We start from the raw sequence: 59,578 nt of genomic DNA, 5'->3' as shown, positions 1-59,578 counted from the left end.
AAAACTCAACACCAGGCAGACAAATAATCCAATAAAAAATGGGCACAAGAAATGAATAGACAGTTCTCCAAAGAGGACATACAGATGGCCAATAGACAAATGAAAGAATGTTCAACATCACTAATCATTAGAGAAATGCAAATTAAAACCACAATGAGATACCACCTCACACCAGTCAGAATGGTGCTCATTAACAAAACAACACACGATAGGTGCTGGCAAGAATGTGGAGAAAGGGGAACCCTCCTGCACTGCTGGTGGGAATGCAGACTGGTGCAGCCACTGTGGAAAACAGTATGGAGATTCCTCAAAAAATTAGAAATGGAACTGCCCTTTGACCCAGCCATCCCACTTATAGAATATATCCCAAGGGCACCATATCACCGACTGAAAAAAAAGAAATGCACCCCCATGTTTATGGCAGCATTGTTCACAATAGCAAAGATCTGGAAACAGCCCAAGTGTCCATCAGTGGACAAGTAGATTAAAAAGCAGTGGTACATATATACAATGGAATACTATGGGGCTATGAAAAAGAAGGAAATATTACCTTTTGCAACAATATGGAGGGACCTGGAAACTATTATGTTGAGTGAAATAAGCCAGGCAGAGAAAGAAAATATCATGACTCACTCATTTGAGGAATCCAAGGAATAATGAGAACTGAGGAATGGAATAGAGACAGAGGAGAGATCAAAGGGACCAGAGGAAAAGAGGACAGAGGGAAAGGGGATGATAGGATGGGATAAACCTGAAGGGAAGGGGGGAGGGAGCTGTAGAGAGGGGGCAGGGGAGATGTTGAGGGCAATAGGGGGGAGGGGGATGCATTCGGGGTGACCCTAGAATCTATGTAAACACAATTAATTAAATTAAAAAATTTAAAAAAAAAAGAAGTGTTGGAGAGGCTGTAGAGAAAAAGGAATCCTAATTAACTGCTGGTGGGAATGTATATAAATTGGTACAGCCGCTATGGAAAACATTATGGCAGTTCCTTAGAAAATTAATAATAAAATTACCATATGATACAGCAATCCCTCTATTGTGTATATACCTGAAAAACGTGAAAACATTTGTTCTCAAAGACATATGTCCTCCCATGTTCATCGCAGCATTATTCACAGTGGCCAAGACATAGAAACAAAGTGTCACTTGATAGAGGTTTAGGTAAAAAAGATGTGGTACATATATACAATGGAATACTACTCAGCCATAAGAAGAGATGAAATACTGCCATTTGTGACAACATGGATGGACCTTAAGAATATTATGCTAAGCAAAATAAGCCAGTCAGATAAAAGCTAAGAACTATATGATTTCACCCATACATGGGATAGGAAACTAAAACTCATAGGCATAGACAAAAGTGAGGTAGGGGGTGGGGGGCCAGTGGGGGCTAAAGGGGGCCAAATATACAGTGACAGCATATCATTTGACTTAGGATGATGGGCACACATCATGTGCCATGGAGGTGCACACCTGAAACCTGTGTGTTTCTGTGGACAGTGTCACCCCATTAAATTTAATTTCTTAGTAATAATATAAATAATAATATAGGTGGACCTCATCCAATTGGTTGAAAGGCCTTAAGAGCAAAACAGGTTTCCTAGAAAAGGAAATATTCTGTCTTAAGATTACAGCATCAGCTTTCATTTGAGAGTTCTGTCCTTGCCGTCTGCCCTACAGAATACAGATTTTGGACTTGCCAGACCCCATAATCATGTAAATCAATTTCTGAAATAAAGTAAAAAATAGATTGATAGATATTAGATAGATAGATAGATAGATAGATAGATAGATAGATAAACAGATAGATAGATGATAGATGGTAGATAGATAGATAGATAGATAGATAGATAGATAGATAGATAGATAGATAGATAGATAGATAGATAGATAGACTGTACCCTACTGGTTCTACTTTTGAAGCACACTGGCTGATTCCTGATTCCTCTGGGCACCACAAACTCAGCCTGGGAGATTGCCTGAAGCTCTGCTCCCCATTTTCCAGAGCTGGCTTTTCTCATATTTTAAGTTCAACTGAACATTGCCTTTTCAAAGTAGCCCTCCCTGACCACCCTACCTAACTAGATTTTGTATCTGTTCTTTCCCTTTAAAGCATGTCTAACTACAGTACTTGTTTATTGTTGATCTCCCTAAGATTTTAATCATCAGTGCGTGACATCTATTTAGCTTATCACTTAGAACCTTAGATGGCTTTCAGTAGTTTCTCAATAAATATTTAGTGAACAAATAAATGAACCTACTAAGTGCCCAATGCTTTTATTTCTTAAAGAAAAAAATATATAAATACATTTAATTTTTTTCTAAGTTTAATTTAAAGTAGTCCAAAATATAGGAAACAATTGCAGGTGCTCATGTATTAATATATTTTAGGAAAAAATTAACAACAATGTTAAAAATAAAAATTATTTTTGATTCGCATTGATTTAATTTTTAAAACACAATACTATAATTGCTCCAATTTTCTCACTTTGAAAGTTCAACTAAATCTAAATTCTCCTGTGTAGCTCATCTTCTCCAAGATGACCACAATACCTCATGAGTAGTCTTTCTCCAGGTACTGAGAGTGTTTATTCTGTGCCACATAACTTTGGCATTTAATTATCTGCTGCCTAACATGGTTGGTTACTTGTTTCACATCTACTGTATTGGTCTTCCTTCTCTAAGGACAAAAGAATGGCATCTTATTCATCTTTTTATCACATCAGCATCCAGTACAAGACTTTGTACACTGCTGGTTGAAAAACCAAATTCCGCCTGACCAGGTGGTGACACAGTGGATAGAACGTAGGACTGGGATGTGGAGGACCCGGGTTCAAAACCCCGAAGTCGCCAGCTTGAGCACGGGCTCATCTGGTTTGAGCAAGGCTCACAAGCTTGCACCCAAGGTCACTGGCTTGAGCAAGGGGTCTGCTGTAGCTCCACTGTCAAGGCACATATGAGAAAGCAATCAATGAACAACTAAGGTGCTGCAATGAGGGACTGATACTTCTCATCTCTCTCCCTTCCTATCTGTCTGTCTGTCCCTATCAGTCCCTCTCTCTGTCTCTGTCACACACACAAAAAAAGAAAAATTGAATTCCTTTTTAAGTCTTTATCTCTCCTAATTATGGTCAAATCATAAATGTTTCATGAAAGCTTAGCTCAATTAAGTGGTGATTCTCTGAACGATTCCTCAAAACCTTGGCCAGAATCCTTGGGAAGTTGGGCACCTTGGTCTCCTTCCTATGCGGCGACCCTTACACACCCTGCTTTGCAAGCTCTTTTCACCAGGAGCCACGTGTGATTTCTAAAATGTGGTTTTTAGTTTAAACTAATTGGAGGTTATGGACGTAAACTAGCAATGAAGAATCAGTAAGGAAAAACACACAAATAATCCCCCACCCTTGAAAAAGAGAATGAAGGCAGGCAGCACTGAAGATTTCTATTTTTAAAAAGTTTCATGGTTTGCTATTTTAGATGACTCGAATTTTTTTTCCTCTATCAGGCTAGAACTAGAAATGAGAGGAGTACTTATGAAGTACAAGGTATTTTCAGCAAGGTCATGGACATCTTACATGACTTTGAACTTTTTTTTATTTGCAGTGCTTTGGACATGTTTTGACTTGCTGTGCTGCAATCTCTCAACTGGAGAGAATCCCTCTACATTATAGGTCCATATAGGAATAAATAATAAATATTTGTAAAGTGCTGTGTCAATGAAATAGAATAATATGACATTCTAATATCACAAACAGAATTAATAATATGCAACAGTATCCTTAATAAATGACCCATGGAAAACCAGTAGATAGTTTAAAGTGAAAAGCAGTGGTTCTCAGTCACTATTTCTGAATAATAGACTACGGACTGCTGGGTGACCTCGGGGACACTGAAGGGAATCCATCAATACATAATGGTACTTACTGTACCTGCAAAAAACAGAGGCTTGACTTAAGCTGATTTAACCAAAAATGTAGTACCTCATAAACCAAGAAGTCCAGGCTACAATGTTGTTTGATTTAGTGGTGTCATCAAAAAGCCATTCTTTCACGTGTCCTTTTTCCTCTGGCCATCTTATTTGTGGTTGAAATACAGCTGCCAACAGCAACAAGTTTTGTTATTCATATCCAGTGGGGGGGGGGGGGCAAGCCTCTTCACAGAACCCAGAGGATAAGCGCTCCCCTTCAGCCTGAGCGGGCCAAGGCAGACCATTAAGGCCAAACCTGGACCAGTAAATTTAATCAGAGAAAAATGTGCTTAGATTGGCTTTGACAAGCGATTTTCTTTCTTCCTTTCTTTCTCTCTCTCTCCTTTTCTCTCTCTCTCTCTCTCTCTCTCTCCTTTTCTTTCTTTCTATCTCTCTCTCTCTCTCTCTTTCCTTCTTTCTTTCTTTCATGTTTATTTGATTGATTCTAGAAAGAAGAAAGGAAAGAGAAGAACCCATCTATCCGTTCCTGTATGTGACCTAACTGGGGATCGAACCTCTGTGCTTCCAGGCTATGTTCTAACCAACCGAGAAGAGGAAAAGCAGTGACATCATCTGGGCTTAAGACCACAGTTACTGTGTGGAGCCCTTCCTAGGGTCTGTTAGGAAGGAAGAGGGGGTCCCCTCGGCAGCATTATATGGTTTAAGGGCTGAGTACAGCCAAGGCAACAAGCGATTTTCAACCGGTGTGCAGCAAGGATTTTTAAAACATGCAATACCTGACTATTTAGTCAGGGTTGCTGACCTCTTTTCCCTTAGATTGGTCAAACAAAAAATGACAACAGCCAACACAATAATAGCTGTCTAGTGTAAGTGAATCAAAATTATACCTTTATTTTTTGTCATATCCGCAAAAGATACTTTTTTTTTTTTTTTTTTTTTTGGTGTGCCCGGAATTTTAGTAATTACTTTACGTGTGCCATGAGATGAAAAAGGTTGGAAAGCACTGGCTTAGACTAATCAGGACTGGGGATGGGGTCGGTGCTTGAACAAATCCAGGGTTCTAATTTAGGAGAGAGGCAAACAGGCTGGCTCAGCCAAGGCTGGTGCCCACCACAGGTGGGGAGCATCTGGACACTGAATTCATAACATGCCTTGGCTGCTGTTTCCAAATGCCCCCGTGTCTTCTGTGAGCAATAAAACACAAACCCATTTTTAAAATGTTTTGGAGTACAGCTGAATTCACAGTGGTCTTTAGCCACGTATCTTCTCCACCCAGAGATATTCAAATTATGCTGACAATCATCTGATTAGAAAGGAAAGAAAGAAGGCAGGAGGGCTGGAGTAAGGGAGGGAGGAGGGGAGGGAGGGAGGGAGGGAGGGAGGGAGGGAGGGAGGAGGGAAGGGAGGGAGGGAGAGAGGGAGGGAGGAAGAAAGGGGGGAGGGAGAGAGGGAGGAAGAAAGGAAGGAGGGAGGGAGGGAGGAAGAAAGGAAGGAAGGAAGGAAGGAAGGAAGGAAGGCTTTTTGTGTTGAAAACCTTCAAATTCAATTGCAGCTCTTGTGGGAGTCAGTGCAGCCCTGTCTCCCTCTGCTGGAATCACAGAAAAATTGTCTAAGGCAACTTTTTATTCGTTTCCAAGTCTATTTTGAACTGAAACTCATAGGCTTCCATGTTCAAATATAACTTCACAAGAAGTCCCCGAGTTTCTTGTTGATGAAGTCTGATCTGCTTGTCACAATGCTGGGGAATCACTGTGGTGACTATTGTGGGGAGAAGAGGAAAAGCAGTGACATCATCTGGGCTTAAGACCACAGTTACTGTGTGGAGCCCTTCCTAGGGTCTGTTAGGAAGGAAGAGGGGGTCCCCTCGGCAGCATTATATGGTTTAAGGGCTGAGTACAGAATACAGGGACTTGTTTTGTTGCCCCCTGTAAGGCCAGTAACCACGCCACCATCACAGCTGCCTGGCCTGTGCAGGTTCCCATTTAATTTGGGCAGATCTTATTGAAACGGAGCCAGTAACTGGTGAGCCATTCTTTATTCCTGCTTGCAACCAGTGGGCGAGAAAATACACACAGCGGGAAACACTTCCCTTTCCATTCAGGGCTCCCAAAGCCACTGACTTTCTCCGGTTTCTCCTAGAATCAAAGGCCTCACCAGCCCCACTCAGTCCCCTCTGCATGCCTCCATCTTGCTGGCTGCCTCCCCTGCAACCACGTGGTCTCCTCCCTTCTCTGTAACAATGTGGGTTCCGCCTCCTCCAAATGGCCTCCTCATTCCTCCTTTTAAAACTTTTCCCCGGGGCCCTAGCCACTCGGCTCAGCAGTAGAGCATCCACCTGGCTTGTGGAAGTCTCGGGTTCGATTCCTGGCCAGGGCACAGAGGAGAAGTGCCCATCTGCTTCTCCACCCTTCTCCCTCTCCTTTGTCTCTATCTCTCCCTTCCCCTCCTGCAACCAAGGCTCTAATGGAGCAAAGTTGGCCCGGGTGCTAAGGATGGCTCCATGGCCTCTGCCTCAGGTGCTAGAATGGTTCCGGTTGCAGAGAAGCAATGCCCCAGAGGGGCTGAGCATCACCTCCTTGGTGGGCATGCCAGGTGGATCCTGGTCTGGTGCATGCGGGAGTCTGTCTGTCTGCCTCCCCCCTCCGCCCCACCCCCAGCTTCTCACTTTGGAAAAATACAAAAAAAACACCTTTTCCTTGGGACAATCCCCTCCTCCAGCACACATTAGCATAACGAGGTCCCTTCCCAAGCATGAAGGTAATCAGCCGCCCCACGTGGGCAGTGCCATTTTTAATAAAAGTGAGCAAAACCAAATAACACAGATGTTATGAACTTATTTGCCCAACACCCCCAATCTAACTGCTACTGAATATCCTAGTAGTTTGCAACTGAATGGTCTTTGGCATTCACAAAACATTTTCACATCCCCAATTTCATCTGACATCCAGACCCAGCCCTGGAAGTAGGCATAGCAGAGCATCTTCACTTCGTTGGTGAGGAACTTGAAGCTCCCAGACATCGACTTATTTTCCCCAGGACACGTGGTTAACAAATATAAAAATTCCTGCTTTTGACCCCAGAACCTGAGCTTTTCCATCGATTCTGAACTCCTCCCTCTTCCTGAAATGACTGGTCTGTAAAATGATTTTGTTTGTCAACCTGTCTCCTTACTTAACGTGTTGCCCAAGGCATTCTAATGACAACTCAGATCTCTTAGCTAATTAGTTCCAGATTATACCCCGCTAATTAGAGGGTCTGATTCATCTGAATGAAATAGAGGGTTTTTCAGCAATGGTAAGGATGAATTCTTTAAATGAGAAGCCACATCTGGAACTGTTCAACTCTTGAAGAAAAGAAAGAATGTAATTGAATTTTATAATAAAATATACAACAAGTTTAAATTGAACCCATGGGCAAATGTACAGCAGAAAAGAAAGACCTAACTTTTTTTAGCATGTAACTGTCTTGACTCACAGACTAACTTTATATGCATATAATTCCTTAAAATAAGTTAACATAAATCTTTTTGAATCTGTTGAAAAAATAAAAACAAAATAGCAAGCCTCAGAGTGTATTCTTGTCTCCATTTTTTTTTCCAAATGACTTGGTTCTTTGCTTTAAAGAGAGAAAAAAAAAAACCCTGGAGATCTTTAAGAGGCAGTGAAATGAATTCTATTTCTAGATTTGAGTTTACCTTCTGCCCTCTGAGGGTGAGGGTGAGGCTTTCCCTACTAGGGGCCTCTTGAAATCACCCTGACTCGTGTTCCACACCTTCACACCTTGCCATGCCACTAGGAGAACTAATCTAGGACAACTCAGATGTGAACACAAACCACAGGTTTGGGGAGATTTCACTCCTTGATCACTGGAGGCCCAAGTTTACCTTAGGGGTCTTGTAGAATTGGGACTATTCCAGCTGGGAGAGCTACTGGGGCTCCTTAGGTTAATCTACCTCATTGGCCAACAGTCAACAGGTCCAGATAGGTTCTTTAGATTTGGTTGCTTTCTCCAAGTGGCCATAAAATTGTATGAGGTTCTTGTTTTCATCTGGGAATATCTGGTAATGTTCTGTCTGGTAATTTTCAATACTGAAGATAGAGCCATTCAATCCATGGTGACGTGGTTTTTAGGTCCACGACTCCTGTTTCTAATTGTAGAAAATGCTAGCGAGCAGTGCAGGTGGTTTTCTCAGGTGGTTCTTGAATTGAATGGTCAGTAGTTTCAGTAATGACTCAAGTGTCATCTAACTTTAGAAATCCCACAGCTCATGCTCTGAAAACTCTGTGTTAGGGACTTGTAATTTTTAGAGACCCTGTGATTATTTTGCTTAAAAACCATGCCTTGCTTTCAGGTCAAGTTACAGGTGTTTATTAGTGGTGGTTCTGTGTCATTTTAAAATAGAAAAGAAAAAGAAACTCTGCTCTGTCTATCCCCATTTGCCCCCATCAAGTCATGCAAGGTGCCTGTCTAACTCAGGCATCCACAGCCTCTAGAGCAGTGGTAGTCAACCTGGTCCCTACCGCCCACTAGTGGGCGTTCCAGCTTTCATGGTGGGTGGTAGCAGAGCAACCAAAGTATAAATAAAAGATAGATTTTAACTATAGTAAGTTGTTTTACAAATATCTATTCTGCCAAACTTAGCAAAAATCTGACATAAAGTACTTGGTAAGTAATTATTATTATATGCTTTAACTTGCTGTAACTCTGCTTTGTAAATTTTATAAAGTAAAGTTACTTCCCTACTTTATAAATCGTCTGGGAATATCTTCTAACCGTACTGTGAAACCGGTGTACGGTTAGAAAATTTTACTACTAACAGAGATACAAAAGTGGGCGGTAGGTATAAAAAGGTTGACTACCCCTGCTCTAGACAGAAGGGGGTGGAGCCTGAGGCACTGGAAAATCTGTAAGAAAGATGGCCAAACTGCTCAGGATATAGGACAGAGACATTCGAGTAAATGACCAAATGGCCTTGGGTATGGGGTGGCCCCCTTGCTTAGCATTCAATGCCACAGGGCATATCCCACTGTGGGAGACTGCAAGCTGGAAAAGCCCTTGCCATTTAAGGCTTAGCCAAAGGTTAAGCTCTTTTCCCCACACCTCCATATTGACTATGAAGCTGAGTATTTGTACTGGTCTCAGCCCCCACCTCACTTGCTTAAGTTGTGAGAGGCAATTTACATGCCCTTCCTCTCACCCTTTGTTTGTTCTGATGTTGGTTGATTTCAGTTATACATGATGGGGGGATTCCTGCTTACATCCTTAAATGGATTTCTGTTTATGCCTCAGAAGTGTGACTTTGTATAGGAGACTTCCTTATTTGCATATGGCTCTGCACTATATAATAAAGCAGACTGAGGGCTTTGCTCTGCTTTTGCAAGCTAAAGGCATTTCAGAGACCTCCTGATCCCATCCCTTTTCTCTCTGAGTTTATTTCTTTATTCCGCACTGTTCTCTCTCAGGACCTGGACAATTACTAAACTGCGCTAGTCCCCGGCATCGCACCTCAGTTGGACACCATGTTGTGTGTCCTGGGAAAGAGCCCCGTGTAGGAGCTCACTTGGATCAGTTCCATCAGTCTACTAGTTCTGATTCTCTCCTCAGTACAAAGTTTGCCCTAAGACTATGGCTAACTCAGCAAACTCACTGCAAACCTCCAGAAAGACCAACATAGAAAATAGTTAAGATTTTAGGCAAACTTTCAGCCTCCTTCTGTTACATCTAGAAGATAAAATACCAAAGAATTCAAATATAGCAACCCTCCCACAAGGAAATAGAGGCTATGTCCAAAGATAGTTACTATAAAGCAGGAGGAGATACAATCCTGTTAGGAAGGCAGACAGCACAATAGTAACAGCTCAGATTCAAGCCACTTCTACCAAGGTTCAAAGCCCAGTTATTTTATTTACATTTATGTGGCCTCTGGGAGGTAAACCTGTCTGGGCCTCAAGTTGTCCATCTACAAAATGGGGATGATAGCAACAGAACTTTTTTCTTAGGGAGGTAAGTACATTTATAAACAAAAAGTGCAGGACACTTGTAAAACGTTCCATTGTCACCTCTCAAGGGGAAACTGAATTTGTCATAGACCACACTACCACCTTGCCCTTACCCAGAGTTTTATGCTGATGGATGCTTTTCATGCATTCTTTCATGCACTTCTCACAACAACCCTGTGTGGTGGGCTAGGTGGGAATTAATGCCTTTGTTTTATACATAAGAAAACTTAAAGAGTCCAAGAATTTTCTCCACTGGAAAATGAAGCAATTAATAGCTCATCAGAAGCAACTCATCTCTAAATTATAAACATACATTTTCATGCCAAGCTTATTTTCTTCATTTGGTTGAAATTGGTAACAACTTTCTAAAACTGCATAAACTGGTAAATTTTTGTGTTATCCTACAAATTCCTCCCTCACCCATGTATCCACCCAGAACGAGTTCAAGTTGTATGTTCGCTGCCTCTGAGCTTCCGCCGAGCGTGTTTCTGTGCTAAGTAGGCACACACATGTATATACCTGCCAGTTTCTTTATTTGCGAGTTATAGAGTTATTATTTATTATAACTATTATAGGAAGCTTTATTTCTCCAAACTAGAAGCAATCCAAATGTCTATCAACAGAAGAATGGGTAAAGAAATGAGAGTTTACTCCTACAATGGACACTACTTGGCAGCAAACAGGAATGAACTGCGAACACGTGCAACAACATGAATTCATCTTTAAAATGTTACAAGGAGTGAGAAAAGCCAAATGCAAAAGGGCACATACCTTATGATTCCATTTATATAAAGTTTCAGAAATTACAAAACAAATCTAATGGTGATGAAATTCCAGCCAGGGATTGTGAGGTCAGGAGGAGGTGAATATACGGAGTGACCAGAAATGGCGTGAGAGAACTTTATACAGTGTCAGAAATGTCCCGTCTCTTGATATGAAGGTGCGGTGATGGGTATGCACATTTGTTAAAACTTCTTGAATTGTATACTTAAGGTCTGTATATAAATCATGCCTCAATAAAAGCTGTCAGCTGTAGGTAGTTTATTAAACGATAACAACTTCTCCAGAAATATAGCTATGACTAGACAAGCCGATTATTTAGATGCCCATATTCATGTGGACTAGTGATTAACATGCAATAAATAAGAACAAGATGATACTGTAGAAAACAAACCATGCCATTGTGCCTGACACTTTGACTGCAGGTGAGCACTCACTTGAATACCAAGCCCTCAAGTGGTCCAGACTAGGAACCCATTTAGTAACACAGATATTTTTAAATGTAGTCTTGTTTCTTTTATTAAGAAAGAGCCTCCAGAACAATAAACTCCAGCTATTTCTCTCACTTTGGTATTCTTCTTATTTTAACACACATATATTGCTTACTGACTCAATTTCTTAAAGATAGTCAAACCTCTCCTCTGTGGTCACATTTACAACCATTAAGCCAGCAGGACATCTCAGAACAATGCAGAATTGTTGACTAAGGACAGGGTGACTCAGGGCAAACCCTTCATCACTCCTGGGAAAAAGAGGAAGGCTCACCAGAGATTCTGTCTTGCGCTCTTGAATCTAGTAATCAAGGCCCCTTAGAATGCGAGGAGGACAGGCCAGCTCGGCCCCTGGAGAGAGCAGCTCAGGCGTGGTCACACCATTAGAGGGGCAGTCAGTGGCAGCAGGGGCTTTGGGCCTTCACAGTCTGTCCTGCAGAGAATTTCCTTGGATGAGCTGACCCCAACTATTTTCCCCCAAATTCAGCCGAGTTGGGGGTGGGGAGAAGAAATCCTGCCCTTTTTCAAAACAAACAATGGCAGGGACTCAGGTCCTATTTCTGTGCCCAGGTCCTATTTCTGGGCACAGAAACCTTCTAAGTCTCTCTGAGCTCAGTGGTAACAGAAGCTCCTGGCATCAACACCATGTCTTAGAAAGACCCATTTATTTCCAACCTGTCTGCTTCACACTGGAGAGGGGAGCAAGAAGGTATCGGGTGAGAGGGGGGGAGGAAGGGAAAGCAGAGGCAACCGGCAAACATTTGCCCTTGAACGTGAGCTTCTTCACAGTTCTCAGCTGGTGCTTCAAGGATACAGGTGGGAGTTCTTGGATGGTAAGGCGGGAAGTGCTCTTCTCTCCACTGTATGTTTTTTCCTTTCTTCTAGAATTCCCTGTTTTTAGGTAGGTATATGCCTATTCAGAGTAAATACACTGCTCACAAAAATTAGGGGATATTTTATTGCTTCATATTCATTTTTAAATATGCCCTAATTTTTGTGAGCAGTATACATTTCCCAGCATTCTTTGCAGCTAGATGTGGCCATGGCACCAAATTCCAGCCAATGCAAAGTGCATGGCAGCCTCCTGGAACTTCTCTTGGAAGAGAGCTGGTATGCTCTCATTCCCCTTCTTCATTCCTTTAAGCATCCTGCTTCTTTGATTACAGAAATGATGGCGAGGCCACTGTTTTGCAGCCATGAGGTCAAAGGCCACACTCTAAGGCAAGGGTCAGGAACCTATGGCTCGAGAGCCAGATGTGGCTGTTCTGATGGCTGCATTTGGCTCGCAGACAAATCTTTAATAAAAAAATAATAATAATGTTAAAAATATAAAACATTCTCATGTACTACAATCCATTCATTTCCTACTGCTCATGTTCATGGTTGCGGGTGGCTGGAGCCAATCACAGCTGTCCTCCGGGACAACACCAAATTTTTATTGGATAATGCGTAACGTACAATGGTCGTTGTATGGCTCTCATGGAAATACATTTAAAAATATGTGGCGTTCATGGCTCTCTCAGCCAAAAAGATTCCCGACCCCTGCTCTAAGGCAACAAGCAATGAGCTGCAAAGATCCTGAGTTTTCAGTCCCTGAGACTACATGGAGCAGGGCTGCTATTCTGTAGTGAATTGTCACTTTCAGAGTCTTTCCTTTGAAGCTCACGGTTTTTTTTACTTGTGGCTAAACCTAAATAAACTGATGTGGGTGACATTTAGCAAGTCACTGAGAGGAAATGTATAAATCCGAGGGTATTCAATGATATTGTGTATAGGGGGGTAAAATTCCCTCTACTCTCAAGGTTTTTCTGGCTAGTCTTAATAATCAAATACATGTGAGAAGATTAGCAAGAGCAAAATACCCAAATTTAACAGATATGTGTGGGAACTCCACGTACATGAGGGAGTCAGGGAACTGCATGCACAGAGGTTCAGAGACAGAAAAGGGACGTGGGTATAGCACATCCTGAACTAGGGATAAGGTTGTAGGCTTGAAAGGGACATTGCAGGATGACAAAAAGAGCAGATGTTTAGCAAATAGAAGTTTTTCCTGCCATATTAAAAAAAAGAAAATAAATGAGGTCAGAAATCCCAGTTTCAGTCCTGGCCCTAGAATTTGCCATTTTTACCTGCTATCTCCTCTATAAACTTAGTTTGCTGGGTTCTTGGAAGGATAGAAAGGCTGGATTCCTATAAAAGCACCTGCTCATAGTAGACTAAGAATTCCTCGTTTGGCTGGTTGATTTGCCCAGGATCAGGATGAACAAATTATTGAGGACATTGGAGGAGCCGGCTTGTCTTCTCTCTTCACTGTACTCACTCTGGTGAGGTCCGTGGCCTTGTCCCCACACACTCTGCTTGTTCCTGTTTCCCACCTCCCACCCCCAGAGAAGACCCTGAAGCACCCCCAGAGAGCACTTTGGGTCCCAGGGAACACAGTTTGCAAACCATATAAACCAAGTTGAGACAATACCTTCTCAGAGAAATTCATTTCAGACTTTAGTACCAGTCTTTAAAAAAGAACTCGTCTTCCCTGGCTGGATACCTCAGTTGGTTGGATGGAGCATCGTCCCAATGCACCGAGGCTGTGGTTTCGTTCCCTGGTCAGGGCGCGTACAGGAGTTGTCTAGTGAGCGCATGAGTGAGTGGAACAACAAATTGATGTTTCTCTCTCCCTCCCCCACCTCCTTCCTTCCTCTCTCTCTTAAAATAAATCAATAAATAGCCCTGGCAAGATAGCTCTGTTGGTTAGAGCATCATCCCAAAGTGCAGAAGATGCAGGTTGCATCCCTGGTGAGGGCACATACAGGACAGATTGATGTTCCTGTCTCTCTCTTTCTTGCTCTCTCACTAAAATCAATATTGTAATGCCGGTAGTTGAGGCCACACAGGTTTGCATTGAATTTGGGCAGACCTAGTGGAACTGCGGAGCCGGAAATCATCGGGCCATACTCGTTTATTGGAGGCTCGCAGAGACAGGCTAGTGAATAAACAAAGGAAAACCTGCTTTTTGCAGTGGAGGGCAAGGGGTCAGGAAAACCACCCCTCACAGTGGCATGGTGGCTGAGGGAATCAGGGAACCACACCTCAAAGTGGTGGGAGAGCAATTTGGGAGAATCACCCCCAAGGGAAAGCACCCAGAGCTTTTCACAGAGACACACAGGTGTCTTTCTGCCACGTGCTCACACAGTTATTGTGCAAAGTGCTTGTGGCCAGGAAACCAGCGAGCAAGCCTAACACAGCTGTTTTCTTCACAAATACATAAACATTTTTAAAAAATAAATTAATAAATAAACATTTTTAAACCTTATTTAAAGAAAAAAAAAGAAATGGTACTGTAATAAAATCAGAAACTGGGAGTGGGGCTCAGGCACTGAGATTTTTTTTTAAAGTTCCCTATGTGACTAACACACAGCCAGGACTGTGGAGCTCAGATTAAGGACAATAATCACGACATAAAGTGCTTCAGTGAACAAAGGCAGAAAATGCTTTGGAAACACAGGTGAGGTAATGATACATTCTGCTTTGGGAAGGAAAGGATGTCAGGAAAAGTCACAGAGGGGAGGTGACATTTGATCTCAACTTTAAGTGACGAGCAGGGTCTACACACCAGCTGCCTGACATCTTCCAGCTGCATTTTAACAAGATCCCCAGGTTGTTCTCATGCACATGGAAAGTTCAGACGCTCTGGGCTAAACCAGCAAGGTGAAAAAGCACATTCACCAGCTCAGACCTGGCCAGCTTAAACAATGGTTTGCTACAGCCAAGGTTTAGTTTTCAATTTATCTTTTTTTTTTTTTTGTAATTTTCTATTTATCTTTTAAAATAAATCCCAAACCTAATGTTTTCAAAGGCTGACCCAAATGTCATTTCATAATGACATCTGAAGGTCTGAGGGTGAGGATTGAGTGTTTTATCCAATCAGCTAATGGAGAATGTTTTTATATTGCTGGTGCGGACGCGCACCGGTGGCTCTGGAGGTTGGACAGGCTGGGGCGTAGGACCCTCCCAGCACGGGATTTAGCTCTCGTACAAACAGGCCAGTGCACTCTCCTTCAGACACATGTTGGGCATACTTGTGGGCAACATTTTAACTCGTGTCACATTTCTCAGTAATTGGTGGGGCGGCGGGGTGGGGGTGCCAGCTGCTTCCAACCCAGTGTTAATCTCCCCCAGCCACAGCCTTCCGTACTTTTGCAATGAAATGAAAAATGGAAGAAGTCTCCGGTGGGGGTGGTAGGTCTATGAATTCTGCTTTGCATTCATTAAATAAACATGTCATTTAAACCGTGATGGGATTCGGGGCACACAACTCCAAAATATAGCATGTTGGCCTGTTGATTATTTTCAAGCTGAAGGAATTTGAGAAATGGACTGTTCAGGAAGGATTTCTGACCTTCCCCTGAAGCTGGTCCTGACCCTCATGTGAGAGGTACCTTCCCTATATCTGAGAAAAGAAGCATTTTTATGTCCAGAAACGAGGGACACAGAGGGGACTCTGAATAGGCCTTGCTAAGTTTCCCCCAGTTTACCACGTTCACCTCACACCCTTTATCACATCACATCTTTCCAGAACTTTCCATCTTCTTCAATTAGCATAAAAACACTCACATTCAAGTGATTCTTTGGGTCTTCATTTCGGCAAGAAGGCTCCCATGTCAGGTAAAACTCACATTAGAAAATTTGTATGTGTTTTTCCTGTAAGTCTGTCCTTTTCAGTTGAATTTTCAGACCCAGCCAAGGACCCTAAGAGGATGGAGGGAAACATTTTCCTCCCCTGCAACAGCACAGGTGATGGGAAGCCATGATGCTTTGTCCCGGCCGCCCTGAACAGCTGCATGTCCCTCAGGCCAACCTCCAGTCTCCAGGGTCACGTCCTAGGTCAACCCCAGGGTTCCGCCTGACTGTAGGGATGGCTCTGTGCTGACATGTCTCAGCACAGCTCAGACCAGTTCGGGTCTTCTTTCTGTGCTTTTTCAATCGCTTCTCTGTTCATCTAAGTAAGGGAATGAATCGCCCTTTCCCTAAAAATACCATGAGATATGAATTGTTTCATGTGAAGTCCCCTTACCTAAATATGTTCAACACAGTTATGGAAGGCAGCACACTTTAGTGGGAGTGTAGCAGGGAAAATCCTTCCCACCTCAGCAAGGTTTACATGAGAACCACGTTAGGGACCATCCACCCCGCTCTCACCATGGTGCAAGCACAAAGAACGCACTCAGGGCTTGACCCTTCACACAGCGTGGTCGCTTTAACATCTGCTCTCCTGTCTTCTGTGGTGGCCGAGGCAGTGACCGCACTGTCTCCTGACCCCGTGTGTGTGGGAACAAAAGGTGGCACAAGCCCTCAAGACTACTGTTCCCCAACCTCTTGTCCCCAGGTCTGGTGACTGGGTTATAAACTATGTCCTTGGACCACTCCCCCAAATTCCAATATAACAGTTTGGGGAACCAACGACAGAGACCACAACCCTCACTCAGGTCAAGTATGCCGCAGCGTTACTTTTAAATCCGCCAAGAAAACAAGGATCTTTCCATAATAAATAGCAATAATTCTCTGAACAGTTTTCCTTCTACCTCCTTAAATCACTTGTCGTTGAGGGAAGGGTCCTCTTCTTTTCCAAGGAGCCCCGCCTACCCGCACAATTGACTCTACCTCTGGCCTCCATCTTGCCACATCTGTTCACAGTCTTTACCCTCCTCAATCTTTATGGTCATTGGTTGCCCCCGGCCCTATCCTCCTCCACTTGGGAGTCCCCTTTCTCCCAGTTTCTATGACACAATAATCTTCCGGTTCTCTTTCTATTTCTCTGATCAGTCCTTCTCCTCCCACATAGATACATGCTCCCAAGCTCTTATCCGCAGACCTCCTCTCTTATGCTTCATGAGTGCCATCCCCTTTGATAGTTTCACTGAGCACCTCTAAGACGGAAGTCCCAAATTGTTACCTCCCTCTCGCCCCAGACCGGCATTTATAACTTTATATTTGACATCTCCTCTTTCTTGCCAGACCCAACCTCCTCACCCTCTAAATGGAACAGCCATTGCCAGCAGCTTCTCAGGCTCGGTCAACGTCAGCACATAGGCTGCGGCTCTCACACATAACTCAGCTTAGCACGAACTTTCTCCACTATTGTTATCATTACTCTCTTGCCTCACTGTTTCCCTCAAACTAAGCTGCTTTCCATTCATAGTCTCCCCTTGACAGATGTTTACTAAAAGATCAAACCAATTCAAAGTGTTTTTGAAGAGTTTTCACTTCGATCATCTTTGACACACATGGCCCAGACCAGACCAAATTTCTTCTCCAGGTTTATTCTAAGTGACATGAACCTAGAAGAACCGTTGACCCCAGGTTTGTTTGTTTTTTCATTTGATAGGGAGTCTGTTCACTGTCCCCTGAACAAACCTGAGCTTTCTTTCTGCCACATTATCATCCCCTCCCCTCCTTTTCTACTAGTTGAAATTAGATCTATCCATTGCTCAAAATTTAACACAATCAGCATTTACTCTTCAAATTCTGAGATCTTTCCTTCCTTTGAACCACGCCCACTACAGTGTAAGCTTCTTAATGACTGAAAGGTGTTTTCCATTCATTTCTTTACCTGCTACCACCCCCTTTCCCCAAATTGGGCACAGAGCCTTGAAGACAAGTGTGTAATAAACATTGACTCCTTGGTAAACAAAAAAGTATGTCTGATCACCAGTTTTTGTATCATATGTATTTTTTTATTCTAACATGCATATTTTTCACAATTTAATATTGGTGAAATCAAAGTTCATCTTATGATTATTGGCATGCTATAATTCAATTAGAAATTTTTCTAATTAAAAAATGGGTGGTACATAAGGTGGGTATATCTTACTTACATTTGACAGTGTCTTAGAGTCAATGAAATAAAGTATCATTCAAACATCCCTGAAAACAATTTTGTTTACTCCTCTGTCTCCCTGCCTCTAGGATGAATCATATTATGTTCTCAGCACTTCCTTAGTCCCTATTTTCTGCTCCTACTGCTGTCTCCACTTTACTTCCTTTAATTTTCCACTGTTCTCAAACAGTCAGACAATTACACTGCAGTAAGGCAATGCTAAACACAATGGTGTCATTGTATCGTGGTCCCACGTGATAAAATGCTGCTTATGATCCTGTGTGTCTACTATAGAATTAACAAGGTAAATATATAAGCTAGTTAAGATTTAAATAAAGCAGCTTTAGTTTTTAAAAGCGTGAACAGGCTACCATGCTATATGACCTTCAATTTCTGAAGACAGCATATTCAGAAGCAGAGTAATACTGAAATTAAATAAGACGACCAAAGTAATGTGATATATTTAATGACAATATAATTATCATTCTTTGAGCAGCATTATGACCTAGGAGATTTCCCGAGAAGGTAAAGGTTTCCTAACATGTCCAGATGCCCTGTCCCACCCGATTATCCTAGTTTACATGCTTTCATCCTTCATTTCTCTTTGAAGGTGGGAGACCCAGTGGTCTTGGGCCAGGCAGTTCTATGGAGGGGAAGCTGTCCTCACTAGCACTGTCATGGGGGACATGCCCCCTAGTGTGGTAAAGAGGCGTCTCTCACTTCCTCTTTCCATAGCCGAGGAACCAGCCAAAACAGATGACTTGTTCCATAAACCCTGTACTGTACTCCGCAATCCTGAGCTGTTCTGCCTCTCCCACACCTTTGCTCAGGCTGATTCCTTCATCTACAGAGGCACTACTAGTGCTTTCTATGATTGTGGGAATGTTCTATAGATCTGCATGGTACAATACAGGAGCCACCAGCCACATGGAGCTATTGAGCAGAGCACTTGAAATGTGACTAATGCAACCGAGAGACTGGATTTTTTTTTATTTTCTTTAAGTTTAAATAGATACATGGCTAGTGGCTACTCTATTTGACAGCAGAGATCTAGTGTGTCCTTTCCTATATATGCATCTAGCATGTACATTTTCTCTGAATCCTTAAACTTCTAGAGAATTATTAAACCTGGGGTCTTAGGGACCTCCTGAACTTGTAGTTGCCCAAGGTAATCTATATATATAGTTCATATTGTTGCCCAGAGCTGGACACACTACAGCCTCTGGACCAGTAGGCCGAAGGTCAGATGAGGGCTTGTGGCCGGAGGGGATGAGTTTGGTCCTCAACATAAGCAGTGGAGTAGGGAAGCAGGCGTCTGGGACCAGGTCACACCGGGAGGGTACATGGGAACAGAGGGATGGAAGGGGCCTGCCCGGGGAGGAGGGCGAGAGAAGCTGGGATACAGAGAGCAACTGTGCAGTCAGTCAGTCACACTGAGGGCGTGAGCGGGTCAGGTAGCTGCCGGCCCCTGACTTGGAAGTTCTGGAGGCTCTGGCATCCATGTGTGTGCCGATCCTCAGGAACTCAGAATCCTGCCTGGGAGTCATGAGCTGTGGAGCGGATTCCACAGGCCAGTGCTCCCTGGACCTACGTAAGGCAGGGTTACTTATGCTCTCTCTTTGGCTGTACCACTTGTCTACTCTTGACCAACACACCAGACGCCCAGACCCTGAGCAGGACGGTGGTAGAGGCAGTGGGGAAAAGAACAGAACAACTTCCTTCAGTAAGCAAAAACTCTTACTGACTGAGAAGGCTATTTCCCCCAGAACAGCCTTCTAATTCCAGGTGTTGTGATTTAAAGAAAAGGCCCACTTCTCAAAATCATGTCCTCTACTAATTAGAGATCCTACTACATTAATTAGCAAACACCTAAAACAGGGTTGAAGGAAATGGTTGTTTACAATTTACTGCAGATTCAGTAAAGCAGATTGCTTTCTTAATCTAAATTTAGCCGTATTAGAGGAAAGAGTCACTAGCTTGCAGAAGTAAGGGAGAAATTTTTCTAGGGTTGGCATGGGTGGGGGGGTCCCCTGGAGTGGGGGCAGGGCTTAGACATGGGGCTTACTGAGGACACCTGTAAGCTTGGAAAGGGAGGAAAGAAGCATTTGAAATACCATATTTCCCCATGTATAAGACGATCCCATGTATAAGACGCACCTTAATTTGGGGGCCTGAAATTTGAAAAAAAAATGTATTACATAAAGTTATTGAACTCAAGTTTTATTCATCATAAAATTTATACAACTCCTCATCTGCATGAAAAAGCATGAAATGCAAGTTAAAAATTTACAACCACACTATAAGACGTACCCACTTTTTAGACCCCAAATTTTTCGAAAAAAGTTGCATCTTGTACATGGGGAAATACGGTACATTTCCTCAGCAGACCCATGCCTCCTTCTGTCCCCAGACCAAGTTCTGCTGTCACTAATTCTCCAGTCCCTGCCCCTCTCCCTAGTGCTAGGCTTCCCCTGCATGGGGATTCCAGGACAGAGCATTGAGTTGGATTCTTGAGGGCCTCACAGGGGACAGGAAATGCTTTTCTGGACAGACTTAGCAGGAAAAGCACCAGCTAACAGATTGGGTCTGTGGGAGAGAGGGCAGGAGAAGGTTGGAAGAATGAGCACAGGCTTAGAGGAATTCTCTGTGCAAAGAGAACTTCTAGCTGTTCATTTCCACAGCACCTGGTGCTCAACATTCAGTAAATAGTTGAATGGATGAATAATGTCTCCTAATATTGCAAAATCATGCCAGTTGCCAGACTCACACAGGTCAAATTCTTTCCTGTCCAGGGTCTGAGCTATTTCCTTCTTAAACAGGCACTTAATCCAAAATTGTACGGATTTACTGATATTTTATTCCTATTTTGAATCCAAATTTCCCATGTGCTATCCAGAATGCCCCTAGGAAACTTGCCCTTCTTTTCCCTTCACAACTGAATCCTAGCTTCATTGGAATCTCAGAACATCTGGAAGATATTTGAGCCTTTTTTTTTTTTTGTAGGAGGAGTCTATCATTACCTGTTCACACACAAGAACAGAAGAAGATAATCCCAGACAGACAGAGGGGGGAACAGCATAGCATGAATAAGGGGCAAACCCAGGAGGTGGGGGAAGGGCAGCTGGCGGGCTCCTGGGCTACTCCAGGAGGGGGCGCTGCTCCTAGGAGCCCAGCTGTTACTGCTGTCTGCTGAGGGGGCGTGGTCAGCAAGTCCACGTGCAGGTGGCCATCCAGGCCCCGTAGATGTCTAGGCTCTTAACCGGCACAGCCTTGGAGTTCCTAGGAAAACACTGACCAATAAATTAGGTTGAAAAATATGTAGGAGGCAGGGAATATCAACCTGGAGTATTTGTCAATGGCATGGGTGTTCTGGAAGATGCGAAGACCCATCTGGCCCTTCAGAAGCCCCTTCTTCCTGGAGGAACCAGATTCACTGCCCAGGGCCAGGTGGACGACTATTCTGTCTTGCCTTTCTTCTTCTGTAAGAATATGGCTTCTTGGGTACCCAGCCAGGCTGTTGGCCTCAGACTCACTGTAGCTGCCATCCAGCATCATGGTTCTTGAGTGAAGCATTCCACACATACATGGGAACTGTAGGAAGCAAACACAAGGGAAGGTGTCAGGCAAGGTTAGGCTTTGTGAGAGGAGCGGAGGACACGCCCTGCGCCTAGAGCCCCATGGACACAACTAGAAGGATCCCCAGAGATCACTTAGGCTAAGGAGTCTCTATCCTGGCTGCATATTAGAGTCACCTAATGGGGACTAAAAATGTCTACACCCATAAGCCACTTGAGACTAATTTAAAGCCCCCAGTTTATTTTACAATGTAGCCAGTGTCTAGAACCACTAAATTAGTCCAACTGCCCTCAATTGCAGAGGAAGAAACTAAGACCCAGAGAGGCTATACAAGTCCCTTGAGATCACACAGCTCGTGTCAGAGTCAAGACTTTAAACTTATACATTCTTATTCCAGTTGTGGGACTCCACCTCTTTGTGCATGGATCAAAAACTGATTAGCTAGAAGAATGTCCTTACTCTAAAGAGTTACATGTAGCCTGACCAGGTGTTAGCACAGTGGATACAACATCAGATGGGACACAGAGGATCCAGATTTGAAACCCTGAGGTCACCGACTTGAGCGTGGGCTCATCCAGCTTGAGCACAGGCTCACCAGCTTGAGTGTGGGGTTGCAGGCTTGAGCCCAAGGTCGCTGGCTTGAACAAAGGGTCACTCACTCTTCTGTAGCCCTCCCAGTCAAGGCACATATGAGAAAGCAATCAGTGAACAACTAAGATGCTGCAATGAAGAATTGATGGTTCTCATTTCTCTCCCTTCCTGTCTGTCTGTCCTTATCTGTCCCTCTCTCTGACTTTCTCTCTCTGTCTCTGTCAAAGAAAAAAAAAAAAAAAAGAGTTACATGTAAGGGTAAAGGGTCATGATGCCTGCAATATATTTTTAAATGGTTCAACTACTCCAACAAAACCACATTCCCATATATAGAAAGATCACACAAAGATGGCAAAATGTTAACAATGTTGGATGTAAGTGTGGGTACATGGATGTATATTATACTATTTTGTATAATATTTCTGCAAGTGTGAAAATGTTTATAAATTATAAGTTGGAGGGAAGGAAAAGGTTTCGCTTAACTTCTTTTACAATCTGAGCCAACAAGGAGAGGGCTTCTGGCTGGTGCAGCACCGGCTGGTGTTGGCCAAAGGCATGAGGCCTGCCTGATATAGCCAACTGGTCAGGGGTGCATTCTTCTCAACCTGTTGATTTAATGTTTCTAACCTGGCTCCCAGCCCTGCAGTGCCTCTGTTTTTCCACCGGGAAAAGTGAAATAATGACGTTTCACAACCTGCCTCCTGTTGTTAGGAATCTTGAAATACTCAAATGGATACCATGAAAGAATACAAAAATAGATGGAAAATCAGAATTACTTGAAGTATTCTTACGCTTGAAATCTTTTGTGGCTTGGGAAGTTATTTTTTTAATCAGGCATGATTGTTTCATTATTTTTTTCAAAGTCTCATCCCATCAGCCAAAATAATCATATAGTACATTAATACATTCCTAGAATAGACTAGCTCATAGCCTTTAGGGATAAAAGGTCAGTAAGAGATCATCTATTCAATTCTCTGCGTTTAAATATAATCACACCCAAACGTTGACAAAATTGTGAGATACTGTCACTGGAGCCTTTGTTGTTGTTGTTAAAGGCACAGGTCTTTGCTTCTTTTCTTTGCTCTGATCTGAAATTCATTCTGCTAAATGAAAATAGACTTTTCTCCCAAGATTTTGAGTTAGAATCAGGAAATGTTAAAGATTATAAAAATTGTTCACATGACTGTGTTTCTAAGAAAAATTAAGCAACTCCTGGCATGTTGAACAGTCTGGATTATCAGGCCTAGCATTCAAACACGTGCAAGTGAGGCAGAGACCCTCCCTTCAATCCAAAGTGTGGGTCCCCTTGAAGCAGGGTGAGCCTAGCAGGCTCCAGTCAGCTCTGCCCTTTGCAGAGTGGAGGTTGAACTTTGGGGAACTTCAGAATCACAATGAGGATTCCAGGCTGCCATCCCCAGAGGTTCTAACTCAGTAGTAGGTCTAGGGTGCAGCCCACAATCTTCATTTTTAAGAGACTCAGAAGGTGACTGCAAGCCAGGTGCTCCCGGGCTCCCACTCTGGGAACCTCAACTCCACTGGGGGCCATTTTCAAGGTTGTGAATAGTGGTTTCTCTGTGGGGCAGCAGAAGAAAGATTTTGTGTCTCCACCACTGACTGCCCTCAAGCAACTGCCCCTGTCAGCTTTTAAATGGTGCATGTTACAACAGTGGAGTATAAGCTGTCACCTCCAGGCATCTGTTCTCACACAACAGGGCGCTGGACTTGGGTCCCAATTGTCTTCCCACATATGATTTTTGTTTCTCTCTAGACAGTGCCATATCATCACCGGCAAAAACCAGGCCCCATCATATGGTAACAGGTCAATGTACAAGTACAAGCTATTTGCAGGGAACTAGTCATGAGCCCATATTCATCGGGTGGAAACTTTGTTATTTTTTGAACAGCTCTATACAGAAATGTCTAACAGATTATAAATTAAAAAGCATATATATATATATATATATATATATATCCCAAAGTCATTTGAGAATGATCAATGTACAGATTATTATTAATTTGAACAAATGTTTAAATGCTGAAGTAAAAAGGTTTGAATAGAATTTTAAATATAAATTTTTAAACAATCTAGCATACTTGGAGAAATTGTAGAAATTTTTAACAGAGGTAATGCTGGCATTGAAAGGCGTTTTGAAAAGGCAATACATCCTCTTTTCCTAAAATTTAAAGTTCCCCTGATCTGAACACCTTTTCGGTGAATACCCATTTTGATTAGTGCAATGACTAGCAATGATTTCGTAACAAGTTTGCTCTTTATTTCTTATTATCATTAATAAGAATCTGAATCTGAATGAAATAGACTTTCCTTCCCTGTGTCAAAGTCCCATACACATTGCCTTCTATCTTGTCCTTTGAAACAATGCCTCATTTCCACTCTATCTCACAGTACAGTGTAATTTAGTATAGTATAGTATAGTATAGTATAGTATAGTATAGTATAGTATAGTATAGTGTAGTATAATGCAGTACAGTATAGATAGTATAGTACTTTAGTGACTCTAAAGACTAAGGTCATTTGTGGCTAAACTTTCACTGAGCTAAAGCACTGGTAAATAAAGAAGCTGTTTTCCCCCTAGAACTCTTGCCTTATCTGGCCATAGGGTATGGAGCTGTTCTCTCTAGACATGTTCAATAATAATAGTAATACTTATGTATGTCTAGAACCCTACCGTTTCAAAACAACTTTCACATACATTACTTTACGTGACCCTTACAACAAGCCTGGAAGAAAGGTAGGGTGACGATTCTGTTATACTTTTTACAATGAGAAAACTGAGGCCCAGCATAAGTGGCAGAGTTAGGCCAAAGAATCCATGTCTTCCTGTTCTTAGTCTGTCCAAAGACTTTCTGCTTTGTGACGTCCTTTATGGTAGACGCTAGAACCTATTCTAAAATGGATCACCCTCCTTTTACATCAATATCTCTTTTTTCTTTTTCTTTTCTTTTTAACCTTTTTTAAATTTTTTTTTTTTTTAGATTTTGTTTATTCATTTTTAGAGAGAGAGTAGAGAGAAAGAGAGAGAGGAGAAGGGGAGGAGCAGGAAGCATCAACCCCCGTATATGCCTTGACCCGGCAAACCCAGGGTTTTGAACCGGCGACCTCAGCATTCCAGGTCGATGTTTTATCCACTGTGCCACCACAGGTCAGGCCTCAACATCGCTTTTTTCTACATGCAACCCCCCCCCCCCATTCTCATCCTGCTAGTAGCATGGAGAGGGACAAGGAACCAAAGGAAACTTCTCTCACCTTCTCCTGCAGCTTCCGCTCCTTCCGCTCCTGCACGGTGGTCAGGTAGTTGACCGCGGCGTACTCCAGCACCGAGAGGAACACGAACACAAAGCTGACCCAGAGGTAGATGTCCACGGCCTTGACGTAGGAGACGCGGGGCATGGAGGCGTTCACGCCGGTGATGATGGTGGACATGGTCAGCACCGTGGTGATTCCTGCAATACCCTGCTTTTAGTTCAGCCGCCGATGAGGGAACAGAACTGCTCCCACATTTGACTAAGTCACCATTTTACATTTACCAGGCTTGACTCAAACGAGAAAGAAGGATCTGCTCTGCTCCACAAGCAGCCGGCTGTTCTCCCGGCCCACCTGCTGCCTGTCTCTTCTCACTTTAAGCACCTTGGGGCACTGGGTTTCTGTGATGTGGCTGACAAGGGCAGCAGTGCTTCAGAAAGGGCCTGTTCAAATGTGGAATTGAAAACAGGGACTAAAGGGACACCTTTAGTGGAACCTCCCCACACCTCAAGGAATGGACACACTCTCCCTCCATTATTAAATCCATGGAGACTGTGCACATTCCTGGAAGTCTGTCGTGCTAGTTTCTTCCTCACACTGCCTCGCTGGTCAAACCCTCACATTTCTCAGGGCCCAACCTAATTTTGTCCAAATTTATAAGAATTAGTTGTAGCTCTGGCCAGTTGGCTTAATGGTAGAGTGTCAGCCCAGCATGTGGATGTGCCCGGGTTTGATTCCCAGTCAGGGCACACAGGAGAAGTAACCCCTCCCTCTTCATCCCCTTCTCTCCCCCCCCCCATCCCCCACTACAGCCATGGCTCAATTGGTTCCAGCAAGTTGGCCCCAGGCACTGAGATGGCTCCGTGGAGCCTCCACCTCAGGTGCTAAAAAATAGCTCAGTTGCAGAGCAATGGCCCTAGATGGGCAGAGCATCACCCTGTAGGGGGCTTGCTGGTTGGGGCATATGTGAGAGTTTGTCTCTGTCTCCCCTTCTCTCACTTAAAAATAATAAAGAAAAAATTCATTGTAAACATTCACTCTGGAATTCGGAGTCTGTGAAGGACTAAAACCACAAGTCACCAGGATCTTCCCAGAAATCATGTATCATGGACCTTACCTCCAAATGCTTAGTCTGTCAAAACAAAGCCAAAACACAAAGTTTTTGTATTTACTGAATAAGTTTTTGGCATTTGTAACATTATTTATCAAAGTACTGAGCTCTAACACTGCTGGTGGTGGAAGTCTGTACCCCAAATAAGCTCTGTCTTTCTAAAATGATTCGAGCAGAGTTGATGTTACTTTAGCTCGCTATCGTTTTCATAATGTAGCCCAGGAAAATGAGGGCAGTGTGGGGAAGGTGAAGACCAGAAATAGGAGGAACGTTTGTTCCTTTGACTCTGACAGCCCATCACTTAAGAACTCTGAATAATGGTTTTACTTTTTCTTTACATAGTTGTCAGTTGAAAAAAATAATAATAACCACCCTACCACACTTTATCCAATGCTTTTACCAAGTGAAACTCTGGCAGGCACAGCTCTGCGGTCGATCCAGAAGGACACCCAGGACAGCATGACCATCAGGGTGGCAGGGAAATAGGTTTGGAGCAGGAAGAAGAAGATGTGGCGACGCAAGGTGAAGTTGATGTACAGACGGTTGTACCAGCCTGGGGGACACAAGGAAGAAGCCGGTAAGGTTCCATCTGAGAGGCAGGAACAAACTCCTTCCCCTGAGCCCCTCTTTCCTCGACATTGCTCTCATCTTCAGTAGAAAGTTACACATGAGTGACCAATGGGCTTAATGTAATTATTTCCTTTCCAAAGTCTAAGCCCTCTCTCCTATGAATAAATATCTTGCTGGTATCTAGTACATTAACTATTTTATTCAGTAATATCTAACTTCTCTCCACAGCATTTTGGGGAAGGTAGAAATAAATAGAGGTCTAGGTTAAGTTGTTTGGTGTTTGTTTTTGCAAACCACAACTACATTTCCTGAGTGACTAGTTCTATTTTGTTGAAGCCAACACCACGAGGCAGGAGCCAGTGAGATCAGTCAGTGTAGTCCATCTCCACATTCATCACAGAAGAAATAAGGCGTTCACAGAATTCTGAAGTCTAACATCAGTTCTATTTCTGACACCCCATACACTGTGTGGAAGTCACTCCATCTTGTGCAAGTCATTTACCATTTGCTCATTCCTTTGGAAAAAAATGAAGATATAAATATTATTTATTTCACTCTAGCAATCTGAGAATCACTGCTTAATGGTTGTAAAAAAAGAAAGGATAAAAATGTTAAGGCTTCAAATGATCCACAATATTATTACCCAACTACTGGAACCAAAGATGGTGTTAAGGACCGAATAAATGTGTAGAGTGAGCTGAAGCTGTGTGCACACCCCACCCACTCCCATCTCTGCCCACCCTCATCAGGAAACGACAGAACTCAGAGACGGTCCAGCTCTGTGCCTCAAAGCAAGAGGTACACACAATGGTGTAAACAAGATGCTTTCAGGAGCACAGAGGCAGGTACTATTTTGTTTGTGTTCATAACATTTATTGTTAAAGTCATCTTCTATTAGTGGTAAATGATATCCGTTTCCTACAGATGATGGTGATGTAAAATTCCTCTTTAAAATAAAGTACAAGAGGGGAGTTGACTTGAAGAAAAAAATTAAGTCAATGGCAGCATAGGTGTATGTCCGACAGACTTCACAACGGTGTTATGTAACTAATTGAAACCCAGATTGGGTCTGATTCTCTTACTTGGGACATGAGGAAACTCTCAGAGACTTTTCTAAGAGTCCAGATGAACTTGGGTCAGAGCTCAGGTCTCCAAGCAAAAGGCTTTTCTCACACTATTGTCCCTTCAGTTGTGCAGTGACCACCGAGGCCGCTGCATGTGAGTGCTGTGCTAGGGCCTGAAGGGGATGGAGACAGACTTAGATCTTTCCAGGCAAGGGCTCCTCTCACACTATGTCCCTTCAGTTGTGCAGTGACCACCGAGGCCGCTGCATGTGAGTGCTGTGCTAGGGCCTGAAGGGGATGGTGAAATGTCCATCTAGGGAAGCAGCGAGTACCTTAGGTTTTGGAAAAGGAAACTTTAGGAACTATTGGATAGAATGATTAAGAAAGATCTCTTGGAGGAGATGAGTATAAGCTGGAGCAGTGCAGGGTGAGGACAACGACTCAGCCTGCTGCATGCAAGGAACCCTGGGAGCTTTACTACTCTCCAAAGCCCTGCCGTATCCCAGGGTGATTCTGATTTAATTGGTCTGGGATGGGGACCTAGGGATAGGCATGTTTAAAAAGTTCCCCAGGTTCATAGTGGCACCATTCACAATAGCCAAAAGGTAGAAACAAGCCAATGTCCATCGATGGATGAATGGTTAAATATAATCCACACAATGGAATAATATTCAGCCTTAGAATAGAATATTTACTTACACATGCTTCTACATAGATGAATCTTGAAAGTATTATGATAAGTGAAACATGTAGTCACAAAAGGACAAATATATGATTTCACTTTTTTTTTTTTTAATTTAATTTTATTTTATTTTATTTTTAGAGAGGAGAGAGACAGAGGAGAGAGAGACAGAGAGAGAGAAGGGGGGAGGAGCTGGAAGCACCAACTCCCATATGTGCCTTGACCAGGCAAGCCCAGGGTTTCAAACCGGTGACCTCAGCATTTCCAGGTCAACGCTTTATCCACTGCACCACCAGAGGTCAGGCTGATTTCACTTTTATGAGTCACCCAGAATAGTCAAATTCATAGAGATAAAAAAGACTAGAGGTTCCCAGGGGCTGGGGCTGGGGAATGGGGAGTTATTGTTTCATTAGTACAGAGTTCTGTTTGCAATGATGAACAAGGTCTGGAGATGGATGGTGGTGATGGGTGCACAACATTGTGGATGTACTTAATGCCAGTGAATTGTACACTTAAAAATAGCTAAAATGGTAAATGCTATGTTATATGTAGTTTACCACACAAAAATAGTACTAGCTAGCAACAACAAAAAGATTTCCCAAGTAATTCTAATGTGCAGCCAGAGCTGAGAAACGTTGACTTGGAGCAGTGGTTCTCAAAGTGCTGCTCCTGGACCAGCAACAAGAGCATCACACACAGGATCTGCTGATGAGCAAGTGTGAGGAATGGGGCCCAGCGGTCTGTGTGCACCATCGCTGGAGGACCAGTTAAAACCCTGCTGGGCATCACCCCCACTGCTCCTGGCTGATACTGATGTTGCTGGCCGAGCACCATCGTTTGAGAACAACATTAGTTAAGAGAAACGGTCTCTGAATCTTGACATACATAAGAGTCACGTGTTAAACAGGCAGAGTCCTGGGCTCCACTCGAGATTCTGACCCAGTAGCTACAATGGTGCCCAGAAATCTGCTTGTCAAACACCCTCTCCTGGTGGTTTGGATGCAGGTAGACCTCAGGCTGCACCTGAGAAGTGCTGCTGAGGTGACAAAAGCCATCTGGCTGGGTTAGAAAGCTAGCACCTGAGTCGGGTAAGGGAAGGGTTGGACCAACAGCAAAAGGCTGGAACAGCAGTGTGGCTCTAGACAGCTTGACAGGTAATTACCGTGTAGGTTTGGGGGTGGTTTGAATGAGGCAGGAGCCTTTAGTGCAGTGGGTAAATAGAAAGTGATCTTCAAATACACAGAAACTACTAATTATTTATTCGTCCCACAGCCTTTGTCTAATCTCATTAGCTTAAATGAAGCAAATCACGTTTTTTCTTAGGTTTGTACAGGGCCTTTCCAGATGGGCTGAGAGCTGCTTTTATTCCGTGAAGGACTGCTCCATTATCCTTTCCTTTTGTCTAAGAAAAACAGGGAGGGTTGCCTTGGAAACACAAGGCATGAACCAGAGGCTGTGAAAATGAACACTCTGTGTTCTAAACAGTCTAGGGTGAAAGCACAGCCCCCTCCCCGAGACGGGGTGGTAAACCTGCTTGCTGGCACATAGCAGATAATGGGAGCAGAAAGAAGATAAATTTTAATCCGGACTCCAGACAGGCTCTAACCGGGGATAAAACAAACAAGCATGCTATTCCCATGTAGAAAACGTCTAAGACAGGGGTCCCCAAACTACGGCCCGCGGGCCACATGCGGCCCGCTGAGACCATTTGTCTGGCCCCCACCACACTTCCGGAAGGGGCACCTCTTTCATTGGTGGTTACTGAGAGGAGCACAGGATGCGAGTGCTCCTGTGCTCCTGGAGTACTGTATGTGGTGGTGCCGCACACTTGCATCACTTCTTACGGCTAGCAGTGACAAATATGGAACCGGACATTGACCATCTCATTAGCCAAAAGCAGGCCCATAGTTCCCATTGAAATACTGGTCAGTTTGCTGATTTGAATTTACTTGTTCTTTATTTTAAATATTGTATTTGTTCCCGTATTGTTTTTTTAACTTAAAATAAGATATGTGCAGTGTGCATAGGGATTTGTTCATAGTTTTTTTATAGTCTGGCCCTCCAATGGTCTGAGGGACTGTGAACTGGCCCTCTGTGTAAAAAGTTTGGGGACCCCTGGTCTAAGAAGTACACATAGTGACAAAGGCAGTTCGCCTGGCCACTTAATAGCTGTGTGACTTCAGTTAACCTGAATTCCTCCTAGTCTCAGTTTTCTCATCTGTCAACTGGGGATAGTAACATCTACAGCAAGGTTTGTTGGGTAGAAATTAGTTAATTCACATAAAGTACTCAAAACAGTGGCACATTATGAAAACTATATAAGAAACTCTCAATAATGGTTTTAGAGAGTTGACTTGAACTTGCCAAGAATAAATGAGAAAAAAAAATTGCATGGCAATACATGTCAGAATGAATAAGAGTGGGATGAGGATGAGCATTGTGGGCATAAAGCGAAGCAGGCGTGGGCTGTCTCGACACCAATACAACCTTGGCTGGGCTCGCTTTTCTCCAGTGTTGGATATTGTGAACCAAAGACTGTGGGTGCGGGCAGGTGACCAGGGAGATGGTGACCGTACAGGGGCGACAGTAGCACAAAACCTTCCCATCAAAGGGCCTGGGCATCTCAGCACTGAGACAAAGGGTAATGAAGTGAGAAGTCCTCTAAGGTCCCAGAGCTACTGCAGAGCGGTCACAGGCTGAATTGTGTCCCCCAGAAAGATATGTTGAAGTCCTAACTCTCAATGCCTGTGAATGGGACCTGATTTTGAAATAGGGTCTTTGCACATGTAATCAAGGTGAGATGAGGTCATATTGGATTAAGATGGGCCATAAACCAATGACTTACGTCCTTGGAGAAGGGGGAATTTGGACGTAGATATACAGAGACATAGATACGCAGTACCTTGTCAAGACACAGAGACACAGGGAGAAGGCTATGTGACCAAGGAGGTTGGAGTGATGTAGCAACCACCAAAAGCTAGTAAGAGGCAAGAAAGGAGCCCTCCCTAGAGCACTCAGGAGGTGCAAGCACCCAGTTTGTAGTAATTAGTCATGACAGTCCTAAGAAATTAGGCCCTGGCCGGTTGGCTCAGTGGTAGAGTATCAGCCTGGCGTGCAGGAGTCCCAGGTTCGATTCCTGGCCAGGGCACACAAGAGAAGCGCCCATCTGCTTCTCCACCCCTTACCCTCTCCTTCCTCTCTGTCTCTCTCTTCCCCTCCCGCAGCCAAGGCTCCATTGGAGCAAAGTTGGCCCAGGCGCTGAGGATGGCTCTATGGCCTCTGCCTCAGGCGCTAGAATGGCTCTGGTTGCAACGGAGCAATGCCCCAGATGGGCAGAGCATCGCCCCCTGGTGGGCATGCCGGGTGGATCCCAGTCGGGCGCATGCGGGAGTCTGTCTGACTGCCTCCTCGTTTCCAACTTCATAAAAATACAAAAAAAAAAAAAAAAAAAAAAATTAATATAAGAACTGATTGTGAGATTAGAGAAGGGCTGACAAATGGATCCTCTCAAAACTACAGACACAGCCCAGGGTCCAAGAAGAGACTGCGCTAGCACTAAAAACTGAATCTATAGATCTAAATATAGGTATATAGGCATTGCCTCAGACAGCTATCCATCCCTATCGTTAAGTTGAATAAATCAGGTTATGGATTAGCATGTAAAATATAACCCCACTATCATGAAATTACATAAAGTAAGATGTCAGCAAGGGTGTTGGCTAAATGGTTAGAAATGATTACCTCTGGCCATGGGATTTCAGAAGAGAACAACTTTTTACTCTCTGCTTTTAAGTGCTGTTTATGTTTTGGTGGACTATGAATTACTTTAATAAGAAGAATGTATTTTCCTTAGGAGGGGAAAGGTTCAGCTGAAGAAGAATTCTAACGTGTTTTCTTTCACAATGGAAACAAACCAAGCAAAAGTTAGCTACTGGACCACTTTGTAAAGTGTATGAGCGTCTAACCACTACGCATACACCTGACCCTAGTACAGAATAATACTGAATGTAGACTGTGATTGAAAAATAAAAATAAATTAAAAGAAAGAACCACCAAAAAAAGAAAAAAATATGTTCGCTTGCTACCGGTACTGCTGTAGAAGGCCAATCTGGAAGTGGTGTGAAATTTCTGAATCAGAAACTGAGACAGGGAGATCTTCTCGTCTGTTTTCAGGGAGTCGTCCCCATTCTTCCAATACAGCATCAGATCTTCATCTGTATAAGCATCTTTGGAGAGAGGAAAATCAGTTAATTTGACTCCTTTGCTTCTGATGCAGGGTGAAGCCACAGGGAAATCCTACACCAGCCTAAGAGTAAACAGTTCTGAACACTGGCAGGCAGCACTCGGTCTCATGGTTATTAAAATGGCACAAATATTGGACAGGGAATAAGGCAAAGATTTGTCATTAGGCATACTGATACTTACAGCTTTCCAGCTCCAAAGAACAGGTCTGGGAGTCCAGCGGAAAGTGGCTGAAGTCCATGTTGCACATGGCAGTGACTGTAATCCTAGACAACCCAAACACGCATGTTGGCTCATGCACCTGCTCAGAGTAAGGAGAACAGGGACCCCACCAAGAGTAGCTGCCTCCTCACATCTATTTCAGAAGTTTGGAAACCCAGGTATCTAAGTTACAGAACTTGAACTTTTGTCTTTCTGTAGGAGATATCACTGGGGCTCTGCCTGGATCCTAACTGCTGAGGGCCTTGGCCGCTAATGGCTGCTCACTCTCCTGTCGTTGCTCTCAACAAGCCTCCCTCAGAAACACCTGGAAGATTCTGCCCCTCCCCACACCCCACCCAAAGGTATTAGCACCTAATTCTAGTGAACTGTACAAGCAGGCTAGGAGGATATGCATAAGATTGTATAATCACTCAAGTTAGCCCAGAAGCCAGCCTGCAACAGCACTCAGTGAACAGTAGGTATTTTTGTTGAGTTTTCTTTTGGTGTGTGACAGAGACAGAAAGAGACAGAGAGAGGGACAGATAGGGACAAACAGAAAGGGAGAGAGATGAGATGCGTCAGTTCTTCATTGCAGCACCTTAGTTGTTCATTGATTGCCTTCTCATACGTGCCTTGACTGGGGGCTACAGCAGACTGAGTGACCCCTTGCTCAAGCCACCAACCTTGGGCTTCAAGCCAGTGACCATGGGGTCATGACTATGATCCCACACTCAAGATGGGTGAGCCTGCACTCAAGCCGGTGACCTTGGGGTTTTGTACCTGGGTCCTCTGCGTCCCAGTTCGATGCTCTATCCACTGCACCACTGCCTGGTCAGGTGAACAGTAGGTATTTTTAAAAAATATTTATTACCAATAAACTTGCATATAGAAGTCTCAGGGGTGGAAGGTACATAGAAGGTTGTTGCTGCCCTAAGCTCATTCAGGCCCCTCTAGTCTAGTAACCCAGGCTTAAAATCCCCAATGACAGGGAAGTCACCGAATCGAACATGGCCATTTTGTCTCAGAGAGTTCTGACGGGCATCAGAGGCTTGCAGCATCCCATGTAGCACACAGACCCAACCACAATGGCAAACTCTCTAGGGCCAGGACAAAGAAACCATGACCCCACGGGCAGTTACCTCATGCTGTACAGCACGTGCCCATCGGGGAACACCCTCAGCATGATGTTCTCCTTGGTGGTGTCGTGGGTGAACGACCTTTTGGAGTGAACAAAGAAGACGTCGGGGACCCAGATCTTCTTCACCAGCCGGCCGTCAAAGGTCATGCTCTTGTTGCTGGTGCTGCGGAAGGACAGCCTCTCGTCCTTCCAGTAGTGCCTCAGGTAGAGGGTCATGGTGAAGTCCTGGGGAGCCGGGCAGACCAGACAGACACGGCTTAGGGAGCTCGCCTCCTTACAGAATTTAACCTGAAAATGTTTGCCTCCCGTTCCCCTCCAAGTGTGGTTCACCGGACCACTCGCACCGCTGGAGGAGTGGGCGCTAAGTATACAGAGCTGGGCCTCCCTCCCGGAGGCTCTGAATCAGAAAGCCTAGGTAGGGCAGGGCTTAGGGACCTGCACTCAGTCAACTCCCCATTATTTTTACCCATGAAGCTTGAGAACCCCTACTTAGATTTTACTGTATCTGGGCCAACTTCCAAGTCCCAGTATTGTTCCCTCCGACTCCGGCTCGGCCCACCCAGGCACGACCTGCACCATTGTAGCCCCACCAGTCACAGGCTCTCAAATAACCCGACACCCCACACCGCAGGCTGCCCCACCAAGGGCACTGCGTACCATGTCCACCTCCGAGATGCTGTCCAGGCTCTCCACCTGCACGTCCACACCCACCGGGATGGCAGGGCCTGCAGAAGAGCCAAGGTAGCTGGTTAAGGCACACTCCCCACACCGCCGGGCTGGAAGACAGCCCCAAAACCCTGCCCAGGGGAGCCCGACTGGAGCAGGGATGAGGCAGGGACTCAAATCCTATGAGGTTTTTCTCGCTATTTCCTGATGTGTTGGGTGCCTGAGTTTTCTCCACGAAGGCAGGGACTGCGTCTGCCTTATGTGCCCTTCCTGGGCCAAGGTGGATATTCGATCCATGCTTGGTGCTTGAGTCAAAGAGCTGGATTACTACCTTCTAATCCCAGAACCATCTCGGTAGGGTAGAACTACTAACGGTGCTCTAGTGCTGAGTGGAGACCCTGGTTGTTGGTCCTCCTGTGACAGCTAAAAAGGACAAAATGAAAGCTTTGACTCAGGGTGGGGACACCTGCATGCCCAGGGCGGGAGTCATTGGATCATTCAAACTCTACCTACAGAGTGCCGAGCAGAGGGCTGGAGGCATGCCCCGGAGAAGGCTGTGACAGGAAGGGAGATGAGATCTCTGTGCACGGTTGGATCGCAGTGAAAGATGACACCATACAAGGTGTTGAAATCCCTTAGGGCCACATCGGGTGAGAAACACAAAACCACACAGCCCAGAAGCCGGCACTCAGTTCCACCTTGCCTGGGGTAAGATTTCTGAAACCAGTTTTTCTGTGAGTTCCCATCCTCCTTCTTGGTCTGGGTGATCGTCACAATAGAGGTTCACTTTGCAGTAACCTAGTGGGCTATACACTTACAATCTGTGCACTTTTTTTTATATGTATATTATGCTTCCATGAAATTTTTTTAGATTTTAAAACCTAGAATGGGAAAAAACAAAAATCTGTGTCTGTCAAACATATGAATGAGTGCTATTACATTCAGGCCAAAAATGTGTCTGAGAGTCAGGTGGCAGCTGGACTGGACCCCGGGGAGTAGGCATTGTTCACCGGCGGGCCCTGTTGCACTGCGTCCTCTGAGCCCCACCCACAGTGGACGGAGTGGGGAGAACCTTAGGCTGGCAGGGGAAGTCTGGCTCTTAGGGAATGAGGTGGACCAGAAGGGACCAAAACTTTGGCCGTGGGCAGGGAAGGAGGATCAGAGATCCTGACACAGAAGGAACTAGAAGGCTCAATCTTGTTTTAGCACAAATGCAGAGGCCCAGGGCATTGGATGCTCACTGACGCCCCCTCCACCTCCCCCCATCGGCCTGCCAACACTCGCAATCCCAACACGAAGGATTTTGGCTGAGTTCGATGGATTGGAAGCATTTTATTTATTACTAGCGAGATTTCGTGGATATTGAGGAGCCCCTGAGACATTTCACCCGCAGGTGTTGTAAAGTACCAAAGGCTACAGAATTAATATTAATATTATAAGAGGCTTGGAGAACATTTTATTAATTTGGGTTAAAGTGTGCAGAGAAATTGTGAGAATAGTCTCTGTACTGTGTGATTGGCATAGTCAGGATGGCCCTTGGCATTGTATTGTAAATGCAAAGGGGAGGAAAACATGGATTCCCAGACATTCCACCACGCCTGTGGGGAAAGGGGTGAATGGCTAGCCAGGTGCAGGGAGAGAAAAACCAAAATAAACCTTTTCTCATAGCAATGAGCCATTACGTGGGCATTTTCCCCACCGAAACTACCTCTCCTATGTAAATGCGTGTGTGACTCTGGACAGAGAGATAGCAGATAAACACTAGATAATATAGGAATGCCTTTAATATGTAGAGACATCTTTCTACCATTGTGTTGGCTTGTAAATTTTGTTTTCTCCAAAATGATGTATGGCTTGCAAATTGAATGTGGTCCTATCATGTTAAAGGACATATGACTATAACCAATAGTGATAAGGGGCTCCTAATTGCAATTTTTGCTTCTGTACTTCACACTTACAAAACTATAAAAACTAAGTAGAACAAAGGGCCTGCGCGCTCTCCGTCAGATTTCTGTTGGAGTTCCCGCCGCTTGGCCAAGCTAGACAATAAAGCTTTGATGTGTAAATGACGGACTTTGTTCCTGTCTTTCATGTTTCGGGTCCCTCCGAATTTGGCTTAACAGATATTTTCTGTGTTCTTAAACATGAAAGCAAATGAATACTTTATCTTTTTAGTTTCACTTTTCCCCCTCTCAGAAAAATCAGGGCCTAAGCTGATCTTTCTATTTTCCTGTGTTCCTCAACAGATGGCTTAGGTCAGAGCCCATGAAAAAGCCCCACTCTAAAGGCCGCATCCTCTTCTCGCTCCTGGCTCCAGCGGTGCTTCGAGGGCACCAGAAACGGAACGCTCAGTGTAGGGAGGTGGACCCCTCCTCAGGGCTGGTTGGCCGGTCTGTGTCTCCGGACGGCCTTACAACGCCAGGGAGGGTCTGCCAGCAGCCTGGCTGGGGCTCTCTCCCAGTACCCAGACCCCGGCACCCTTCCACAGGGCTGTGTGTTCCCAACACTGCCCTCGAGGAAGTGGGGCTGGTTAATTCCTGGTCCTCCGGCCCCTTTGTTAGCCCGAGAGATGAACACGCCCAGAGTGCAAGCTCTGAACTCCCGGTGGTGCTGCCCCCCATGGAGGCTGTGCTCTCGACCGGCTCACCATGTGACCAGCAGCACCCAGTGGTCCAGAAGCCAAAGGGAAGAAACGATATGCCCATCACCCTCTTTGGACTCTCTCCTCTGTGGCCTGGTTTTCAGATAATGCTCACAGTGTTTAACCAGGAGCTGGTTTTGGCGAAGGACATTTTACAGATAAAATATATCAGTTTGCTTGATACCTGTTACTGTGTCTCTGTTCTCAGGGCCTGCCTCGCCCTCCACAGCTCCAGCCACCCTTCCAAGAGAACTGTGATAAAGCCTGGGAGGGGGGCATCGGTGCTCTGGAGGTGCGGCCAGGCGGGAGTGCAGCTCAAGTTCACAGGGAAACTGCGGCGTGGGAGGTAAACATTCTGTGTACTCAGGAGGCCCCCAAGCTGTTGGGATCCCCGCCCTCCTCCGTCTGAGTGCAGTGGAGTTGGCCTTTGCCTTTGACCTGCCCAAAGCCAGGGGTTAATGCTCCCAGGCTCTCCTGAATTCTCCATTTTGTGGCCCTTCCCAACCCTGGTTTTGGGAGAAATTCTTCCAAATTACTGAGCTTTCTTCTTCTTCTGTGAACAATTTTATGTCTTCAGCGGCACTGAGTCCTATCAGGTGTTAGAAAATAGTCTAGTAAATGAACGAGGCCTTCATGAACGGCTCCTTAACATAGCTGTGAGTTTTCTGCTTTACGAGAGGATCTGGTGAGCCCAGTCGAAGTCATTGGTGAGATTTCAGGCAGTGTGGCCAGAGAGGTGGCCTCTTTTCTCCATCCACTGGGCTCACCCACTCACTGCATGTCCTTCTGGACTCATTGTGAGTGTCACCTCCTGAATGAAGGTTCCTCTGATCCTCTCTCTGGGCAGAACTGACCAATCCCCCGGCTCTCCCACTCCATCACTAGAGGTGTCCCACACTGACTGCTCTCGGACAGTTGGTTGCACTTACTTATATGTTTCCCCAGTGGACTCCTGGAGAACAATCTATTATTTTGGGCAAAACAATTGAATGTAAAGGACTCCAATAGCATAAGCGTTCTGGGCTAGAGTGGCTCCTCGGCATTTCTTTCTAGTCACTGGCTCCTTGAGGCAGCTGTTTCCTGGTGCCTGTGACCGGGCCCGCGACCCGCTGCGTCCGTAACCAGACCTGCTGTACCCGTGACCCAGCCCGCGACCCGGCCCGCGACCCGCTGCGCCCACAACCAGACATGCTGCGCCCGTGACCGGGCCCGCGACCCGCTGCGCCTGTAACCAGACCTGCTGCGCCCATGACCAGACCCGCTGCGCCCGTAACCAGACCTGCTGCGCCCGTAACCAGACCTGCTGCGCCCATGACCAGACCTGCTGCTCCCGTAACCAGACCTGCTGCGCCCATAATCAGACCTGCTGCGCCCGTGACCGGGCCCGCGACCCGCTGCGCCTGTAACCAGACCTGCTGTACCCGTGACCGGGCCCGCGACCTGCTGCGCCCGTAACCAGACCTGCTGCGCCCGTAACCAGACCTGCTGCGCTCATGACCCGGCCCGCAACCCGCTGCGCCCGTAACCAGACCTTCTGCACCCGTGACCGGGCCCGCTGCGTCCGTGACCAGGCCCGCGACCCGCTGCGCCCGTAACCAGACCTGCTGCGCCCGTGACCCGGCCCGCAACCCGCTGCGCCCGTAACCAGACCTTCTGCGCCCGTGACCAGGCCCACGACCCGCTGCACCTGTAACCAGACCTGCTGCGCCCGTGACCGGGCCCGTTGCGCCAGCCTCACAGATCCTGACTCTTCCTTCCCAGCAGCTCTCACAATCTGACATCTGGATGTGAGGATTTCATTAACACTAGTCTCCCTCAGAAGAGCATAAAAACGACAAGAACTGTGACTGTCTTGCTCACCACTGCTGTCACCAATTGTCACAGACCCTGCCTGACACATAGTAACAGCTCAAAAAGAAAATACATATTTGCCTTAAGAACTGTAGCATTTTGTTTGGAGAACCTAACCAACTTTGCTGCCACCATTCTTCCTGACCATCCTGACAACCTCCTTGGTAGGGTTCAGAGGAACTCTCACCTCCCAGCTACAGGGTCTGAATTAAAAATCAGCACTGTGCTAGTAGGGATGTGGACCGTCCAGTTGCTTTAGAAGACAGTGTGGTAGGTCCTCAACAAATCAAACACAGAACCACCATAAGGTCCAGCAATCCTGCTGCTGGGTAGATACACACAGTGCTGAAGGCAGGGCCTCAGACAGGTATTTAAACTCACATGTTCATGGCAGCATTGTTCACAATAGTCAAAAGATGGAAACAACCGAATAACCATTGACAGATGAATGGATAAACAAAAGGTGACCTATTCATGCCATGGACTGTTATTTGGCCTTAAAAAGGAAGAAAATGCTGTCACATGCTACAACATGGATGAACTTTGGAGACATCATGTTAACTAAATAAGTCAGTCACAAAAAGCAGTGGGAAACTGTAGGATGCCACTTCCATGAGGTCCCTAGGTTAGTCAAATCACGGAGATAGGAAGTAGAAGGCTGGTTGCCACAGGCTGGGAGGAGAGGGTAGTGAGGAGTTACTGTTCAATGGGCTCAAAGCTTCAGATGGGGAAAAGGACAAAGTTCCGGAGACAGATGGTGGTGATGGTTGCGCAACATGTGGATGTGCTCAACGCCACTGACCCGTACACTTAAACACAGTTAAAATGGTAACATTTATGTTATGTATAGTCTACACATTTTAAAAAAATTAAATTTACATGTTAAAAAATCAGTATCACAATATTTCTTCTAACTAACGGAAGAGAAGCCCCGGGCCCTGGAGGTCCCTCTAAACGGGACACGGCCCTGACCCGGGCAGCCGGGAGCTTAGACCAGGTATTTGTTTCAGCTGATCCCTGGGATTACTAGGAAGCTGCTAGATTTTTAATCTTTTCACTTTCCTTACTGGAAAGGGATATCTAGTCTTAGACAAATTTCTCTCTACCAATAACTTTTAAATATCAATCCACAAGAAAGTTCCTTTTAGAGAAATAATAAAATAGGAAGGTAAGACAGGAATGAGAAGACAAACCCCACTAGTGCCAGATGTCTTTGTTCAGAGGACCTGCTGGGTGTGTGTGAGTGCTAAGGAAAGGGAGGTGTCAGGCTGAGCTGGCATCAGGGTGGGCTGGGCCCAGGCTCTGCTTCTTAACGGGGGACTGGCACAGCGCTACCCCCAAGGAAGGGGCACCTCTTGTTACTGCAGAGTCACCTACCTGCTGTCTGACAGCCGCCTTCAGAGACCTGCCCGCTTTGGCCAGTGCCCCTGCCCAGGAAGGAGGTGCACCTGCAGGGAAGGCTGCCTGCATCCAGGCATCCCCAAACTACAGCCCCCTGAGGGCATTTATCCGGCCCCCTGCTGCACTTCCAGAAGGGGCACCTCTTTCATTGGTGTTCAGTGAGAGGAGCACTGTATGTGGCGGCCCTCTAACGGTCTGAGGGACAGTGAACTGGCCCCCTGTGTAAAAAGTTTGGGGACCCCTGAATCATCTCCAGACACTCCCAGGGATTAAAGATTGTAATAGTCATTGGAACTCCAGGCCATGGGAAGCCCCTGCTGTGATGACCCCATCCTGCCTGTTTGGCCAGGATTCCAGAAGTCACAACATTTATTTATAGGCTTGTGGGGTGTGGAGCTCTGACACATCACTATGTACACACTTCCCCTCTTCTCGCCAAGTGACATCTGGACATCCAGGAGAGCCTTACAGAGAATAAAAGGTGCCCAGAGCACCAACTGCATTCAAAGAAAGAAAGAGTGGCCCCCACTCTATGCTGTGGTGACTGAGATCGTGACAGCTGAAGTGTAAGATCCTCGGGTCTTACTGTACCTGCTGGAGGTGACACCTTCTCCTCTGAAGCTTCTAGCAAAGCCAGGCCCTCCCCAGCCTCAGCAGCTTACTCAGGCAGGCAGGGGGCTGGCCTGACCCTCCCCATCTGGTGGTCCCCACTAATGAACCCAGCAGGTGCAGGGATGAGGGCACAGGAAGTCCAGTTTGCCCCTCAGACACAGCTTGAGGACTGTGGCTGCAGCCTGTGGAAGATTCTGTTCTGAGCTGGGTTTTCAGGGAACATGTCAGGACTTCCCCTGCCTTTCCCGAGAACTGACTCCGGCTTTCCTGGCTTTCTCTCAGAGGAGGGAGCATTTTTACAAAGCTTTCAGTTTTGTAGCCAACATTGCAGGGGAAAAAACACAAAAACCTTAGTTTTGCCCCCAGCTGTTCTGTGGCCACACTTACCCTCTGGACCTCAGATTCTTCTGTAAAGTGAGGGTGTTAACCAGGTGACAGCTCAGGGCTCCTGCCAGCAACAACAGCCTCCAGTAGAAAGTTAGAACACATTGTTCCAGATATAACACACACACCTGCCTCCCAAGACTGTGCATTGAGCCGGGGCCGTGTTAATGACTGCTTAAGGCCTCTACGCATTTTTGCCTTTGTGGGCCCCTTCCTGTACTTAAAATATATATTTAAAATTTTGTTAAATTGATTTTAGAAAGAGGAAGGAGGAGAGAGAGAGAGAGAGAGAGAGAGAGAGAGAGAGGAACATAGGTCTGTTCCTGTATGTGTCCTGACCAGGGATCTAACCGGCAACCTCTGAGCTTTGGGACAACACTCTAACCAACCGAGCTAACTGTCCAGGGCAAAATAAATATATATTAACAACATTTTCTCCTATTTAAAATTTCTCTATTTTTTCTGATTTTAAAATAAATTAAATTATTTCCAGAGGCTCTAAGAGTATTGTTTGTGAGTCCTTAGATGCTATGGCCATTCAGCCTCATGGATATTTCAGCCCTGCATTGAGGAACATGCCGGGAGAGGGGACAAGAAAGAGACCCGACGAGGAGGCAGAGTCTAACCTGAGCACAGTGTGGCCTGGGTCAGCCACGTCATCTCTCTTGCCTCAGCTTCCCCAGATGGGGATAATAACAGTACTTCACAGAGTTCTTGTGAGGACTGAAGTTAGACCGTGTGTGTAAGTACTGTGGTTCCAATGGTGCCTGGCACAGAGGAATCTCTAAAAAGGTGGTAGTTTATAAAGTGAAAGTCTTTTTTATTATTATTCTAGCCATTTGCTGACCCTCTGTCCCCTAACCGACATGCTACAAGAAAGGCAAGTTTCCTGCTTACGGGGACATCTTCTTGCTTGAACTTCATGGAGCAGATGCAGTTATTTTAGAACTGCTTGGTCAGGAAAAAAAATTTTTTTATAAAATTCCTCGGTGGTATTACTCATGGCAGGCCCCCAGGGACCCAGAACTCCCAGAGAGATAGTGGCCTCCTAACCTGACCCTGCTAGTGGTGAGCAACGTTCCCGGGCCGGGAGACGAGGCAGTTTCTGCCTGGCTCATCCCACTTCCCATAATGCTCTTCAGGTCTATCTGTGCCGTTGCAAAGGATAAGGTTTTCTTCTTTTTTATGGCCATTGTATAAATGTACCACTGCTTTTTTATCCACTCATCTACTGATGGACACTTGGGCTGCTTCCAGATCTTGGCTATTGTAAATAATGCTTCGATAAACATAGCGGTGCATATAATCTGTTGAGTTTGTGTTTTGGGTTCCTTCAAATAAATCCCCAGAAGTGGGATTGCTGGGTCATAAGGCAATTTTATTTTAAATTTTTTGAGGTAACTTTATACTGCTTTCCTTAGTGGCTGCACCAATCTGCATTCCCACCAACAGTGCATGAGGGATCCCTTTTTTCCACATCCTTGTCAACACTTGCTGTTTGTTGATTTATTGATGATAGCATTCTGACAGGTATGAGGTGATATGTCATTATGGTTTCAATTTGCATCTCTCTGATGATTAGTGACATTGAACATCTTCTTATATGTCTATTGGCCATCTGTATGTCCTCTTTAGAAAAGTCTATTCAGGTCCTTTGCCCAGTTTTTAATTAGATGTTTGTTCTTTTGGTGTTGAGTTTTATAAGTTCTTTATAAACTTTGGATATTAATCTCTTATCAGAAAGATGACAATTTAAGAAATGACAAATAATTCTAAATGCATTTTCTATAAATCTTAACCATTGTCACATGAATATGTAATGTCCATATTTGTGTATGCTTCCCACTATTATAATTACATTTTTGTAATTAAATTTCTGTTGGCATATAATAAGCTAAATTAGATTTTAACATTTAAGTCTAAAGAGAAGGGGCTACTTTAAATTCTCTATAAAATAGCTTCCATTTTTTATGCTTTGCCAAAAGGAATTATATCTTTTCCTATCTTTCAGTAAATCTTATATACAGCTTATGGCTTATCTTTTCAGAAGGAGTAAATTTTATGTAAATTGAAGGCAATTAACTTATAAGAGGGAGATAATGGAAGTAACATTTATAAGATGCCTACCACAAGCAAGGCACTGTTCTCATGCTTTTCCTTCAGCAGTTTTCATTCTAGCTACACAATGAAATCTCCAAGGGATCTTTTCTGTTGCCTAAGTGCTGCCCCAGAGATTCTAATTTAATTGGCAGAGGTGGGGCCTTGGCTTGAGATTTTTTGAGGCTCTCCAAGTGATCATAATATGCAGCTAGAATTGAAAATAAGTTTTACATACTTTGTCTCATGTCATCATTAAAACAATCTAACCAGACAATTTTATTTACCCCTTTACTTAAGATTAAAAAATTGGATTTCAGAAAGGTTAACAAATTTGCCTCAGGGAATAAAGAAAGTAAATATTAGAGTTGAATTATAAACCTAAGTTTCTCTGACTTCTTCTAACCTCCATGTTGTCAAAAACACCAGAAGTATTAATATGAATTAATAGTAGAAATCTATATTTTATTTTACTTCTGGACTTAAAACTAGGTGAAATACAGCATCTTTTATCTGTCATTTGCTAGCAAGACAATATTTTATTCATTGAATTAATTAAATTGCTGAAAAAGATCAAGTTGTTGTGTATTTTATGTCATTTAAAGTCTGATAGCCTGACCAGGTGGTGGCGCAGTGGATAGAGTGTCGGACTGGGATGCGGAAGGACCCAGGTTCGAGACCCCGAGGTCGCCAGCTTGAGCGCGGGCTCATCTGGCTTGAGCAAAGAGCTCACCAGCTTGGACCAAGGTCGCTGACTCCAGCAGGGGGTTACTCGGTCTGCTGAAGGCCCGCGGTCAAGGCACATGTGAGAAAGCAATCAATGAACAACTAAGAAGTCGCAACGCGCAACAAGAAACTGATGATTGATGCTTCTCATCTCTCTCCGCCCCTGTCTGTCTGTCCCTGTCTATCTCTGCCTCTGTAAAAAAATAAAAAAATAAAAAATAAAAATAAAGTTTGATATATTTTCTGACTTTCAAAATGTTCCTGTTTTTTTCATAGATAAATTATATGTGGCGCTGGCTAGATAGGTTGGTTAGAGCAGAGGTTTCCAGTTTGATCCCTGGTCAGGGCACATACAGGAACAGATCAATATTTCTATCTATCTATCTATCTATCTATTATCATCTATCTATCATTTATATATCTATCTATCTATCATCTTTCTATCATCTATCTATCTATCTATCTATCATCTATCTATCTCTATCCCTCCCTTCCTTTCTCTCTAAAGTCAATCAGAAAATTAAAATTAAAAAATGTTTAAAAATCATGGATTTTAGAGTTGCTATTAGAGAAAAAAATGCAATATAAAAATATTTAAGGAATATATAAAATAGATTATATTTGTTAGACATTTTGTTTTGTCTGTCAGAAATGTGACAGACCGTATTTGTTGTAAAATGTGATTTATTAAATAACAGCCAAACTTGAACATATTATGAACATTATTCATAATAAAAACTTTTTAAAATATGTAAAAAAAAAATCTTCTATCAGCTGTATCTGTTCTCCCATTGTGTGGGCTGTCTTTTCATTTTGTTAATGGTTTCCTTGCTGTGCAAAAACGTTGGAGTTTGACGTAGTCCCATTGGTTTAGTCTTCCTTTTGTTTCCCTTGCCCGAGGAGATAGATCAGAAAAAATATTGCTACAAGAAATGTCCAAATACCAAATGATGTCACTCATATGTGGAATATAATGAACAAAATGAACTAACTAGTAAAATAGAAACAGACGCATACATAGAGCAGACTGACAGCTGTCGGTGGGGGGACTTGGATGAAGGGGGTAAAGGGATTGAACAAAAAAGAAAAAAGAACTCGTGGATACAGTGTGGTGACTGTGGAGGGGGGAGACGGAGGAGGGCATGGGGGGATGATGACGTGTGGGGTGAACACAATGCAGTGTACAGAGATGTGTTGTAGAATTGGGCACCTGAAACCTGTATAGTTATATTAACCAGTGTCACCCCAGTCAATTCAATTTGAATAAAACAGAGCTATAGGCTGTAATCTGCTGCCTACTTTTCTCTTTTTGTTCGACAGGTGTCAGAGCTCAGGGAATTGAGTGGGAGGCTTTCAGGCTTTTTAAAATGTAGAGGCCTGCCTGACCTGTGGTGGCATAGTGGATAAAGTGTCAACCTGGAAACGCTGAGGTTGCCGGTTCAAAACCCTGAGCTTGCCTGGTCAGGGCACATATGGGAGTTGATGCTTCCTGCTCTCTCTCTCTCTCTCTCTCTCTCTCCCCCCTCTCTATAATGAATAAATAAAATCTTTAAATAAATAAATAAATAAAATGTAGAGGCCTCAGCCCTGGCTGGTTGGCTCAGTGGTAGAGCATCAGCCCAGTGTGTGGAAGTCCAGGGTTCAATTCCTGACCAGGGCACACAGGAGAAACACCCATCTGCTTCTCCACCCTTCCCCCTCCTTCCTCTTTCTCTCTTCCCCTCCTGCAGCTGAGGATGGCTCCATGGCCTCCACCTCAGAAGCTAGAATGGCTCCAGTTGCAATGGAGCAACGCTCCAGAGGGGTAGAGCACCGCCCCCTGGTGGGCATGCCGGGTGGATACCCATGGGGCACATGTGGGTGTCTATATGACTACCTCCCAGCTTCTAACTTCGGAAAAATACAAAAAAAAAAATGCAGAGGCCTCTGGGATAAATTCATATCCTAATCCACACAGAAGAAGAAAGCCTGACAGCTGAGCTTTTCGAAGGGGACACTAGGGGTATGTGCTAGGGTCTTTACATGCATTATCGCATTTAATTCTGACAACTCCAGACGTTGATGGTAGATGGTTACTATCCCCATTTCACAAACCAGCAAACAGAGGCTCAGAGAGGGCTGCTGACTTGCCCAAAGGTCACCCCTACTCTTTCCTGCTGTCCCAGAAGAAGTCTGGGACCTAAGAGAAGAACAAGATTAAGAGCAAAGATAAAGGGAAGTGGAGGTCAGCCTGCCTGGGTCTGTCTTGGCCAGGGCCCATCAGCTGACATGCTCAGGCCTGTTTCCCTCCAAGCACAGGGAGGGTGTTGGCCCCTATCTCATCCGTGCAGCTGTTCTGACCCCACTCCCTGCCTGCGCCTCTCCCAGTTCCTGAAAGGGACACCACTGGCCATGCCACTCCTCCCTGACACCGAAGCAGGGAAGCTCCGGGGGCTTTGTAATGGGGCTTTGGTTATATTGTTGTTGATGCAATGAAAAGAAGGTGGCCCCCTCAAAACTCCAAATGTCACCTGATCTTTGGTGGCTCAGTGGATGAAGTGTTGACCTGGAACGCTAAGGTCACTGGTTCAAATCCTTAGGCTTGCCAGGTAAAGGCACATACAGGAAACAACTACAAGTTGATGCTTCCTGCTTCTCTCCCCCCCCCCCATCTTTCTCTTTCCCTCCCTCTCTCTCTCCTCCTAAAAATCAATCAGTAAAAAAAAAAATCTAAAAAATATCATCTAAAGAAAAGAAAGGAAAAAAAAAAAAACCAATTTCCAGCTTGGCACAGGGTGCCTGAGCCAGGGAGCCATTATGTGTCTAGACTCTTGTTTTTTGGGTTTTTTTCATTTTTCCAAAGCTGGAAACGAGAAGACAGACAGACTCCCACATGCGCCCGACCGGGATCCACCCGGCATGCCCACCAGGGGGCGATGCTCTGCCCATCTGGGGCGTCGCTCTATTGCATCCAGAGCCATTCTAGCGCCTGAGGCAGAGGCCACAGAGCCATCCTCAGTGCCCTGGCCATCTTTGCTCCAATGGAGCCTTGGCTGCGAGAGGGGAAGAGAGAGAGAAGAAGGAGAGGTGGAGGGGTGGAGAAGCAGGTGGGCGCCTCTCCTGTGTGCCCTGGCTGGGAATCGAACCCGGGACTCCCGCATGCCAGGCCGACACTCTACCGCTGAGCCAACCTGCCAGGGCCTCTTGTTTTTTTTTTTGTTGTTGTTGTTTTGTTTTGTTTTTGTATTTTTCTGAAGCTGGAAACAGGGAGAGACAGTCAGACAGACTCCCGCATGTGCCCGACCGGGATCCACCCAGCATGCCCACCAGGGGTGACGCTCTGCCCACCAAGGGGCGATGCTCTGCCCCTCCAGGGCATCGCTCTGCCGCGACCAGAGCCACTCTAGCGCCTGGGGCAGAGGCCAAGGAGCCATCCCCAGCGCCCGGGCCATATTTGCTCCAATGGAGCCTTGGCTGCGGGAGGGGAAGAGAGAGACAGAGAGGAAAAAGGGGGTGGGGGTGGAGAAGCAAATGGGCGCTTCTCCTATGTGCCCTGGCCGGGAATCAAACCCGGGTCCCCCACACGCTAGGCCAACGCTCTACCGCTGAGCCAACCGGCCAGGGCTTGTTGTTTTTTTTTTTTAAGAAAGGAAAGTTGGCAGCAACAGAGCACGTCCTTTCTGAAGTAAACAGCTGAACCCCATCAGCTCCCTTCAGTCAACAGCAAAAGCTCTTTTCTCCTTGGGAAACAGGAGCCGCCTTGGGCTTACCTGACCGCCATGAGTGGGAAACCCCCACGGAAGGGAAGCACCTGAGAGACCGGACCCAGCGGCAGCGGCCAGCCGGGGGGACCAGGCCCCGACAGGCCCAGGGAAGGACACAACCTACCTCCGAAGGCGGGCCTCATGGTGAAGTCATGGTCCTCCACTCTGAGGAGCGGCTGGTGTCTTCCTTTTCGGATTTTGGTCACGTCGAGGTTCTTCTTATACAGGTGACTGCAAGGACAAGCAAGACATTGTGCCGTGGCCCACCAAGGCACTGAGCGAGATTATTTGGGGCAATTACTTCTCGCAATAACTACCTTTAGGCACGTTTTCTCCAGTCTCAAAACCCCACACACTGCACACCGTCCCCCTCCCTCTCCGCCCCCGACTCACAGGCAGGCTGAGGCCCTTCCGGAGCCTTCCTAAAACAAATACCTCCAGGCAGCCACCATTCTACCCTGATAAGCTCCTAATTGTCAAAAGTTGTGAGTAGAGGACAGAAGTTAAATTGAATGAATGAGGAATTAAAATGTGGGGAATTTTCCTTCTAAACATTTCTCTTACGTTGTTATAATATTGGTTCTGTGATAAATAAAACTTTGAGACAAATATAAAGTTTTAAATGATGGCTTTCTCCGCATTAGTCCAGAGACTGAGACCAGCCAGCTGACAGCTGTGGGCAGAGCCCAGGCTGGTGCAGCGCCTCAGCCCTCCTCCGTGGGCGGCAGGGGTGGAGGCCCCGCTGGAAACAGAGCTGCTGCAGCCACCCAGCGGGAGCTGGAGCTGGAGGACCCTGGCTCACTCTTCCCTGGAACCCAGATGACGAAGGAGAATTTCTCTCTTCTCCCTCACACTCACTCTTTCCAAGGTATTTTTTCCTCATCACTGCCACACATAATCCTACAGCAATAAAATCCAAAATGTTCTAAAGCAATGTTCTACTGACAGGGTTATCACTAAATGAAAAGAAGAAATAAGAGGGAGGGGAGAAAGAGAGGGAGAGAAAGGAAGAATAAAAGAAAAGGGAGCACCAGTCAGAATGGTGCTCATCAACAAAACAACACACAATAAGTGCTGGCGAGGATGTGGAGAAAAGGGAACCCTCCTGCACTGCTGGTGGGAATGCAGACTTGTGCAGCCACTGTGGAAAACAGTATGGAGATTCCTCAAGAAATTAAAAATGAAACTGCCTTTTGACCCAGCTATCTCACTTTGAGGAATATACCCCAAGAACACCATAGCACAGTTTGAAAAGGAGAAATGCACCCCCATATTTAAGGCAGCATTGTTCACAATAGCCAAGACCTAGAAGCAGCCCAAGTACCCGTCAGTGGACGAGTGGATTAAAAAGCAGTGGTACGTATACACAATGGAATACTATGGGGCCATGAAAAAGAAAGAAATATTATTTTTTGCGACAACATGGATAGAACTGGAAACTATTATGCTAAGTGAAATAAGCCAGGCAGAGAAAGGAAAATATCATATGACCTCACTCATATGAGGAATCCGACGAACAACATGAACTGAGGAGTGGAATAGAGACAGAGGCGGGATCAAAGAGCCCAGAAGGAAAGCGGACAGAGGGAAAGGGGATGATAGGCTGATAGGATGGGATGAGAGCAGAAAAGCAAATCCTGGAGGGAAGGGGGGAGGGCGTTACGGGGAGGGAGACAGGGAGGATGTACTGGGGAACACGAGTGACATTAGAATCTATGTAAACACAATAAATTAATTTTAAAAAAGAAATGAAAAAGAAAAAGGAGGAAGAGAGAAAAAGGTAAAAGAGAAAGGAAAGGAGGGAGGGAGAAAAGGGAAATCATTTGGACATTTGACAGGATGTGATATCTAATTCTTGACAGAAGAAAATAAGCAACTTTAGAAGGAGTCAGTATTACTATGTTTGTTATGTGCAGGTTATTGAAGGTTTCTGGAAGTAAATGAAGAGTTTTTGTTTTGAGTGCTGCTGATCATTTATATATACCCTTATCTTACTCAGTGTTCTTGTTACATGTCATTCTCTTTCCCCCCATAGGGGAATAAGCGTACCTCCTGTTTGAACTCGGTAAGAGAAAAGTGACATGTGTCCTCTCCAGAGGTCTTGTTCTTTGAGACACCTTCTTATGAAATTCTTCTTAACTTTCCTTCTCTCCCAGCTCTGCTCAGACAGTATAATGTGCTGGGAGGTCTAAAGCTGTGCTGATCAATAAAGTAGTCACGCTCAGCTAAGCTAATTAAAATAAAATTAAATTAATATTCCATTTCTCAGTTACACTAGCCACACTTGTGGGCTCTATAGCCACAGGTAGCAAGTGGCTGCTGTATTAGACAGTGCAGATATATATATTTCCACAATTGTGGATTTTTAAAAAATTTTTATTTGGACAAATTTGAGGGGGTGACATTGATCAATAAGAGCACATAGGTTTCAGGTAAACATTTCTATAGCATCTGAACTGTTGATTATGTTGTATACCCATCACCCAAAGTCAAATCATTTTCTGTCACCTTATATTTGTCCCTCTTTACTCCCCTGGTAACCACTTTGCTTTTTTTTTTTTTTTTTTGTATTTTTCTGAAGCTGGAAATGGGGAGAGACAGTCAGACAGACTCCCACATGTGCCCGACCAGGATCCACCCGGCACGCCCACCAGGGGCAATGCTCTGCCCACCAGGGGGCGATGCTCTGCCCCTCTGGGGCGTCGCTCTGCCACAACCAGAGCCACTCTAGTGCCTGGGGCAGAGGCCAAGGAGCCATCCCCAGCGCCCGGGCCATCTTTGCTCCAATGGAGCCTTGGCTGCGGGAGGGGAAGAGAGAAACAGAGAGGAAGGAGGGGGGTGGGGTGGAGAAGCAAATGGGCGCTTCTCCTATGTGCCCTGGCCGGGAATTGAACTCGGGTCCCCCGCACGCCAGGCCAACACTCTACCGCTGAGCCAACCGGCCAGGGCCACCACTTTGCTTTTATCTATGTCCATGAGTCTCAGTTTTATGTCCCACCTGTGTGTAAAATCATCTAGTTCTTAGCTTTTTCTGATTTACTTATTTCACTCAGTAGAATGTTCTCAAGGTCCATCCATGTTGTCGTAAATGTCACTATGTCATCATCTCTTATGGCTGAGTAGTATTGCATTGTATAGTATTGCATCTCTTTATGATTCAGTGCTGGTCTAGAGGTTACCCTGCCCCCTCCCACAACTGTCTTCCCACCCAAGAAACAGATTCCGCTATAAGCCAGGGCCTCGCATCTCCTAGCCCTACCAGCCACCTGGCCCTCTTCCAGCAGGGGCTCTGCCGCAGGGAGGCAGATAGTAAACAAAGTAGACAGACACATCATGTGACTTCAGAAAGTTCTGAGGACCATAAAAATATAACAAAACAGATAAGGAATAAGAGAGAGATGGGTTGGTTGGGGTGGAAGGTGGTCAGGAAAGCTTTCTGAGGCCTGGAGGGGCTGAGGGAGGGAGCCCACCACGAGAAGATCTGAATAACGTGCATCCTAGGAGGGGGAAGAGCACAGGCAAACGTTGAGGTGCGTCTGGCTCGTGTGAGGAACAGTAAGAGAACTAACGGGCTGGGGGATAACAGAGATCCTTCTTGCGAGAAAGGAGGTGGGAGACAAGGCCAGGGACCAGGTTCTAAGAGCCTCATGGGTATGATGCTTAGACTGAAATTCTGACCCAGAGGTTTAGGACCTGATGAGATCACTTATCTAACGTGTAGAGGAGACTGTGGGAGGACAGTGTGGACACAGCAGGCCACCACCAGGAATCCTGCCGAGACAACGTGGTGCCTGGATGAGGCTGGGGGCCGGGGAGAGGTGGAGAAGGCAGATTTGAGGGAGGTGCCGAGTTCCGGCTGGTGGATTGGGCATGGGGTATGAGAGCGGGGCAAGGATGGCCCAGGTTTATGACTTGAGCATCTGGGTGAATGATGGGGACATTCCTGGAAATGCTAAAAACTGTGGCACGTTTGTGGGGGTGACGGTCCACCTAATTCTTATGAGCCATCTTGATTTCAAAAAGCCTGTGGGATGTCCGGGGAGAAGGTGAAGCAGGGGCAGCTCAGGAAGCAGAGCGGTGGGGGTGTTGCACTGCCCGCAGCCGTGCACGTTCTGGGGGCCAGAGTTTTGTCCTCATCCAAAGGCCAAGGGAAACCACAGACAGCTGCTGAACAACTGGAGGAAGAACCACGATCACATTTGCTTTGAGACAAGCCTGTTGTAGCTGCACACCCAGGAGCAGCGTCCAGTGTGACTTCTGTCCCTCTAGCCGGGACGAGGGACCTAAGTCCGGTTCCCTGAAACATGTGTGGTCCTGGTGGAGGTGCTTCCAAGGAGCCTCTCTCACAGTTCTCTTCCCCAAGCCTCGTGTTAGAGGTCAGCAGGGACCTGGTTCCCAATGCAAGTGACCGTCTGAGGGGCCTAGTTCAGATGCCCCAGCAAAGACACTTTAGGGACCTGGAGGAAGAGCAGATCTTCAGGCTTAGCAGCTCACGGACATTAAATTGTGAGGACAGCGGCTCACTGCCCCTCTGCCTTGCACGGAGCAAATCCCTCCCAGTCAGCACAGTCCCCACGTCCATTAGAGGGGAGGACTAGGGGAACAGAAGTCCCAACTGCCAACACCTGGCAAGAGAGAAGATTGAAATCCCAGGGCCGTTAATGAGGGCCCAGACTCTGTTTTTACTGCTCCGGTTGTGTGGTACCTCCGGTCACTGGTATCCTGAGCCTTAGGCTACCTGTATGAGCCAGACAGCTCGGATTCATCCTTCTGCAGGGGATTCCTGACATGCCCCAGCACCCTGGCTCTCTGAACCCAGACTCTAAGGCCCAGATCCCAAGCCCCAGCCCCACGGCGGGGCAGCCAGAACTTTCATGGGACCTCCAACCCAGACTTGGTAGGAGGAAGAGGGAGCGAAAAAGAAAATTATGTTCACTATGCCTCTGAGAAGCAAGGCTAGCGCCATTTTATTGAGATTTATTTGGCAGCAATTATTGCAATCTTAATGACCACGCCCTTAAGAATTGCCCCCTCGCTGCACAGCCCACCAGCCCGGTGAGAATATCTCACCACCCCTTTTCAGTTGGATAAACAAGGTTCAGAAAGATCAAGAAACACAGCCATGTGGTCAGGGAACGGCAAAGCCAGGCCGGAACCTGGTTTCCCTGCCGTTCCGACTTCACTTCCTTCTTCAGACTCTGGGGGAGGTGAGGGGCCCCCAGAGTAGCAGGAGAGCAAAGCTGCTCCTGGGTCCAGCAACAACTTGAGCCATGATGACGACCAAGAGAAGGATGGCCAAGGGCGAGTGGCACCAAGGGAGCAGCAAACAGAAAGAAATGTGAAAGCGGGCCTGAGGCTTGGGGACCAGGAGGTTGTTCTCCAGGGCAGAGCCCTGACTCCCGGGGCCCACCGTTTGGTTTATTTTCAGGTCTCAAGGGAGAAGGGCCTCTCTGGCAGCAAAGCATGCATGTGGTCCAGAGGCCGACTTTGGCAGCAGGGTGGGAGGAGTTGGATGAGAGCAGGGGTCGGGAACCTTTTTGGCTGAGAGAGCCATGAACACCACATATTTTAAAATGTTCTGTGAGAGCCATACAACGACCCGTGTATGTTACGCATTATCCAATAAAAATTTGGTGTTGTCCTGGAGGACAGCTGTGATTGACTCCAGCCACCCACAACCATGAACATGAGCGGTAAGAAATGAATGGATTGTAATATATGAATGTTTTATATTTTTAACATTATTTTTCTTATTAATTATTTGTCTGCGAGCCAAATGCAGCCATCAAAAGAGCCACGTCTGGCTCGCGAGCCATAGGTTCCCAACCCCTGGATTAGAGCCAGGAGGCTGAGAAACAAGAACAGAACAAACAGCGAAGGGAACACGCTCAGGAGGCAGCAATTCAATAAACAAGGACACAAAGGGTCAGAAAACCGGAAGCAGTTTTTGAAAAAGCAGCTGTTGATAGAACAATGGTTTTGTGAGGGCACCTTTGCCAGGGCGAAGCAGGAAAGGTTCATAGATTAATAGTGCATGATAGAGTGTGTGTGCATATGTGTGACTGTATGTGGGAGTGTGACTGTATACATTACATGTGAATGTGTGAGTGTGTGGGACACCATGTGTGTTATATGGGAGTGTGACCATATCCATTGTGTATTGGGTGACTGCATGAAACCCTGTGTCATACATGGTATGTGTGTATGACTGTGTGTGCGCACGTGTGTGTATGAATAATAGGACTTCTAAGAAAAGAAGCTACCCTATAGAAGTGAAGTGCTCTAAGACTGGAAGGGTCAGTTATTTCATTCTTATTTATTAGTACAGCTTAACTCTTGCATGTCGATAAAGAAATAATTTTTCAGCCTGACCAGGAGGTGGCGCAGTGGATAGAGCATCGGACTGGGATGCAGAAGGACCCAGGTTCGAGACCCCGAGGTCGCCAGCTTGAGTGCAGACTCATCTGGTTTGAGCAAAGGTCACCAACTTGGACCCAAGGTCGCTGGCTCAAGCAAGGGGTTACTCAGTCTGCTGAAGGCCCACGGTCAAGGCACATATGAGAAAGCAATCAATGAACAACTAAGGTGTTGCAACGTGCAATGAAAAACTAATGATTGATGCTTCTCATCTCTCTCCATTCCTGTCTGTCTGTCCCTGTCTATCCCTCTCTCTGACTCACTCTGTCTCTGTAAAAAATAAATAAATAAATAAAAATTAAAAAAAGATAATTTTTCAGTCAGATGCTTGGCTGAAATTTTTCACAGGTCAATGACTTAGCTCTGTAGTCGTCTGACCATGTGCACGCCCTGGTGGGCGCGGTCAGGCTTGGAACCATGTCACCTGGTGCGACACTTCCTCTTTACTTTGTTTCACCCTCTGTTCAATAATTATATATTGTATTTTATTCTTTAAATGCATATGTTCATTTTTTTCATTCATTTTAACAACTCATGGGATGCATTGCAAGAAATTCTCACCCATCAGGGTCATGAAGATTCAATCATGCAAGTATCTCAGAATGAAACTGGTTCTTCTGAGGAGTGACAGAGATGTGAGTGCTCAGGCTGCAGAATGGGATCCCTGAGAACCCTGAGGGGCTTTTGTGGAACCCTAGCACCTTTCTTACAAAACAGAATTTCAGACAATGCTTTTTCTCCAGTCTGAATAAACCAGAAACCTACATTCTAATCCTGTCAAGCCACTAGCAAATTGTGTTCATTACTCATGCCTTTGAGCCCAACATTTTAGCAGCCATGAGACAGTTTCCCCGTACCTGTTCTATGAAACCCCACAAGATAGTCCAGAAAAGTGTGGCTGGGTTTTATGGGTTTTTTGTTTTGATTTTGTTTTTTTTGTATTTTTCTGAAGCTAGAAACGGGGAGAGACAGACAGACTCCCGCATGCGCCCGAGCGGGAGCCACCCGGCACGCCCACCAGGGGCGATGCTCTGCCCACCAGGGGGCGATGCTCTGCCCCTCCGGGGCATCGCTCTGTTGCGACCAGAGCCACTCTAGCGCCTGGGGCAGAGGCCGAGGAGCCATCCCCAGCGCCCGGGCCATCTTTGCTCCAATGGAGCCTCGGCTGCGGGAGGGGAAGAGAGAGACAGAGAGAGGAAGGAGAGGGGGAGGGGTGGAGAAGCAGATGGGCGCTTCTCCTGTGTGCCCTGGCCGGGAATCGAACCCGGGACCTCTGCACGCCAGGCCGACGCTCTACCACTGAGCCAACCAGCCAGGGCCTTTTATGGGTTTTTAAACATGGCATAATATGTCCCCCTCTTCAAGATCCACAATGTCTATTTGCATAATAAGGTTCTAAAAGTTCTGCTATAGAGATATCTATTTTTAAATGGTCTATACCAGGGTTTCCCAAGCTTCTTTGATCCTGAACACACCCCCCCCTTTTGACACCACATCTATGCACATTTCACAGAATTAGCACTCAGGAGAACTGCTGGACCAGAGGACCCCTGAGGTCCTTTCCAGTGTCCACAGCCTGTGATTCTGACAACATAACCAGGCTGGGTCTCCCAGAGCAGCACCTCTTTCCCGCACCCCAGGTGTTTATGTTTGCTTCTGACTGAGTAGGATCAGGCTCTTAGGGCATTTTGTCTCCAGAGCAGCAGTCTTCAAAGCCTGGGCACACACCAGGTGCTCAAGATGGTCCACAGGGATGCAGGACGGAGATTCTAACTCTTATTTATAGTTAGTCTTTATCTAAAAATAAGGAAGCATTCAAGCTTTAATATACATATTTATAACAGAACGTGTATATAATTTGTAATTAAATATACACATATATTGGTGGTACAATTTCAAAAAGTGTTAACTGATAATGGTGCATAATTAAAAATAAAGAACACTAACCTAGAAAATGTGCCACAAGATATTAGTTTATATTCATAATCACGAGTTCACACAATGCTTGGTGGAATGGAAAACAAATGTGTGACATCTCCCACATGGGGTTTCTGTCTTAGCCACTGGCTCTTTCATTCATGCTGAACAGTCTTCATGTCTGGTCAGGCTTGGAGGATCCTGCTCTGTACATCAGTTCAAAACAAACTGATTACGGTACTTTGATTAGTAATGTAATGATTTTGAATGCAAATTCTGGGGCTAACCAGTTTTTCTTGGAAATGTTTCCATTATATCTTGAAATGGCATTCCCTGGTGTCCAGTCATATATTTCTGATAACCTAGCAAATTTCAAACACTATATCTAGGATTCAAAACAGTAAAATGCAACCTACAACCATTATAAAGTTATTCTCCATCAACTAATTTAAAGACAACTCCCAAGTACATTTTTTCTTAATAAATCAAGCTAAATTCCTATATACGGTTCCCCGCAAAATACCAAGTGTAATTACTTAGTGGGCCATGTGTGGTCCCGAGAGGACAAAATCCTGAGATACAAAGCAGCCCAATCTGAGAAATACAGATATTTTACCTTCTAAGTTTCCAACTACCTGCCTTCAATCAAAGTGCTTTGGCTGAACAGACATCTGAAAGAAGGCACGACCCAGTCTAGCTCTGCTGTCTCGCTGCTGGCGACATGAGCACATCCATGCCCTCCCTCCCCTCACCCACTTTACCTTGGCTTGGGCATTTCCAGCTGCCCTGTCCACCTCCTCCTCTTGGGCTTTCTGCTCTCCACAAGAACCATCAGGCAAAACAAGAACAAAATGAGTTTTGTAAAATAAGGCATTTTGTGAATGTCTAGGATGCCCCAAGCTGCTTCCCAGTGACCTGCAGTGGGGTAAATCCCCGAGGGCTTAACCATTGACACAATCTGCTGCCTTGTGACCACGCTTCTTGGAGGGCCTGCGTGGGCATGGCTGGCCAGACTGATTCTCCCGACTTTAATATTTGATACGATGCTTGTCCCACCCACCCCCCGCTCCCCAGAATGTGACACAGACACCAAGGGTTTGTCTTCCCTGCTGCTTAGTGATTGGTCTATTAGTCAACAAGTTTGCCCTCCTATGAAACTCTGCTTCCGCTGAGTTCTAGAGCAGCTTTGGCTAAAACTGTTATATAAAAAAATTAAATCTCTTGAACATGTCAGCTTTTTGCTGAGATCATTAATCCGTCTCTCTGGCTTCATAAAACCAGTCTGTCACATTCACCAGGGAGTCAGCTAGGATTCTGAGTGGATTTGCAGGGAAGAGCTGGTGGGCATGGGGATGAATGTATGAATGTGCTCAGGAAGTTCTGAGTAAACTCACAAATGTCCTGTTTTCACGGGGTTGCTTTATTTCTTTGTCTGAGACTGTGTTTTGCCCGTGACCAAGGAGGCTTGCTTTCCCCCATATACACATCAGATTTTTTTTTAAATAAAAACACTTATCAAAATATAAAATACATTTTGATTTTGAAGGAAAGCATAAACCAAAGAATTCACGATTATATAAGCTCTTCCTCCTATCCTGAGCATTAGATTAACTATGGTCTTTAATCCTAAAATGTATAATGTCAAACATTATAAATTAGGCTTGATGCCTAACTGAAGATATGAAATTACGAACATCAGAAGTGTAAAGATACATGTGGTTATGTTTAACCTACTGATAAAATAAAAGCATGTAAAACGATTCATTTCTTGCCTGTTGCTTCCTGGGAATGGAGAAAACTTTAGCGTGGTAGATACTAGGGAGATGAGGATGGAGGTCAGGAGGACCAGTAGCCAGAAGTAAAACTAAATTAGGCTCTTATTATTTTATGTAAGAGAATCAAAAGAAGGTCTTTTCATTTCTTAGCAAAGTGGAATGACATGAGTCACTTTATTTTTAAAGAAATTTCTAACTAGATTCAGTTGAATCAGGGAAGTTACAATAATAAAAGAGGATGAGGTCCAGCCCTAAGAGAAGAGAAGACGGGGGACAGACCTTGACTATGACATAGTCAAATTATTACTGAAGTAGAATACATTCAGCGACTGAAGAGTAGGAGGTAAGTCAACAATTACATCTAGGCTCTAGTTTGGAAGGAGGTCTGGTAATGGTACAACCATTAGTTGCTATCTGTTAGAGGTAGGCAAGTTAGGTGGGGAGATGAGATAAATTTTGACCTGTAGAGTTTGAGGTGTCATGGGATCTCCTGATGCCCGGTGGGCAGCTGAAATAGGAGCCTGCGCTCAAGAGAAAGATCTGGACTGGAGAAACAGATCTGGTGCCATCAGTGCATGATAATTTCATCACAGGAAAGGGTGAAATCTTCCAAGGAGTTAGAAGGGGTCCAAGTGCACAGAATCTTAGAAAATCTATACTTTTAAAGGATGGATGGCCTGTCAGAACAAAAGCATAGAACTAGCAGAAGTTGACTATGGAAACCAAAGGAGAGTTTCTGGAAGGGGGGTAATCAACAGTCAGTGCTGTAAAGAAGGGAGAGAAGAAAGCAGGTTCCTGGATCTGGCAACCAGAAAGATCATTCCTAACTTCAGTTA

At 45.2% G+C, this 59,578-nt stretch overlaps 1 protein-coding gene across 3 annotated transcripts; it reads right to left on the bottom strand.

The window, feature by feature from the left end:
* Positions 1 to 19,120: 19,120 nt before the first annotated feature.
* Positions 19,121 to 57,987, bottom strand: GABRR2 (gamma-aminobutyric acid type A receptor subunit rho2). 3 transcript variants are annotated; one of them, XM_066358896.1, is made up of 9 exons: positions 57,729 to 57,987; positions 48,758 to 48,864; positions 35,170 to 35,237; positions 34,514 to 34,737; positions 33,357 to 33,439; positions 33,017 to 33,157; positions 27,016 to 27,168; positions 25,508 to 25,704; positions 19,121 to 21,666 (listed from the first exon to the last, which is right to left on the bottom strand). In XM_066358896.1, exons 1-9 carry the CDS (start codon positions 57,914 to 57,916, stop codon positions 21,355 to 21,357), a joined length of 1,473 nt encoding a protein of 490 aa, XP_066214993.1. In that variant the 5' UTR covers positions 57,917 to 57,987; the 3' UTR covers positions 19,121 to 21,354. The 3 variants fall into 3 exon arrangements, with proteins under 3 accessions (XP_066214993.1, XP_066214994.1, XP_066214995.1); XM_066358897.1 differs by having other exon boundaries at positions 21,480 to 21,666; positions 25,508 to 25,717; XM_066358898.1 differs by having other exon boundaries at positions 21,480 to 21,666; positions 25,508 to 25,714.
* Between the last annotated feature and the right edge of the window lie 1,591 nt (positions 57,988 to 59,578).

The sequence above is a fragment of the Saccopteryx leptura genome, chromosome 1 (assembly GCF_036850995.1).
Source record: "Saccopteryx leptura isolate mSacLep1 chromosome 1, mSacLep1_pri_phased_curated, whole genome shotgun sequence".
In the NCBI taxonomy this organism is placed as follows: Eukaryota; Metazoa; Chordata; class Mammalia; order Chiroptera; family Emballonuridae; genus Saccopteryx; species Saccopteryx leptura.
The sequence above is the reverse complement of the archived record's forward strand: the minus strand, read 5'-3'. Positions and strand labels throughout refer to the sequence as shown.

Excerpts from the sequence above, each read along its gene's own strand:
- GABRR2 (XM_066358896.1), bottom strand. The coding sequence starts at position 57,916 with ATGGTTAAGCCCTCGGGGATTTACCCCACTGCAGGTCACTGGGAAGCA. Across the intron at positions 27,169-33,016 it reads GGCCTTCTACAGCAGTACCG|GCTGGTACAACCGTCTGTAC; the intron begins GTAGCAAGCGAA and ends TGTGTCCCCCAG. Across the intron at positions 25,705-27,015 it reads GCCTGCCAGAGTTTCACTTG|GAATCACCACGGTGCTGACC; the intron begins GTAAAAGCATTG and ends AGGGTATTGCAG.